This window comes from Equus quagga, chromosome 12 (assembly GCF_021613505.1).
Source record: "Equus quagga isolate Etosha38 chromosome 12, UCLA_HA_Equagga_1.0, whole genome shotgun sequence".
NCBI lineage: Eukaryota > Metazoa > Chordata > Mammalia > Perissodactyla > Equidae > Equus > Equus quagga.
In genome coordinates, this window is record NC_060278.1 from 106,977,888 (window position 1) to 107,048,136 (window position 70,249).

At 46.5% G+C, this 70,249-nt stretch overlaps 1 protein-coding gene across 8 annotated transcripts; it reads left to right on the forward strand.

The window, feature by feature from the left end:
- The first annotated feature begins 33,349 nt into the window (after nt 1-33,349).
- STX16 (syntaxin 16) lies at nt 33,350-59,408 on the forward strand. Of its 8 annotated transcripts, none has more exons than XM_046678851.1 (9): nt 33,350-34,264; nt 41,944-41,955; nt 48,948-49,055; nt 49,484-49,624; nt 50,634-50,799; nt 51,868-51,959; nt 52,502-52,645; nt 53,133-53,199; nt 53,895-53,975. In XM_046678851.1, the coding sequence occupies exons 1-8, from the start codon at nt 34,133-34,135 to the stop codon at nt 53,148-53,150; spliced, it is 813 nt and encodes a 270-aa protein (XP_046534807.1). In that variant the 5' UTR covers nt 33,350-34,132; the 3' UTR covers nt 53,151-53,199; nt 53,895-53,975. The 8 variants fall into 8 exon arrangements, with proteins under 8 accessions (XP_046534807.1, XP_046534809.1, XP_046534806.1 ...); XM_046678853.1 differs by having other exon boundaries at nt 53,136-53,199; XM_046678846.1 differs by lacking the exon at nt 53,133-53,199 and adding an exon at nt 56,430-59,408 and having other exon boundaries at nt 33,351-34,264.
- Nucleotides 59,409-70,249: the final 10,841 nt, after the last annotated feature.

Here is a 70,249-nt window from a genome sequence, read left to right on the forward strand (position 1 = left end):
ACTGTCTCCCGCATCCCAGCCCTGCCCAAGCAGATCTGGCTGTGGCTCCGGGGTTGGTCCCAGGGGCCAGAACCTAGCTCTTGGCCCTGAGGGAACTCCTGGGGCTCACTACCACGTTGTTTCACCCATCGGGACCATGGGCCAAGGGGTGCTTACCTGTTTTCCCTCGAAGCACAGGGATCTGCTTTCTAGTCCCTAGAAGGCCTTTCTGAGAAGTCACCATTGGAAAACTTCTTGGTGTTAGAGTTGGGCTGAGTTTGAGCTGACGTTGGGGTTGGAATGCAGGTAGGTTTAGGGTTAGGAGTAGAGTTTAGATTAGAACTGAGTTGTGTTGAGACAGGGTTAAAGTTGCGTTGGGTTGGGTTTAAAACTGGGCTTAGAGTTGGGAGTAAGTTGAGTTGGGTGAGGCTGGATTGGGTTGAGGCAAGAGCTGGAGTTAAGATTGAGTTGGGTTGGTTGGGTTAGGCTGGGGTTAAAGTTGGATTGGGTTTGGTTTAGGGCTGGGGTTAGATTTGGGGTTGAGGTTGAGTTGGGTTGGTTAATTGAATTGTGGTTGGAGGTAGAGTTAGGTTTCCAGTTGGGCTTGGTATCAAGGTTAATGTTAGTTTAGGGTTCAGGTTGAGTTAGGGTCAGTTTTGGGGATAAAATATCTATCTATTTTTGCCTTTTCCTGATCTTTTTCACTCCTTCCTGGGAATGGAATGGGAGCTTCCATTCTGGACATGACTGAGTCACTGAGCGACACTTGGAGCCAAGACCAGAGAACTTTTGCACACAGCACAGCACTATTCAAGTGAGTTTTAAGAACATAGTTATGGAGTGTATCCTGTAACACTCCTCCTGTGCAGTGCAGCCTGGAGAGTGCCAGGAAGGGTGACCCGAGGAAGGGGAGTTACGTCCCCAGACCCAGTTCTCGGAGCTGAGGGGCTGGTTTGGCCTCTCTAGAGGACCAAGGCAAGCAGAGCTGCACCTCATTGACTCTTATAAAAGGGAGAGGCCTTCACTCTATCCCAAAACCAAGTTGTGTTTGGGCAGCCCCAGCCTGTGTCCTCGCCCTCCCTCTCCCAGGCCACCCCCTCACTCAGATAATCACCAAGCCCTGTCAATTCTCCCACCTGGCTCTCAAACGCATCCATCTACCTCCACCTCCACCACTATCCCTCCGTGTAGCCACATCTCCTCTCGACGACCCCAAAGCCTCCCACAGGAACCTTAGCTGCCAGTCTCAGCTTGCCAAGCACACCTTAGCGAAGTTTCTGGAATGCGACATGGAACACGCCTTTCCCTGCTGAGAACTCCGCAGGGCCTTTCGTGGTCCCGCCTCTACTGACCTCACCAGCACCACCCTCGCAGCTAACCCCCACCCCGCATCCTACCCTCCAACCTCACTGAGCCCCCTCGTCCCCAGAGGCCCTCTGCCTCATGCACAGAACACACTTGCTCGCCTCTTTGCCAGCTTCATCCCTGCACATGCATCTTCAACCTTGCCCGCCTGCCCCCAGGGCCTTGCTGGAAGGATTTCAGTGGCACCGTTGGACCCACTCGTGCCACTCCACCTGGATCTTTAGGCAAAGAGGCCTGGAGTAGAGCTGGACTCTGCTGGGACTTCCTGGAGGCCCTGGCTGGTTGGGGAGCAGTTCAGAGCACTGGTGTGGTGGGCAGAATCCTGCCTCCCCAAAGGTGCCCACGTCCTACTCCCTGGAACCTATGAGAAGGGACTTTGCAAAAGTGATTAAATTATGGACCTTGAGATTATCAGATTAGGTCCAATCTAATCACACAGGTCCTTAAAATCAGAACATTTCCGGGCTGGAGCCAGACAAATGTGACAACAGAAGCTGGGTCAGAGATGCACATGGGTGGCTTTGAAGATAGAGAAAGTGGGCCGTGAACCAAGGAGTGTGGGAGGCTGCTAGAACCTGCAGAAGGTGAGGAAACGAACTGTACCCTGGAGCCTCCAGAAGGAATGGAGTTCCAGTAACACCCTGACTTCAGCCCAGTGAGACCCATGTTGGATTTCCGACCTCCAGGACTCTAAGATAACAGATTTGTGTTGTTTTAAGCCACTAAACTGGTGGTTATTTGTTACAGTAGCAACAGGAATGTCATACAACTAGCTTCAGAGTTACCGGAACTGGATCTGCATCTTGGCTCGAGCACAATCTGTGTGACCTTGGGTGAGGATCTCTCTCTCCCCTCAGGTGCCTCTTTTATGAACTTGGTATCTACCTCAGAAGGTAGCTCCTTCATTCAGCTCCTATTTCTTGAGCACCAGCTAGGTACAGGCCTTTCCATGTCCCACGCCCAACATGAAGGAGGAACTCAGGGCACGGTACCGACTGGCACTACTGGTCGCTGTCACAGCCCATGGCAGGCCCTGGTGGGAAGTCTGCTCCTTTGGTCTTGCCGTGGAGGTGGTGGTGGTGGATGGGTTCTGGGAACTCAGAACCTCGAGAGGGAGACGGGAATGCCCTGGGCCGTGTGGATGCTCCATTTTCCTGGGGATGGATGGACACATGCCCAAGAGCTGCCTCCCTCCAGGACTCCTGAAGGCAGCCTTCTCCCCGTCAGTGGGTCGAGAAGGCTGAGATGGGTCAGGGGGTAAAGACGAGCATGTGGGAGCCCGAGAACAGCAGACATGGCGCCCAGAGGGGTGGGTTCTTTGTGATCTGGAAGGTTTGTCAACTTCTCCCCTCCCCACCTCGACTCCCTTCACCTTCCCTCCCTCCTCTCCCCTCCTACCCCTCCCTCCCCTCCCTCCCCTCCTTTTCATGTTTTTTCCTTCCCTTTTCCCTTTCCCTCCCACTCCTCTCTCCTCTCACATCTTTCTTCTGTGAGTAGGAATTGTGTCTAGTGAATGTGTGTGTGAGAGTGTGTATGTGTGAGAGCATGTGTGCATTGTTCTATTCAGTAAATCTAACATCTAAACCTGGCCCACTCTGGGTGGTCCCAGAGACAATCCCTCGAAATCCCTTAGTATCTATGGGCAACGACAATCCCAACAATGAGCCGGCTGTGACAAGCTCCCTCACAGGGGTGGATCTGGGACTCTGAGACCTCCCTGTGAGAACCTGTCCTCCTTGTTGGGGTCCCCTTCCCACCTCCCTCCCTGGTCCCAGGGAGGCCAGATGGGTAGCTCTTGGGGCAGAGAACCAGCTCTTCCAAGAGCCCTGCAGGAAGCCTTCGTCATGCCTTCTCGTGTCAGGAGGTGGTCCTGGACTGCGGACTGGACCCGCCAGGTTGGGCCCAAGAAAATGAAGACTGGGGCTCTGTGAGGGTCTGACTTCATTGTAGCGTTTCTTTCTGTTGGCTCAGAGTTGTCGTGGTAAACACTTTCCAAAACTCTGGGGGCTCCCGCCGTGGGCTGGGACTAACTAAGCACAGTGCTTACAGCCACCATGGAAATCACACCCCTGGACACCAGCCCCACCCATGGCTCTCACTCCACCTCCTCAGAAGCCCTCCCATCACACGGTCCGAATCTGGGGCCCCCATCAGAGGACTCCATTCCACCCACCGAGGGACTCATCATCTCCCTCAAACCTGCTCACCGCCCCCATTCTCAGGGAACGTCACCACCATCCCCCCTCCTGGTCACCAGAGTTCAAATCCACGCATCAGCCTTCACCCCTTCCTCCCTCGCTCTCTCCACAGCTGACCCAGGCCACGTCACCTCCTCCAGGAACTTTGCTGACCTTGTTGGGGGCCGTGCACATGTGCATGGAATTAGTTCTGCCACAGTCACTACCTGTCACATGTTGCGTCCCCAGCTAGAGGGTAAGTGCCAGTCGGGCAGGATGTTGTCGCATTCACTGCTGAATCCATCCCTGAGCACCAGCTCATGTGTGCACTTGCTTGACGCTTAATGACATTGGGATAGATCAGTAAATAAGCAAACGCATTCATCTGACTTCATCACGGAACTCTAGTCTCTTACTAACGTAGAAGTTTGTAAATTCTTCCTCAAAAATACAGGCCTCTTAAATTGAGGAAGATGGAACACTTCCTAACACATTCTACGAGGCCAACATCACCCTGATACCAAAGCCAGATAAGGACAACACAAAGAAGGAAAATTACAGGCCAATATCGCTGATGAACATAGATGCAAAAATCCTCAACAAAATATTGGCAAACCGAATACAGCAATACATTAAAAAGATCATACACCATGATCAAGTGGGATACCAGGGTCACAGGGATGGTTCAACACCCGCAAGTCAATCAACGTGATCCACTACATTAACAAAATGAGGAACAAAAACCACATGATCATCTCCATATATGCAGAGAAAGCATTCGACAAGATCCAACATCCATTCATGATAAAAACTCTGACTCAAAAACTGTGATAAAAATTCAGGATAAAAATAAAATGGGTATAGAAGGAAAGTACCTCAACATAAAAAAGGCAGTATATGACAAACCCACAGCCAACATCATACTCAATGGGGAAAAACTGAAAGCCATCCCTCTGAGAAAAGGAACAAGACAAGGATGCCCACTATCACCACTCTTATTCATCATAGTACTGGAGATTTTGGCCAGAGCAATTAGGCAAGAAAAAGAAATAAAAGTAATCCAAATAGGCAATGAAGAAGTGAAACTCTCGCTGTTTGCAGATGACATGATTTTATATATAGAAAAGCCTAAATAGCTCATTGGAAAGCTACTAGAAATAATCAACAATTACAACAAAGTTGCAGGGTACAAAATCAACTTACATAAATCAATTACATTTCTATACTCTAATAACGAACAGAAAGAGAACTCAAGAACACAATCCCATTCACAATCACAACAAAAAGGATAAAATATCTTGGAATAAATTTAACCAAGGAAATGAAAGACCTATACAATGAAAACTACAAGACTTTCCTGAAAGAAATGGATGATGACATAATGAAATGGAAAGAGATTCCATGCACATGGATTGGAAGAATAAACACAGTTAAAACGTCCATACTACCTAAAGCAATCTACAGATTCAGTGCAATCCCAATCAGAATCCCAATGACATTCTTCATGGAAATAGAACAAAGAATCCTAAAATTCATACAGGGCAACAAAAGACCCCAAATTGCTAAGGCAATCCTGAGAAAAAAGAACAAAGCTGGAGGCATCACAATCCCTGACTTCAAAATATACTACAAAGCTATAGTAATCAAAACAGCATGGTACTGGTACAAACACAGGCACACAGATCAATAGAACAGAATTGAAAGCCCAGAAATAAAACCACACACCTACAGACAGCCAATCTTTGACAAAGGAGCTGAGAATATACAATGCAGAAAGGAAAGTCTCTTCAATAAACGGTCCTGGGAAAACTGGACAGCTACATGCAAAAAAGTGAAAGTAGACCATTATCTTACACTTTACACAAAAATAAACCCAAAATGGATCAAGACTTGAAGGTAAGACCTGAAACCATAAGACTTCTAGAAGAAAATATAGGCAGTACTCTCTTTGACTTGGTCTTTAAAGGATCTTTTTGGACACCATGTCTTCTCAGACAAGGGAAACAATAGAAAGAATAAACAAATGGGACTTCATCAGACTAAAGAGCTTCTACAAGGCAAGGAAAAACAGGATTGAAACAGAAAGACAATCCACTAACTGGGAAAAAATATTTGCAAATCATATATCCAACAAAGGGTTAATCTCCAAAGTATATAAAGAACTCACACAACTCAACAACAAAAAGTCAAATAACTTGATCAAAAAATGGGCAGGGGATATGAACAGACATCTCTCCAAAGAAGATATATGGATGGCCAATAGGCATATGAAAAGATGCTCATTCTCACTGATCATCAGGGAAATGCAAATCAAAACTACACTAAGATATCACCACACAGCCGTTAGAATGGCTAAAATAACCAAGACAAAAAATAGCAAATGTTGGTGAGGTTGTGGAGAAAAAGGAAACCTCATACAGTGCTGGTGGGAATGCAAACTGGTGCAGCCACTATGGAAAACAGTACAGAGATTTTTCAAAAAATCAAAAATAGAAATACCATATGACCCAGCCATCCCACTACTGGGTATCTATCCAAACAACTTGAAATCAACAATTCAAAGAGACTTATGTACCCCTATGTTCATTGCAGCATTATTCACAATAGCCAAGATGAGGAAGCAACTCAAGTGCCCATCAACTAATGATTGGATAAAGAAGATGTGGTATATATATACAATGGAATACTACTCAGCTATAAAAAATGACAAAATAGTCCCATTCACAACAACATGGATGGACCTTGAGGGTATTATGTTAAGCAAAATAAACCAGATAGAGAAAAACAAACACTGTATGACTCCACTCATACGTGGAAGATAAACAAACACATGGACAAAGAGAACAGATTAGTGGTTACCAGGGGGAAGGGGGAGGGGGGTGGGTACGAAAGGTTAAGGGGTGCACCTATAAGATGACTGACAAATAATAATGTACAACTGAAATTTCACAATGTTGTAAACTATCATAACCTCAATAAAAAATAAATAAATCAAGACTCCTTGAGGTAGGTTGAATTGTGTCCCCCAAAAAGAAACATACACACAGATCCTCAAAACAGGGACTTGTTTGGCATAAGGGTTTTTGCAGATGTAATTAAGGTAAGGACCTGGAGATGAGATCGTCCTGAATTAGGGAGAACCCTAAATCTAAGGACAGGTGTCTTTATAGAGACAGAAGAGGAGGAGACACAGAGAGACAGGGGAGAAGGCCACGTGAAGATCGATGGAGTCAGGGTGGGAGTGAGGGGTCTGCAAGCCAAGGGTCTCCAAGGGCCGCCAGCAGCCACCAGAAGCTGGGAGAGGGGCCTAGGTCAGATCCCCACAGCCTTCAGAGGGAAGGTGGCTGCTAACACCACCTTGACTTTGGACTTCTGGTCTCCTGAACTGTGAAAGAATACATTTCTGTTGTTTAAAACCTCCCAGTTTGTGGTAATTTACGGCAGCCCTAGGAAACTAATGTCCGGCCCTTATGGGATCTAGTACCCTACCCCAGGGAATTCCATCAACCCAGCACAAACCCCAACCCCTCATCCACCTTGAAGATCAGTCTCTAATTCGGGATGTAGCCTGTCCTTGTCTCCCCAGTGCCCCCACTCACGAATCCAGCCCATCTCCCAGCCCCCAACCACCTCTCCCTGCCCCTCTACGGTCCCTCGGAGAACAGGCCTCCTTGTCCTGCTGCTGGAGAAGATGGACATTGTTGCTCCTGATGGCCCAGCATCTATTCCCCGTGCTTCTAGTAATGGTGCCTTGGCTTCCCTTTTGGGGGGCTACCCTTCCCCAACTTTCAAACCATGAGTTCTGTGTGGGGCCCATAACCCAGGGCTGGTTAATCAGAGCATTCCAACCTCTGGCTACCATGGCTCACTTAGAGATGGCACACGGCTGGTGCATCAAGGAGATGCAATTACAGGGCTCTGGGTGGGATGTAAGGAAGCAAAGCTTTCCCACGGGATGGCCAATCTGGGAGGCCGTAAGCCAGGACCTACCACGAGAGACCGTGTGGGGAGAGCCTGCCTAGGAATGAAACCAACATGAAGGAAACCAGGGCTCAGAGTGGAGCAAGATACTGATGGCAGCTTTCATGTCCCCGGATCTCACCATGCCTGAAATCCACTCTACCATTCCAGATAGGCACTTTGATGAGACAATGAAGTCCTACATTCTTCCTTGAGTCACTGAACTGAGTTTCTGCCCTTGTCAACGAAAAGAGCACTGTTGACACAAAAAGACATCCTGAACGTCCACCCAGAGATTCCCAGAGCGTACAGGAAGAGTGTATTCTTCCCACCCAGCCCTGGTCATCTTTGGGTTCCTCTTGCCAGAGGCCACTTGCCTGGCTCTAGGGTCCCTGCTCGCCCCTCTCCCCACACTGTTTGCAGGACTAACCAGGACTGAGCTGCGCTGATCTGGGAGTCGTCTCCCTGTCTTCAGTGCTCCCTCCAAATTAGGGCAGTGGTTTTCTTCTGAAAAAACCAAACCTGCTGGGCCTCGGCCCCACCCCACTAGGTCTCAGCTCTGTAACTCATGTGCTGCCTTGAGTGTAATTACGAGTATGTGTAAGTGTGGGTACAAGCTGTTTACCTGCCATCTCTTCTCCAGACCCCAGCTCCTGTGGAGACAAGGATTGCACCGCACAGACTGGGTGCCCAGTCTTGCTTGTCGGATGCGCCGATCAATGAATGATCCTAGCGCAGGAGCCCAAACCAGCCCAGAGCACCGATGACATGCCAGGTCTCCTTCCAGCTCTGCACAGGGACTTGGATCCTAGGATGTGGCATTAATAGTCTCCATGTCTTGTAGATGAGGACGTGAGGGACAGAGCTGAGGAGTGACTTGCCTGTGGTCACATATGGCTGGTATGTGGTGGGGGGAGTATGATGTCCCTGGTTCCCAAGCCAGAGTTCTCAACAGGAAGGAAAGGAGGGAGGGAGGGAGGGGAGAAGAGGGAAAGAAGAGAAGGCAGGAAGGTGAGAAGGAGGAGGGGAGGGAGGGAAGGAAGGGGCTGGGCATAGTGTGTGCATGTATGTGTGTGTAGCCCATGACAGTGTTGTGTAAGCGCATGGGTGTGTGTGTGTACAGGTGGGTGTGAGTGTGCACACTGGGGGGTGCTATGCATGTGTGCGAGGGTGAGTGCGTGTGTGGCGTCCTCGCGTGCTCCCTGCCCATTATCAATGTGCATTTCAATGCGGCCTCATCGCTGTGCCAAGGGCGTCCGCGCGGCCCCGCAGCGCTGACTCACGCCGCTTGCCGGTGAGTCACCGGGCGGCGGGGCGGCCGCGGGGGCGCTAGCTCTCCGCGCCGAGTCCCCGCTGGCCTCCCGCTCTCGGCCGCCCCCGCCGAGTCGCCCACACCCACTCCTGTGCTCATTGTTATGTTGAAAAATGCCATTTCTTGGAGTGGCTGGGAGAGTGACAGCCTCGGAGACAGCGGACGCTCCCCCCCGGCCAGCCCCGAGAGAGCAGAGGGCAGGCTGCCGCCCTGCTCGGAGCCCGGGGCTGGCTGAGCACACGTGGCCCCGGGCCAGCCCCGACCCGGGGACAGAGGACAGACAGACAGTCAGACCGACAGTCAGAGAGAGACATAACAAGAAACAGATCAGATGGTGGGAGGCGCTGCTCGATGCTCCTTCACAGCCGTTAGAACCACCTTAATCCCGCAGCATTTGTCCGTGTACACGGGCTCACAGCCCGCCCCGTCAGGGCCGACCCTGCACCTTACATTTCATGCCTGGCCTGCCTCACCCTAGTCCTGCCCAGATGGGAGGAGGCAGGGGGCAGAGGGAGTGTGGTGGAGGGCCGGCCCAGGTAGCCCCCAAGGAACGCCCCTCACCCAGGATATCCAGTGTCCCCATTGCAGGAGGTGCCCAGCAGCCCTGGACTCCCTGAGGTGAGCTCGCGGGACTGGAGGAGCTATGCGTAGCACTTGCAAAACCTTTTAAGGACCAGTTTGTTACAACTGAGGACAGAGAACGTAGTGGCACGCTCTCAGCGGCAAAAGCTTCAAAAGCTTTGAGTATTGGATATTTCTGATCTGAAGGCCATGCTGGAAATAAATGCCCCTGGTCCTGCTTGGGCCTTCCTGCCACGCCCGCTTCCCTTTACTGGGGTGGCACTTGACAGAGAACCTCAGCAATACCTTCCTCTGGAGCCAGCCTGTGGCCTCCCAAGCGCCCAGCTCAGAGATGGCCTGAGTTTGGGATTAGATGTGGGGTTTATGGGTGAACTCGCAAGATGGTGGAGCTCAAACTGTGGAAGGTTGTTCCATCTCTCTCAATCATCTCACTCTTCCTTCGACTGTGTTATTCTCACTCCCTCCTTCTGTGTCTTTGCCTTGTTTTCTTCTCTCCTTACCTTCTTTCTCCTCCTCTCCTTCTTGTCTCCCTCTTTCTTCTCCTCCTTACATCTTCTCTGCTCCTCTTTCTTTTCTCTCTCTGCATAGAATCCAGGGAGCTCTAAGGACAGGACAAGAGTGGCCTGTGCAGGTTCCTTGCCTTGATCGCCCTGTCTCATACTGAGAATTGAGTTCCTTCAGAAGGACCATCACATCTGCTGAAGCTGATTTTCTAAGAGAGTCTATGGGATACACATGGACAGCTGCATGGCGGTGCCACCCAAGATCGCGAGACTAATGTGATTCCCAATGCCACTTACCACACATGGGTTGCATGCCAACTACCTGCAGGGGCTCACTTTTTTGAGAGGAAGCTGGACACGGTCCCAGCTGGCCTGGGTGCAAGGCAGACGGTGGCAAGACCACTGGAAGAGCCAAGGAGAGGGGCCCAGATCCAGGTGGAACCAAGATGGCACTGGGTGAGAGTCACATTGGAGTAGGCTGGGACCATGAAGGAGCGAGGTGGCCCCGGGTGTGGCACAGGTGTGGAGGAAGAGAAAGGCAATTTAGGAAGAAACAAAAAAATGAGATGGGTAAGAGGATCTGGACCTGGATTCCAAGCTTGGCTTCACAGCTTTCCGGCTATGTGGCCTTGGTCAAGCCCCTTCCCCTCTAGGATCCTGTTTCCTGACTAATTAAAGGGGGATACGGTGCCTACCCTGCAAGGGAATGAATGAGACATTTATTGAGTGCCTGGCATACGTGACTTGTTGTACCGTTCAGTCCTCATGACACAGGCTAAATGGAAGTGTTCTCCACCATGACCCCTGCGTGGCAGAAGAAGAAACAGGCACACAGAGAGGGGCAGTGCTGCCCGGCGTGTACGGTGGAGCTGGCATCCTGCTGGGCCTGCGGGCTCCAGAGCCATGCTCTTCCCGCCACATTTCCTGCCGCCCTGTGGAGGAGCTTCAGACGCCAGGCTAGGGGTCTGCACTCTCCCTGGCAGGATGAGGGGAATGGGCAGCAGCCCCTGGAAGTTTCTGTGCTGGGCAAGGCACAGTCTCCTCACTGGTGGCCAGCGGGGAAGGACCTCTGGGGCTGCTGAGTGGCCGCTATTGTTCCTGCTTCTGGGAACTTCTCTCTCCCCAGCCTTGTCGCTGGGGAGCATCCTGTCTAGGGTCTCTGGAAGCCTCTCCTCCTCTTATTTCCTTCCAGCTTCGTGTCCTGGCGGCATTGTGTGCCAGGGGGGCTCATGGAATATTGTTTTTCTCCAACAGCTCAAACAACTGATGAAATATTGGTGACATGCTCTCCTATAAGACCTATTCCCCAGAGAGCCTGTCTTCAAATGACTGCCAGGGCCTTCAGTGCTGAGCTGCCTTCCTTGGGGACCATCAACATATGGAACTTATTTTTAATTTAAAAGAACAGCAACTCCCCCCGCCCCTTCCTCTCCCTCCCCCTGCCTCCTGCCGCTGCTCCAGGCTGCCCCGCAAACACGGGGGCTGTTGCTACCTCTGGGGCTTTGTTACTGTTCCAGCCTGGAAAGTCTTCTTCCCTCCTTGACTTGGCCAAGCTTTCCCGTGCTTCAGGGACCACGCCAAGGCCCTGGCTGGACCAGGAAAGCCCCACAGACATGCTTGACCCTTCCCATCTCCCCCTCCTCATCCTTCTGAGTGAGCAAACCATGTTGCTCCCTCCCCAAGCATCTCCCCTCTCCCTACCCTTGGGAGAGTGTTCTGAGAAGGAAAACAGTGGCCTGAATCTTTGGAAGGTTTGGACGAAAGGTGGAGGGGACTTGGTCTCATGGTGACGACCCTCCATGGCAATGCTGGGGCCTCCCCACGCCCTTGCTCCACGCCCAGCACTTTCTAACAGTTGGAATGTGTTATTTGATTTCATGCATCTCGCAAGCCCATTTTATTGGCGAGGCAGCTGAGACGCAGAGAGGCTGAGTGGGCTGCCCAAAGTAGAGTGCTATAGTAAGGACTTGACCCCAATTCTGACCCTGAAGACCACCTCCGAACTCCTCTGTGGAACTGCTCCCATCAGGATTCCAACGTGGCAGCCTTTTAAAACACAGCTGGGGCAGAGGCGCTCTGACGACAACATTAGTGATGAAGATGTGTCTTTGGAGATATTCGTTTTTTCATGAGGGGTTCAAGTCAGTTAGGTTTGAGGGGAAAAAAAGAAGGAGAGGGAGGGAGAAGGGTGGGGTATTGTGGCTAATTCAGTGCCCAGCACACTTGTCTCTGGGCCTCTCCTGGCTCCAAATCCCCCTCCCCAGCTGTGACATCACCAGCCAGCCCCTACCGGCAGCCCGTGATTCATCAGCAGCCATCTGCTTTCTCACTGCTAGGCCAGCCAGAGCCTGGAGTGGGGCCCATCGGGCTGGGAGACAGCTGCCCTCTGACCCAGCGCAGCCCCTGCAAGGGCAGCAGGCCTTTCTGGATGGTTTGCATTTTTGGAAATGCTGGTCGTCTCACCCAAGTCTGCAGATAGCAGCATCTCACCATTCTGATTGGAGCTTCTAAATAGTCAGATAACCTTGCTCCCGGAGAAACAGCCTGAATGCCATTTACAGATAGTGACACGATTTAATGAGATAAAGCCTTGGGCATCCACGAATCAATTTATGGTACTAGCTGTGATGAAATGGCTGTTTTCTTAATAGATACCCAAACTGAACACAATCCATAGCTCTGGGAGCTTCAAAGAAACTTCTCAGCTCTAGCCTCTTGAAATTTCAGGCAAAATCCGAACACTTGTCAGTCTTATCACTGCCATGAAAATGATGTGTTTTTGTAATATTATTGGGGACCCATTGGCCTAGGAAGAGATGCCCCAGCTGCTTTGGGGGCTCAAAGCCATTGTCTTCACCCTTTTTTCAAATAATGCAAACACTGAATTCCAATACCACCTTCTGGAGGGGAGATTTCAGAGGGATGGCTTGTCCTGGAGAAATTTAAACAGCTGGAAGGGGGATAAATGTCAAGCTCCCACTGGCTCCCCATTTCCTTGAACAAACTGGTTTTGTGAAGACTCTGGCGCGGGTAGACTGTAGCAAGTGAGCAACCGGATATCAGACCTGCCCCTTAAAAAAAGAAAGACTCTCCTCCCCACTCCCACCGTCGTGGCCCCCCCAGACAATGACCCCCCAGACCACAGCCCCACAGCCCCACAGACCCACAGCCCCCTTGGAAAGGGCATGGTCACCTGATGGTGTCTGTCTTTTCCGCCTGACCTGGAGAAATGGCTTCCTCCTCTGAGTTCCTAAAACATTTATCATCCCTACAATTCACGGGGCAATTAATCATGTCCTGCCTGGAATATCTCTGCTATTGTTGTATCGAACAGCTGTTTAACCCTTATCAGCAGCGAAGTTTTCCGTGTCTTGTCTTTCTACGTAGATGTGAGCTTCCAGAGGGCTAGGCAGATGTCCATTCATCTCTCTCCCCTGCACATAGCCGGAATGGGCCTGGTCTTACCACAGCAGGGGAAGGGCTGTGTCTTCCCGTTAAGGGTAAAGTGCTTTCAGAGACTGGTTCCTTGTCAGTGCCCAGTAAAAGCCACTTGTAACAGCGTCATGGGGAACATTACTGTTACCTGGTTTACTCACATATTGGTCGAGCCTCTACCATGGGCCAGGCACTGTGCCAGGTACATCACGAACCACCTGGAAGTGGTACCCATGGATTTCCTTGACGCATTCTGGAATCCAGGTGCTATTCCCTACGGAGGGGATGCGTTCATCTCCTGGGTGAGAAGTTCTTTCCTCAAAGGCCCTCAGTCGGTGTCAGGGACGCTTTAAGCCTGGGAGAAGTTGGTTGTTTTGGTCTCAAGAGCTGTGTGTGACTTTCAAAGAACAGAGAATTTGTAGGCAGAGATGCTCATCAACTTCCCCAAAAGAGTCAGGGAAGGGCCAGAAGGGAAGAAGTGCTCCAGTGGGGGGGCCGCTGGTCGGGGGGAGCTCAGAGAGGCCCTGCGCTCACTGTGGTGAGAGACCTTCGCTCGTGTCCTGGCAACAGCTCTTGCTGGCTGAGGGAGAGGGGGAGAAGCGCAGGAGGGTGGGAGAAGCAGGGTTGAGATAGAGTCGAAGGAATAGAGATATGTAAACTCTGTCCTCGTCACCACCAATAAAATAGTTGCTGTTGGATCATCTGAGAGAGCCCCACCTATGACAACACTCTCACCTGATTTTTAAAAGCTCTCTCTCTTCCTGTGTAGAGAATGTGTGGAGGTGCAGGAGGGACCCAGGAGCAGAGTGAGGGGCCTGGGGTGGGGGGGTGGAGAGAAGCTGCTGTAGTCCAAAGCCTTGCTTCTCGACCTCTCCACCCCTGGGTTCCCTGGCCCTTCCCGACTCCCTCCACACCCACAACACCATGTGCAGACTGCCTGTTTGCGTGTTGGTCTCCCTCATGAATGGGGGGGCTCCGTGAGGGCAAACTCCGGCTTGATCCTCTCTGCTTGCTGAACACTGGCAGGCAGGCTGGCACACACGTCATTCCGTCTCTGTTCTGGTTCAGCTCTCTGCAGGAATCCCATTTGTGGGCTTTGTGAAAGCATTCCAGGCCTGGACTAAGAGGAGGCCTATCTCCCAGGCTGTATATTATTCCATCCAAATCCTAGCATTGTAAACCATGCTTCATTCCAGCCTGGGGTTTATGACTCCCATAGGGTCCATTCTGTAGCCCACTTCCCAGCAAAAGCTGGGTTCAGGGACCGCTGAGACCAGCTCCAGGTCCCAGAAGGAGAGAGACCTACATCTGCTCAGAGGGCCTCTGGCCCCACTGATCGTAGATCCTCCGTCAGCCTGTGGTGAACATGACAAGGACCTAAAGACTCTTTCCTGGTCCTGGTGTGTCTTTTCAGGGACAAAACAAGTTAAACACACACACACGCACAACAAAAAACAAAGTAAAAATCGATGATGATAATGGAACCCAAGGTGACCTTACCTCCATCTGGCCCCTAAAGAAAAGAAGGCAATGCCGGCCCTTCCGGAAACCCTCCTGGAGACCAGGGCGCATGCGGACCCCACGGGGGAGGAGCTCCATTCAGAGGAGGACGGAGCCATGACACCCACCAGGATGAGGGGCCCAGGAGCTTGGGCTACTGATCTTCTTTCTCCTCTGGGGTGTCTGGATATGAGGGCAGTCCTGGATCCCTGGGGAAGTCTGCCCACACCACTGCCCTAATGGCCCTGTAGGGGATTGAATAGTATCCTCCCCAAATGTCACATCTACCTCGAACCACGGGGACCTTACTTGGAAATGGAGTCTTTGCAGATATACTTAGTTAAAGATCTTGAGAAGACATTATTCCAGATTTAGGGTGGGCCCTAAATCCAATGACTGACATCCTTATAAGAGGAGGAGAGGACACAGAGACACAGAGGGAAGAGGGCCATATGAAGATGGAGGCAGAGATTGGAGGATGCAGCCGCAAGCCAAGGAGCACTAGAGGCCACTAGGAGCGGGAAGAGCCCAGGAGGGACCCTCTTCTGGAGCCTCCAGCGGGAGTGTGGCCCCGCCTACACCTTGGTTTCAGGCATCTGGCCTCCAGAACTGGGAGAGAGTAAATTCCCGTTGTTTTAAGCTGCCAAGTTTGTGGCACTTTGTTACGGCAGCCACGGGAGACTAATACGACCCAAAGGAGTTTGAATTTGAGCCTCGTTGGGATGCAGTTGTGGACATTGAAGACACTGGAGTCTGGCTGAGGGCCCGGGCCGGGAGGCTGCAGAGGGGAGGGTGGACTGGGCTGCGGAGGGGGCTGTTCCCGTCGTGTGGGGCTCTGACAGCCAGTAACTCTGGGAGGAAATGGATGGCCTAAAACACCCAAGATGGCAGGTGAGGGCCCCCAGAGCCTCATCCTCTGTGGGCTGGGCTCCTAGTGTGTGTCTGACATTGCTTGCTGCTTGGGACCAGAGGCCCTGGGATGGCAGTGGCCAGAAGTCCCCCCGAGGAGCAGCAGCAAACCTTCTCGGGTGGTCCACCTGACCAAGGGGGAGCCGCTCAGCTCTGAGCCCATGCATGGGGTGGACACCTTGACTCTGGCCAGCTCTTACCTGCCTCCCCCTCTGAGACCCTCTGCTGGAGGGACTCTGCATGAAGAGCATCAGGCCCTCAGAGGATCATGCCGTTTGGGTTTGAGTTCTGTTTCTCTGTTTACTAGCTGTACAGCCTTGAACAAGTGATTTTACTTCTCTGAGCTCCCCTTTCCCCCTCTATAAAATGATGGCTGAGCCTCTCTGAGCCTCAGTTTCCCCATCTGTAAAAATAGAGATAAGAACAGCGCCCACCTCCCCGGGTTGTTGTGGGGACGGAAGGGAAGTCACCTGCGGAAGTCAGCACGGGCCCGGCCAGACGAGGATGGATGTGGGGCTGTTCTTTACATTGTCCCAGGCTCCCCGCCTCGATCCCCCCATCGTTTTCCACAAGCTGATGGATCAGCCACACCAGGGCCTCCCTCCAAGGCTCACCTGGGGAAGGCTGATGCCCCTCTCCATTCAGGTGGGAAGGACATGCAGAAGCCACCTTCACGGAGGACGGTGAGCCCACTGCAGGGGACGTGGGCTGCTGCACGGGTTTCTGCAGCAGAAGAATTATGGCAGCTTCAGAGCAGCGACCAGAGTTCCAGGGTTCCTGGAAATCCACAGTGTCATCAGCTGCTCTGTGGAGAGGCTTTGCAAAGCCTCCTTGTCCCCACTGCCTTCCACGAAACCATTTGGGCTGCATTCCTTCTTCATTCTTTGCACAAATATTTATTGGGTACTTACAGAGTGCCTGACAGTTGGTGTCAGGTCACCGTGGCAAGCAGACCAGGCCGGCTCACATCTCGTGGATGAGACAAGGGGCTGAGAGAGAGACTCGTGGGAAGACCTGGTAGGAGAGTGCAGCCGGAGGACTTCTCTGAGGAGGAGCCATTCAAGCTGGGACCTGGAGGCAAGGAGGAAGCCATCCTTGAGATGAGCCAGGGCAAGAGCATTTCAGGCACGGGGAACAGCAAATGCAAAGGCCCTGAGGAGGGGAAGCTTTGGCTAGTTCTAGGAATGTGTCCAATGCCACTGTGGCTGGACAGCAGTGGGCCCTGGTGAGGAGCAGGGCTGCAGGATTGCCATTTGATCAAAGACAAATGCCTCAGGAGAGGTGAGATAGCTAACCCACTGGCATGTCACCTCCTCCAGGAAGTCTTTCAGGGTGGCCTGGGAGGAGGTGAGCAGCAACACTGCAGAAAGATAGGCCTCTTGCCATGGCCTCGTGTGGCCATCACCACCCATGGCTTTGCCTCTTCAGCTTCTTTGCGTTGTGAGGGGTGAGTTTCTGATCCTCCCAAGATACCCAGAATAGGGTGACATGATGTCTGTTACTCCACTGATGACCAGGACTGATGTGACACATCTGGCTGGTCAAGTGGGTGATCCCTTATCTCCCAGAGCTACGTACTGAAAGACCTTCCCAAGGAGGAGCAGCCCAGGACTCTCTGTCAACAGAATTCTGAAGCTCCGTGCGCGGTGATTGGTTGGCGATATCTGCTAGGGGCCCAGGAGGGAAGCCCGGGGGCTGGCAGGCCATGTATTTGCCATCCTTCATAACTGAGAACCTCATTCCCCCTCCCTAAAGTCCCATACATTTTCTAGGTCTTAATCCAGTGGCATATACATGATAGATGTTAAAACGATTTGCTGTTTGATCGATAGTTTATTCAGCAGTCATTTTATAGCCTAGTGACTACGGGTGGGATTGAGAGAGGGAATAAGAGAGCGCTGGGTACTTGGTAGGCATAGAAAAATGACTCTCATGCCCAGACTGGCGAGACGGTTGACTCCTGTCTTCCACACGTTTCTCATCTCCTATCTGGCAGCTAGACGCTGGGGTGCCAGGCCCCTGCTCAGGAAGGTAGCTTTCCTGTGTCTAATTTCATGAGCTTTATGCAGAAAGACCCTGCTCGCCTTCCCCCCAGGCCGGGTCTTCAGAGCTGAGGCACTGGCCCTGGTGTGCCCACGGAGGGGCTGGAGGGCTCAGGTTCTGTTTGACAAATACCCTTATGAAAGCAGCCGTCAGCAGGCAGGAGAAAGGCCCTATTTAATGGAGCCTTGTCAGAGAGTCTAGAGTTTAAATTCTCTTCTTGAGAAAGGAAAAATACCATATAGAACCACACCCGCAGATGCATCAATGTGGGCGCGATTTATTAGCTCACATGTCAACCAGTGTTTTCTCTCAGGAACTGTGAAATCTTTCCTCCTCTCTGACCAAGGCATCAGCAGTGTGGTCACCGCATATGTTTTTCCACTTTTTCCAGAGCCAAGACCAGAAAGAAGATTAAAAATGGAAGTGTAAGAAAAGTTCAGGCCATCCCCACTGCAGTTTGGGGAGCTTTCTCAAAGTTCTGCCAGGCACCCTCCCCGCCCCCCACCTTCCTCAGAGCTGCACACTCCCCACGGGCCCAGATGTGCTGGAAGTATTCAGACTCCCATCTCCCCCCGCATCTTTCCTAAGGCTCCTACAGCACACACACCAGCAGGACCAGGGGGCTTCAGAAGGCTTCTCTGTGTCCCAGTTGGCTTTCTGAGCATTTGGCGGAGGTGACAGCCCCTCCAAACGCCAAGAGCGGGGCTTCCTGCTGACGACACAGGGTCCAGGTGAGGGGCCGCCTCACGTCAGCTTCGTGCCACAGTCTCTCCTGGGTCCCCACAGTGTCAATGTGCTCCAGCCCTGGAGTCACCAAGAGCCTCTCGGAGGGGCTCCAGATCCAGGCAGTCAGCAGCCATGGGGACACCATCCAGTGCCTTGGGAGGTGAAAAGCAGGGGTTCTTATCTGGGGTCATTTTGCCCCCACGGTACATCTGGCAGTATCTGGAGAGATTTTGGTTGTCAAAGTTCTAGGGGGCGGGGTTTGCCAGTGGCATGTCATGAGTGCGGACCAGGGAGACTGCTGAACACCCACCAGTGAACAGGACAGCCCCCAACAGAGGACTATTCAGCCCCGAGGTGCCGAGATTGGGCCCCTGTCCAGAGAGGTTTCTCTCCTGCCTCCCTGCTCTCGAGCACATGCTGGTACCATGGTCCCCTCCCGCCGTCCCTCAGGATTCTCTTGTGGGTCCAGGATTGATGTGCCCATCAGAGGAGTGGACAAAGGAGGAATCAAGCGGGGAAGTGACTTGTTCAAAGGCCAGGATCGTCACCTGACGGCCGCTCCCACCACCTCCCCTCCTTCCTCACTCTCTCTTTCCTCCTCCGTTCTTTGATGGGTGGCCTTTTGCGTTTTTAAAAATAAAAACAAGTGAGCGAGAGTGCCAAAAACGTTCCTGCAACCTTTTCCACCAGAGGAAAGAGAGGAAAGCCAACTGGAGACTTGTGGTGGTTGAGAGACAAAAAAAAAAAAAAAAAAAAAACAGAAAGAAAGAAACTGTTCTTCATCGTGACTCTCCCTGGAGCAGAGAGAACACACTGGCCAGCCTGTGGCACATGCAGACGTTCTGTAGAAATTAGAGGGAGAAGGGCCTCACAATCCTTCCATCCCAGGTGGTGGTGAGGGCAGGCGACCACAGGGATGTGGGAAGGAGGCCACCCAGCTGGTGGGAGCCCGCCAGACCCAACATTAAAAGGAAAGGCCGACGCAGAACCTTCTGCATGGCTGCAGCTTGGAAGGCCTGAATGAATGATTCCAGCCCGGGGGATCTGCTCCTCTCAGGACCACAGACCCCAGGCGCGCTAAGCAGCTAAGAACCAGAGAGGGAACTGCTGAGGGGGCCCCGTGTAACGATTCCAGGAGTGGGCAATAGCCTGATTACATTCAGCCGAATCCAGAGGCCCCCCGGCAGCCTCGTGGGCCCTGCACCCGCAGGCTTGCACACTGCTCCTCATCTCCTTTCCTCTCCTGCTGTTCTGTGAACATACCAGCTACGCTCCTCTCCCGAGTCTTGCCCTGCTGTTCCCTCTCCCTGCGACACTCTTCCTGGACAGTTTCCCTCCTCCAATGTCACCTCCTCCTAGAGGCCTTCCCTGACCACCCTTCATGTGAGTCTACTGTCTGCCATGAGGCAGGGACCTTGTAAGTCTTGCTGACCACGGCATCGCCAGCAGCCAGCTCCTTGCCTGGCACACAGTAGCTGCTCTGTCGATATCTGTTGAGGATTGGGTTGCACTCCTGTTCCTGGGGGCTCTGCTAGGTTGGTCCCTGGAGGACTTGGTTACAAGATGCTCTAGGTGAGTGGGCTTAACTAAGATATCCTCATGGGTGACACTAGTAGATTTCCTCCAAATTAACAACATGATTGAGGAGCTAGGCGTGGGTTCTAGAGCCAGCCAGACCTGAGTTCCATCTTGGCTCTGACTCTCTGTGACCTCAGGTCAGTCACACACTTCTTCAGGAGAGCCTAGCTCTGGCCCCTAAGGCTCGTGGATGGTTATGTGAGATGATTCATTTCAGGTGCGGAACATACTTGTAGCTACTGCACCCCTCCTCTCAAGGAGAAGCATGGTTAGGCAGAGTTTCTTGACAAACCGGATGCTTTTTCTTCATAAGCTGAGAGCCTGGGGATGTTTCTCTCCCAGTAGTCCCTGGGGGGCCACCAAATTGTGCCATCTTCCATGCGCCTCTCATTTTAAAAGACCAAGGAGCTGTGAAAAAGCCGCTTCCTGCACATGGAAAACTTAATCATGGGATTTGCATGAAAAGCAGCTGCATTTAGCCTTCAGACATGCATGGCCCCTTCCCACTACCTTTTCCAAACGTTCAAGATTGTCTGCTGGAGCTGCCTGCACTGAAAACAAAAGAATTATAGGTTCAGTCACTGTCAACATATGCCCAGCGTTGTTGTCAGGGGCCCAGATAGCCCCACACAGGCCAGGCCAGTCTCTGGGAAAGGATGCTGCCCCGTCACCTCTCCTAGCTGTTGTATAGACCCCCAGCAACCCACACCCAACTTAAGAGAAATGCCTATCAATAAGTCTCCATTCTGGGCTGGCGACGGGCCAGCTTTCAAGGCGCGAGGGAATTGTCACACCCCGGGGCTCTCTTCTATCACTCTGGATCCATCTGTTGCCTCACAACTTCCTCCAGGACAGGGCCACTGGCCAAGGCTGACACATTTGAGAAAAGCAGCCCCTCATTTCACACTGAACTGCACCCTGAGCCCACAGACCTGCCACCAATGTGCCAGCTCACGCAGCCTCTGCTCAATGTGCAGCCCGTGTGTTTGGCAGGGGTGCAGTGCAGCCTCTGGGGGCCCCACACTCCGAGCAGCCTGGGCTCCGGGAACAGGCTCGCAGGCCAGTCCCTGCTGTGCCTGGGGCCTGGGGCCCTTCCCTGCAACTCGCCTTGGGGCCCCTGCTTTATTCCCACCCTGAGGACTGCCTTTTGCTCTCAGGAGGTCCATTCATTCATTTACTATTCATTTATTCTGTCATTCACTCAACAAATATTTACAAAGCCCTCACTCTGCGTGAGCATAATACAGAAATGAACAGGTATACGCAGTCCCACAGCTCTTTGCGGTTTGGAAAAGGAGACAAGAAAAGCCTTGTTTTCGGTCTATGGGGCTCGCTGCTCTTTTTTTGTGCCCAGTGTCTACTTTTCCTTCTTCTGGTAGCAACACCCTGATTTCCCTCAGGACAGCATTCCCCCACCAGCCTCAGTCCCTGTGGTTCAGGGGCCTGGCCTGGCTCTGGCTTTCTCATGAGCAGGTGAACCAGGATGGGCCAGATGGAGCCTCACTTCCCTGGGGACAGCAATTGATTGGGTCAGGGATGAGGAGCATGTGACCCAAGTCAGGCCAATGAGACTCAGTTCTGGAACCTTTACTGAATGACCAATGAGTCCAGACATGCTGGTCAAGGCCAAAGAATCCATTCATTCTTTCATCAATCCAGGAAGGCTTCCTGAAGGTGGAGCTTCAGGTCTTTAAATGATGGGAGGGAAATGAGCACAGCCAGCACTCCTACGTGGCAATCAACCACCTGCTGACTCATCCCCTCAACATTCCTTGAAGACATGCTATGCACCAGGTGGTTCCAAGGAGAGCTGGATGTGTTCTAAGCTTGCGTGTGGCTTAGTAAAAGGGTCTGAGTCCTCTACCAGCAAGTAAGTGGTTCCCTGCGCTTCCCGCTCCACCTCCTGCTTGTTAACTCTTGCTCTAAGCGAGTTCATCTCCGAGGTGAGAAATGACACTAATTGTCCCAGAGAACAACACAGGAGATACTGGTCTTCACAGGGGACTTTGGGAAGGTACTAATTCTCCCCTGAGGGACTCTAGAGCGCGCTAAAGGGCTACTCGAACTGGATTCAAGGCCAAAGCCAGGCACCAGGCAGCTGTGTGACCTTGGACAAATGGCTTCCCTTCTCTGGCCTACATGGTCTCTAGGCATCTATCCAATAAATTCATTATTTCTAAATCAATTAAATAGAAACGCTGAGGCCAGGAGGCTTGGAATAGGAGCCAGAGTATGTGGGGCTGACCAATGACCCATTGGGAGGATGGCTGCCATCTATCACGTTTTGAGAGGTCCTCCCTCTGCTGGACTCCAAAAGCCCTGACAGGGCCAGTCCACCACTCCACTCCCAGGCCACGTTCCCAGCACCGTTTCTCCCCCTTTGTTTTCCTTCTGTTCCAGGCAGAACTGGGTAGGAAATTCTGTCGAATAAAGACAGAAGGGCTTGCTGTTGCTGATGGCATCCCGGGGAAATGAAGCGGAAAACCGCACGAGTTATTCAGCTTCACATAATGCTTTTATCAGGGGCCCTGGAAAGAACGCTGGAGCGGGAGGAAGTCTGATTTCCTTGGAAAGATGGAATTCTGGTGAGACCAGCGGGGAGCCAGGCCCTCCTAGCACAGCAGCAGGATGGAAAGGTCTGCAAGTCTACCAGGGGCAAGGACCGACGGGAAATTTCTCTCCCCACCCCGACACACACACACATCAAGACCATGTTTCATCCCCACTTTTCAAAGGAAAAGCTGTGTGTGGGCTTTTACTTGGCCAACTTTGAAAGACGCCTGGACTCCACACGCTCTTAGAATAAAATCCAAACTCTGACTTCAGCTTCCAAGGCCAACGTGGCCTTTGGCTCAGACCTTGCCCTGCACACCCGCCCCTCCTCTGTGACCCGCTGGCCTGCCTGGCTCCTTCCTGTTCCTCGAAGACTCCGGCTCGCCCCTCCTCGGACCTTTGACCTGGACAGTACTTCAGGCTGAGTGCTCTTCGTTTGGCTGTCCCTGCTGCTTGACGTCGCTTGTTCTGAGGGGACTCTCTGAAATATCCCTGGTTTAAAGCAGGTCCCTCTTTTTAGTTTTCTTCTGGTGCTTCCCACTCTCTGAGATCACGTTGTTTATTGTTTATTTTCTGATTCTTCCTCCTAGAAGGTGAACTGTGGGAAGGCAGGCGTCACATTGGTGTCTTCGTTGCTCTATCCCCGATTGGGAACAGTGCCTGCTGAATCCTGCAAGAATCTCCTGGTGGCCCATCCTAACTGGAAACATACAAGAAAGGGAATTCTAGGAAATGTGCTTCAGCCTGGCCAAGTGTTATGGTCTGAATGTTTGTGCCCCCCTAAATTCCTATGTTGAAATCCTAAGCCCCAGTGTGATGGTGTTAGGAGGTGGGGCCTTTGGGAGGTGATTAGGTCATGAGGGTGGAGCCCTCATGAATGGGCTTAGCGCCCTTATAAAAGGGACCCCAGAGAGCTCGCTCCCCTCTTCCTCCATTTGAGAAGCTGCCAGCTATAAACCAGGAAGAGAGCCCTTACCACGAATAAATTTCTGTTGTTTATAAGCCACCCAGTCTGTGAGATTTCGTTATAGCAGCCTGACCGCACTGAACAGGACAACCGAGACACCAGGTTAACACGTTCGAAAGCCATCACACAAGGTCCACGTCACTATTGACTGATGGAGCGAGTGAGTGGTTTTGGACGAAAGTGTGGACTTAGCCTGGCACATCATTCTCTTGATCCAGTCTCTGCCTGCCCACCAACCAGTATCCTGAGTCCAGCTTCCTCCCAAACCTCCTCAAGGGTCTCTAAACAGCTCAGGCTCATTTGGGCTGTCCCCTCTGCCCAGAATACTGCTCCTCACCCATCCTCCGGGTGACTCAGCACCTCTTAAGATTCAAGCTTCAAGCAGTGGACCCTTTTGGAGTCATTTCGAACCAAACCTGAGTCACAGGCTTCCTCTGATCTCCTTCTAGTTCCTCTCCCTGGAAACAACCATTAGTCCATGTTTCTTGTGTCTCTCTCCGGAGATAATCCAGTCATTTACCAACAAAATCTATATATTTTTTTCCTCACATGAAAGATGGCATACAATATATATTTCTCCTGGATCTTGCATTTTTTCTCTTGATACTATATTTTGGAGAATTTTCAAATCCATATATACTGAATTGCTTTATTCTTTCTGACCACTGAATGGGATTCCGTATCCCCAGACCATAATTGATTTAACTGGTCACTCTTGGTTGGAAATTCAGATTGTTTCCTCTTTTTCACTCTGATAAACAGCATTGCAGGGAACGTCTTCACACATGCTCAGATCATGCTCCTGCCCCTTCGAAACCTGGCCAATTTCTAGTGCTCTACGAGATTGCCTCTAAGAAGCCCACCCAAATCTTTACCAGGGTAGGTTGGCTGCCCCTCTTTGGCTTCCAGGCATCTGGTGTGTACCTCCATCCTATCACTTACTATAATTATTGATGTGTCTGACTTTCCTTGTGTCTTGCTCATCTCTGAGTCTCCAGCACAATTCACAGTACTCGGCACACAGTAGGCATGCAATAAATGTTTCTGAATTGAATGAATGTCAGATTTAAACTCCTGACTTTCGGGGGGACCCCAAATCTTGCTCTGCCCTAATTTATGCACCATCCTCACCTCCCACAATTCCTCAGTGCCCATGGGCTCAGTCTGGCTATCCTCTTGTCTCTTGCCCACCTGATTCTGAGTCTTGATTCTTCAGCTTTGCTCATGCTGCTTTTCCCTCTCTGGAATGCTCTCCCCTTTCAGAAGCCCTTTCCCATCCTTCAAAGCACGGGTCTTACTCTAGCTCCTTCAAGAAGGAAGCTTTCGCTGAAATATCACTCTCCCCCTTTTCTGAACTGCTACTGACTTTACAGTCACTTCGGCATAGTTTTTCAAGCTCCATTGCTCCCTAATTGTTTCCTGTCTGTTGGTTTTGTGTCCCCAGCTAGACTGTGAGTTCTTTGAGAGCAGAATGTCTTACACAACTCTAGCATCTTCCACAACACTGGGCTCATGGCAGCTGTTCAATACCTCTGTATTGGTAAAGCAATTGGTTCCTTCATTGATTAAGTCAGACCTTAATACTGATTCCTGGAAATGGTCCTCATGGCACCAAGGCAGTGCTAAACATCACAGTCCTGACAACCTTCGTAGTAGGAGACAGGACTCATGTAGAGGAGTCTGTGGGAGCTTGGCTCTTCTCTAGACCTCCACCTCACCCCATTAAGACTGGGCTTTCTGCAAGAGTGACTCCTAGTTACACCAAGTTTTATCACTCTGCAGTCCCTATGGACCTCAAACCCTCTCTCCTTTGGAAGTTGCACATAATACCCATCCCGCTTTCTTGGCTCCTTGGGAGAAATGGAGCACCCAGGGAGAATTGAATGAACTTCACCCAGACCCCATGTCCAGTCATATTTCCAGAGAGAATTTGACACAAGTCCAACTCAATCAGTCTTTATTTCTATCAAAAAGACATGAAGCAGGCTGTCAATCTCATCAGGGTGGAATAGTTAAGTCCCATCTAATAGAGCCAAAGGAAACATTTAACTAGGTTGGCTACTGAGCTTTGGAAGGAAAAAGAGAAAGAGGGTACCAGACATGTGTGTTTATCACCAACAATCCAACCTTCAGGCTCAAATTGATTTAGACTGCCAGCTAAGGATGAGCTGGCCTTTCAAAGGGACGAGGAGAAGTACCAATGGGAGATGCAAAATTTAGCTGGATTTCTTCCTCTGTCATCGGTTTATACAACCTTCTCATTATCCCAAACACTACCCAAGAAATTTGGGCTCATGAATGACTACTGATTACAGGTACCAGGCCCTAAAGACATCTACCTGGACTCTGCTTGGCCCAACCCAGCTTCACAAGCCTCACATCCTAAACCTGGGCTTTGGTTGTAAAACAAGGATCCATCTTCCTACTGTGATATGCTGTACTATGCCTCCCCAGCTCTCTCTGACCCTGGTGGACCCACCTGACTCCCCATCCCTCATCAGGGATGCTCAAAATGTCATTCATTCAGTCATGCACAATGAGCAAGCCCTTCCTCTGGCAGGCACTGGTAACTTAGAGATGAGTGGGCCTGCCCTCCCCACCTTCCCCATCTAGTGGAGGAGACAGACGTGAGAACAGATCCATACAAGACAGGATGGCACATCCTGCAGGCCAAGAAGAAATGCCACGCTTTGTGTTCCAAGAAGCAAAAGTGATTTATGTTGGCTGGGGGGATGGGGAAGGGCTCACTGGTAACACCTGAACTTGATCTTGAAAGGTGATTGAGAGTCTTCTAGAAGAAGGGGATGGGAGTGGACGTAAGTATTCAAGGCAAAAGATATCAAACATCAAAAGGGACAGAAATGGTAAGAACGGAATGTGCAGAGAAGGTTCCACAAGACATAGGATTTGAGGTGGATGTGGCTTGAAAGGTCAAGGACACTTTTAGAGGCAAAGTTAAGGAGTTAATTTTTTCCTATAGGCAGTAGTAGGATGAGAAAGCAGGTATTTAATCAGGATAAGAACATGAACAGATTGATCTTTTAGAAAGGCAATGGTTCAGAGGACATCCTGCACCAGGGACCAGCATTGGAGACATGGGGCCAGCTAGACAGGCCACTGTTGAGATTTCCCAGGCAAGAGAGACAAGACCAGTGGAGTGGCAGTAGGTATGAGAGGAAGGACTGCTGATATTTAGGAAGCAGAATTTTCACGCTCTGGTTGTGGATGGTATCTTGGCCCACGCAAAAAGGAGCTAGGATGGGAGATGCCAAAGGCTCTATTTAGGGGGACTGAATGACTGGTGGTGCCACTGATAAAGGTCAGGAACAGAGACGGAGGAGAATACCTAGATGGGAAGCCAGTGTTGATTGTGGGACGTGTAGGACATCCAGGCGGCTCCGTGCAGTTGGAAGTTGGAAATCCACATGGAGTACCCGGAACGAGAGGTAGGGGCAGAGGGTGGAGTTTGTGGAGACAGCCTATAGGTAGATGGTGCCTGTAATTACAAGTAGGTGAAGGGTAAGGCAAAAAAAGCAAGGATGAAACATTGGGGCAAATCAACATTTCCGGGCTGGGCCACAGAGTGATCACAAAGGAGAACAGTCATGACTAAAGTTCCAGAAGCCAGAGGAGTGAGCTTCAAGGAGAGGCAGATGGCAATGTGTAAAGGGCCCAGAGGAAGGATTGAAAACTGGCCTAAGGCAGAAATCTGTTGCATGTGAGCACCCAACATCCCTTTTCTTGGGTCCAACATACCGATTTCAAAAGGGCAAACTTGCAGTGCATTTGGTTTGGGTGGCTCTGATGCAGCCACCCTCAGCTTCCTGAGTTCAGAAGTTGACCCAGGCGTGACCAATTAGATGATGACTACTTTCTGGTCACAGTTTAGGGTTTAGTGTTCAGGGATAAAGAGAGTCAGGCCAATGAGAGTCAATTCTAGGACTTTTTGAAACCATTGGAAAAGAGAAATGTACTTTCTATTAGGGTTGCTATGTTGTGAGATACCAGGGCAGAGTTTCCGGATATCAATTTGCCACCTCCTGGGGAGAGCTAGCCTGAGCATGAAACCAACACAGAGGAAGAAAGAGCTGAGAGATAGAGACTCTTGTTGATATCATTTACCCTCTGGATCCCGCTATGCCTAGATTTTTTGTTAGTTATTTGGGCCAATAGATTCGCTTTTAAGCTTAAGCCAATTTGATTTGGGTTCTGCACTTGCAACCAAAGGGGTCCTGACCCATACAAGTCCACGTGGCTAATAAGAGGCTGCTGGTTACAAGACTAGCATTTGGAGAAGACTAGAGTCCAGCTCTGTACTTGCACATCACACAGAATACCACAAGGAGGTCAGTGGTTACAGTGCTGGGAAAAAACCAGAAACGGATGAACTGGCCATGTCTCGGTACCTGTTAGCGTGAAAACACAATGATTTCCTTTATATTTTTCAAGGGTTGAGTCATTCAGGTCAGCCCTGGCTTGGCACATCAACTTATTGTTCCTGCCAAGGAAGATGGTTAAGATGGGAAGGTTGATTTATTTGAGTACACACGTGTCAACATCATCCTGAAAGAGAAAATAGAGTGCAGAAGATATGCTTTGCTGGCATGAGCTATTAACAAAGAGGTCTCTTTCTTGGCCTCAAAGACTAAAAGCCAGGAGGTTAGATGTTGTTTGAGTCTTGAAGTTGACCAAGCATGGGCACATGGTATGATGAGCCTAGGGCCCTGGGAGGGGATGGTCCTTTCCCAGTGGCATGGAAAAAATGAGGAGATTACTTTATATGGGGTGGTCTGAGACCCACGTCAAGAGAAGGAGCCAGTCACATGAAGAGGCTACGTAGGAGGGAACGGCAAGTGCTAAGGTGGTTTGAGGAATAGTAACAAGGCCAGTGTGGCTGAAGCATGGTGAGTGAGGAGGGAGGGAGGATCACCATACTCCACCTATGCCACCCATTTAGGGTCTTGACTCTCTGGTATACTCTGGTACTTAATATATTTCATCTCATCTTTCTGTCTATCAATCCATCCATCCATCTATTCCACAAACATTTATTATACCAGACAATAGGTGGCACTAAGGAAGTTCACCGAATAGAAGGAGGAAGACCCACGGTCTAGGCAAAGAAAACCACATGAGCCAAGGCCTGGAAAGGAAAACCTCACCACTTGGGCGGGGCCTCTTGGAAACGGCCTTGAATGCCAAGCCTCCAACCCCGTAGACAGTCCACCACGTTGAGAGAGCAGAACATCAGGAGATGTTGCTATGTGAAAAAAATTCTGGGATAAATCAGGTATAGTATTATACTATATTCTAATACAGCCAAGTGGTAGCAGGGACGAAAGGCTTAAGAAAAAGTGAGGGGAGAAACACTTAGAATTGAGACTATTCCATCAATTAGCTTAATTTTTTTCTGCCAACCAAGAAAAGACCATCATTAGTTACTATTAGTGATGGCCCGGCTTAGAGAGCACCTGTTTTCTGCTGAGCATCGCTGGTGTGGGCCAGAGGGAGCTGTTTCAGGGCCTCGATCAGGCAGTGACATGATGATATTTGTGCTTTGGAAAGGTCACCGTGGCTTCTGGGTAAAGGATGGACGGAGGGAAAGAGAGAGTGGCTATTAGGAGGCTGTTGGAGAAATGCACATGATGAGAACCATCATTTGGGCAGAGGAGGTGGAGACTGCAAATTCCTTGAAGGCAAGAGTTTTGCTGTTTCATCCCTTTTAGCAGTGCCTGGCAAGAGCTAGGCACAGCCGCTGCTAGAGTTTTAGAAATGCCCACTGCATTGAATTGTCTGGTATAAAAACCTAAGAGTCTAGACAAGCAAAACTACTGCCTTTCTCTGGAGTCTCTCTGCTTATCAGAGGCATCGTGGCTGAAGACAGAGCTAGGGAGTTTTCTGAGGTTGGAAATATTCAAGATTTTGAGGAGCGATTTGGGGAGAGAGAACACAAAGCTTCTGTTTCTTAAATCCGGCCAGAGTCTGCCTGTTATGTCAGGTCTGTGCAAATGAGACATTCATTAGGGTTGGGGGCTTTTGTGGCTCATCTTGATAAAAGAATGACCATCTGTCTTTCAGTAGGTGCTAGAAAGGCCAAAGTGAAAAGGTATCCATTTGAGACTGTTTAAACCCCTCTTCCACATGAGAGTGTGTTGCAGACACATCTGGATTCCCAAGCCACAGAATGAGAATCTTGAAAATGTGCTTGGAGAGTACCCGGTTCTCAGGACCACGCCCTCCTCATTGGAGTCTGCTGTGATGCCTTCCAGGGAGAGTCCAGACCCCTGAGCTGTGTCAGCAATAAGGCTGCTGGAACAAACCATGTTGCCCATTTTTGGAGCACTTATTATGAGGGCTTCACGAGCCCTACCTCATCTAAACTTCTTCACCAAAGGGCGAGTCTCGCACTGCTGACCCATTTTCTCTAACCACTGACCTGTCAGCTCCTGAAAACCTTCTTCTGCCCCTGCCATCATCTGGCTTCAGCAGAGAAATTCCATGTTTATAGTTCTCTTCTGCACTGATTAAGATGACAAGAAGACAATGAAACACTTATCTCCAAAAGTGACTTCTTGGATCCATTGGCTAAATGTTAGAAAGTGGGTATGAAGCCCAAGAAACAGGACACCCAGGCTCTTTGAGCTTGGGGAGTATTACAGAATCCTATCCCAGGCCAAGAATGAGTCACAATGAAAGCTTTTAAAATATAAAACCATCAACCTAGATTTCACTTCCAAGGAAACACATACTTGGCCATGAGGGAATACTTTAAAAAAAAAATCAGGCTTAAGCCACTTGACAGGAAAATAAAACAGCCAAGAAACATTCAAGTAAAATGATTTACATCCCCCCCACCCCAATCTCTTCCAATATGGGTCAGGATACATATGGACAAGATTGCCACCAGTGTGCATGACCTCTCCAGGGCTCCCTTCTTTTCACTTAACACTATTTCCCACACATAATCTCTTGCCTGTTCGCAGCCGGGTTATAGCTGCACGGTACTGCCTTTGGGTTGCTATGCCAATCTCATGGATTCTTCATGATTTTTTTTTTGCTCTTGGGCTCTTGGGTTGCTTGGAGTAGCTGTTTGGGGAATATGAGGATTTTTCTTCCATTATTTATGTGTGCAAGCACTGTTCATTTCTCTCAAAGAAATGGAAGCTTGATTGATTTCCTAAATGTAAGAACGAGATTGTCCTGCAATAAATATTTAAGGCTGACCAGGAAGGGCGACCACCATCTGCTGAAACACAAACCCAGGAATTACTTTGTTAAGCTTTCCAAGCGAAGGGAATAAATGAATAACCATCGTATATAATATCTGCTCACCACTGGATAGTTTACAAAGGTTTTCACTTATCTCATTTGATCTTCACAATAGCCCCGGAGAGGTAGACAGGGCACAGGTTACAGGATTATTAAAACCCCGCACTTTTTCTTTTTGAACAGGTAAGGGCTCTAAAGGCTTAAAGTCACTTGAGGGAGGTCAGAGAGTTTGGGGACTAAATCTCGGGTCTCTAATTCATTTATGCACATATTTCAAAAACATTTATCCAGAGACTATTCCAAGCTAGATGAAATGGCAGTGGGTACAAAGATGAATAAAACACGGTCCCTGCGTAGGAGGAAGATCACGTTCTAGCCTGGAGGAGAGAGCCAGGAGAAGTAAACAAGTCCCTGCTTTGCAAGGTGATGAGTGCTCTGGAGAAAAGAACACAGTGCGACCACGTTTCTAATCTGATGTTCTCACCGAAAACCGGCTCAGCTGTTATTTACAAAATCTGTCCTCCGAAGGGGGAGTTGTGGGGCTGAGCCGTGTGTCTGCGGTCAGAGCTCGCTGGGGGGATCTGAAGTGGTGTGGGGACACGGTTCACCCTCATTCGGTAAACATGCAAATATTTCCCGGGGTGCCGAGCTAAGCCTGGGGGTCCACACCCGGGCTCCCCGAAATTCCCTCCACGAGATAACACAGGGTCCCTGCCTTTAGAGCGACGTCTTCATCCCGCCGCAGCCTCTAGCTCGGGAAAGACCGGCTGCTCGTTGTCTGCGGTTACACGCGGCGGCGAGACAGGCTGCGAGGTTTTGTCTCGCCCGAGCATGGTCCACGGCCGGGAAAAGTCGGCGAGCTAGCGCCCCTTCTCTGCGCATCGCCCTCTCCCACCGCCCCGGCTCTGGAAGCCACAGCCCCTTCCTCGAAATGAACGCGCGAGCTCGGTTCTCTGGCTCTCTCCTTTCTTTTTCTTTTATTTTATGCATTGTGTTATTTCCTCTAAAGATATTTTTAACGTTAATTTTTAGTTACACAACTGACGCATGGAAACATTCTCCTTTAGAAAAAGAAATATACATATAGATGTATAGAGATCTATCTATCTATCTATCTCCTGGGTCGCCAGCAATTGGGCCGAGGCCCCCGCTGGTGCGGCTGTCTGAGCAGCGCCGCTGTCTCCGCGCCACCCGGGCGCCGTTGGTGAGCGCCGACACCGGCTTTGTGTTTCTCCTTTTGCTTTACCCCTCTTTGCAAGCCCAGCGCTTTGCACGCGGGAAACGCTCGAAAAAGACACACGTGTGTGTAAAGTTTGTTTAATGCCAGAACAAACGCAGGGATGAGGGCCCGCTCCCGGGTTTCGGGACGATTTTCCTTTGTTAGGACCGCACACCCGAGCCCTGCCCGGCAGCCCCGCAGTGATCTCGGCTCCCCGGGGGAAGGGAAGCGGGTCCTGCCCAGGCCCCGGGACCCGGGCTCCGGGGAGGCACGGCAGCCCGGCTCCGCGACCCCAACCTGCACCGGCGAGCGCGCCCAGCCCAGGCCGCTCCCGGCTCGGGCCTTGGTCTCGGGGTGCCCGTGGGGTGGCCTGTGTTCGGGAGCCCAGCGGGACACGGGCCTCCCTCCAGGGGCGGCCGCCTGGCCCCTGCTCGCGCGCTCGGGCTCGGGCGGCTGGAGCCCAACGCAGCCCCTAGCAGCCCCTGCCCGAACGAATACTCGGATCCGGGCCCTGGGCGACGTGGCGGGGTCGCCGGCCGCCCCCGGCCAGGTCTGAGCGCGGGAAAGCGGGGCGCGGGGCCGGGGCCAGGCCCAGCCCCTGGCGCGCTGGCCCGCTCGGCAGGAAAAAGTTGTCGAGGGGGAGGGCCGTCAAAGTTTCGGGAACTTTTCCACTTGAGATTCCACAACCCTGCAGTGCCCCCTACAGAAAGCGGCCGCCGGGGAGGGCGGGCGCCCCTGCGACCCCGACTGCCGGCGGCGGCGCGGCCCAGCAGGCCTGGAGCGCCTGCTTTTGCTTTTTTTTTTTCCCCCTGGTTGTTTTTCGGATACATCTTTTTTTCAGAATTGAAAAAAAGCGAGCGCGAGCCGCCGCCTGCAGTGGAGCGTGCTCGGCCTCCAGAGGCAGTCGTCTCCAACTTTTGCTCTCCTGCCCCAACTCCGCGCGCGCCTCAAACTTCGGCTCTGCTGGAGCCCAAACTTGCCTGCCGCGCAACTCCACTCTAATGTGCGCGCCAAGGCTTCTGGCCGCGGTGGGCAGCCTGGGGGCCACCCTGCCGAGGCCCAGGCCTGCCCGCTCGCCCGCTCGCCGCGCCTGGGCCCAGCTGGGGAAGGGGAACCCGAGCACCCGGGAGAGGGCGGAGCGCTCCCGCGCCCCGGGGCACGGGGGTAGGGAGCTCCCGCGCCCGGAACGTTGCAAGCAAGGCTTGCTAACGTCGCAGGGGGGCACTCGCGAGAGACGGACAGGAAGAGGGCCAGGGGGGACGCCAGAACCCGGGACCACAGCACGGAAACGGCCCGGGGCTGAGCTGCAGTCAGATCCGGGGATGGAGGGAGCCGGAGAAGAGGAGTGAGGAGGCCGGGGAGGCAGGCCCTGCTGCCCTCCTGGAGGCTGACAGCCTGCTGTGGCAGTGGAGGCGCAGGCCTCCCAGCAAGGGAAGGGGTCAGGAGGTCGGGCCCGGCCTTAGCAGGCTCAGACAAGGCCCAAGAAGGGAGCACCAGGCCCTCTGGAGTTCAGGGCCCAGGCCTGGTTCGCTTGTCCAGAGGGGACCTAGGCCAGGCCTCTAGTGGAGACACAGTCAGAGCCAGAGCAAGGCCTCAGGGCGCGGCCTAGCCGCCTGTGAGCCAAGTTAGGGGTAGGGAGCAAGAACCCTTAGGGGTCTCAGAGACTAAGGCGGGTAGGGGGCTTCAGGGCCTCCCAGTCCACAGCCGGATTGGCGAGTTAGACGCTTGTAGATCCAAGGTTGGATTGGGGTGGGGTCTCTGGGACGTTGGCTAACTGTGCAAGGATTGGGGGGATTTAAGTGCTTAGAGATCGAAGGCAGGCCTTGGGTAGGGGGAGTCAGACAATTGGAAAGCCTAGGTGGTTATTTGGGGAGGGGTCTTTGCGCCTTGGCGAAGCGCAAAGCTGCAACTGCTTGGCTTGAGGCCTGAGGCCTTGTCAAGAGAGGCTTGTGTGCAGGGTGGGCCGACTAGGCCAGGCTAAGGGAAAGAAAGTGAATCAATCTGGAATATAAGTGGGCGGGGGGCCCCTGAGAGGGGGGTCACAAGAGGTGAGACATGGCCACCAGGCGTTTAACCGACGCTTTCTTGTTGTTGCGGAATAATTCCATCCAAAACCGGCAGCTGTTAGCCGAGCAAGTGAGTAGTCACACCACCTCCAGCCCTCTGCATTCACGTAGCATTGCTGCGGTGAGTCTCCCGGCGGCCTCTCCGACACACGCACCGTGTGCACTGCGGCTCTGCCTGTCTGTCTGTCTCTGTCTGTCTCTCTGTTTGAAAAAAGGAGATAAGAATAATAAGACTAAGAGTAATACGGAAATGCAAGGTCCGGGGCATCTATGACCCTGGATGGGGAAAAAAACCAGTTTTAGGCCCCTGCTCCACCTCTGCCTGTGCTCTCTCTCTCTCTTCACTTCCGCAACCCTCCCCCTTCCCCCCCCCCCCCCCCCCCCCCTCCCCGTCGTCACGGCACGACCGGCCGCCTTCAATTTACATATGTTTTAACACTAAGATTTGGAAGCGCTGAGCCTTGCCGAAGCCTTTTTGTCTCTTTTTGTTCTAAACCTCCCTCCCTTCCCCCCGCCCCCCCACCTCTTACCGGCCTCACTTTGGTCCCGATGGCCGAGTTGCTGGATCGAAGACCCAAATCCTTGCAAATGAAAGACTCCCCCAAATGAGGAAGGAGTTGTTGTTGTTTTTCCGCCCGTTTTCTTTTAATGGCCTCGCAGCCCTCTGTGTGGCCGTGTTGTCTCTGAATAATTGCTTCCCTGTTTTTCCTGGGGGCTCTGTTTGTGAGACTGTAAGGTGCTAGGTTCTTCGTTTTCCATATCTCAGACAGGAAATTAAGCTTTTCCCTCCATTCGAACTTTAAAAAGAAAACCTGTGTGTGTATGTGAAAAATAACCCCCTAAATAGCCTAGGTTTTTTGATTTAATTAACCTGGACCTTTCTTTAGCCCAGCAGTACAATCTTTTATAGGGAAAGCCTGGAGAGATTACTGATGTTTTGTTGTTTTTATGAGGGCTGCCTTCCCTTTCTGAACCTCAGTTTCTTGCTCTGTTAGATAAGGGAGTGGGTCTGGATTATCCATACAAGACAATGATGATTAGCTCCGTAATATCTTAAATTGAAAATTGAAGTTATGAAACTAGTTTGTGGTCTGGGGCTGTAGACAGGCTGGGTTTGAAGAGAAGCAGCGTTAGAGGATGAGGGAATCAAGTCACCCCAAGACCACATTCTTAGGGATTGTACTTGAAATATACAGCTTTGGGAATCTCACACTTATTTCGCCTCTTAAGGGCTGTATTGCCTTTTACTTTTTGTCTTATGACCTTATGTAAATGCCTCAGAAAAATTATGCCATGTGTGTTAATTATTGACAGGGCATCTGCAAAGACAGTTTTTCCTTTTTGTAAATCACAAGTGGAAAATGTCTTTGGCTGTATTGCTCCTATAGAAAACCTATTTTAATCCGTGTGAGCAGTTTTAGGGAAAAAATCACATAAACTCAGTCAAAAAGCATAGAAAACAAAACAGGAACGGAGTATGTTTAGTTTTTTGTTTACTTAAGAACTTGAAGGTTTTTTGCATTTGTAAACTGAAAAAGATGGTATTATATTGAAATGAGTGTAAAATGGAAACGGGCTAATTCCCGTTTAAACAGTACTAATTTTGAAAAGAATATTCTGAAATAAACCAAGAATTAGAGAATAGAAATTGAATAAATAAAATTCCTCAGTGGAACTTTAGTTTTGTTAAATAAGATGTAAAAATTGCATGTTCCTTAATGGCTTGATTTTATGCTACCTCGAGGGGGAAAAAAAACAGAACTAAAATTCCCGTTAATGTTTCTGAGGTATCATTTTTAGTTGATTGGAAAACGTATTGTTTGCTTTTAAATTTTTAATCGTATAAGGTTCAGAACACCCTGAACTGTTGGGTAACATGAGATTTTTTTATTATTATTGTTAATAATTAAGTCAGGCAGTTTAAAAACCTGGTGTCTGAGACAGGCAGCTTTTTAACAGTGCATCTCTAAGTCAAACCGATTTTTAAAATAGTTTTCTAAGTTAGGCAATTAAAAAAATATATAAGCTAAGTCAAATAATTAAAAATGAGTAGCTAGAGTGTACAGTTTGGAAAAATAGATATGTCAGGAAATGTACAGGTATATTTAGGTAAGCCAGACAATTTCTTGAAAACAGATTTCTAAATCAAACTAAAAATACATGTCTAAGTCAGAACATTAAAACATATTTTCTGTATGTCACACCATTTAAAATGTTGCAACTTACATTAGTCTATTTAAAATCTTTTTTAGATCATTATAAGCAATCAGATCATTTAAAATATCCTTGCAATCAATTCAGACCGTCTAAAAAATAGATTTTGCAATTAAACAAAAATAGTTTACCTAAGTCAGAATTTAAAAAAGAAAACACACATTCATATATTTTAATTGTGTGCATTAAAAAACACATGGCATATCAAATTTCTGAAGTGTTTAGGGGTGAAGTATTTTATCTTCAATTTGCTTACAATTGCTTCTCCAGAAACTATTTCCACACACACACACACACACACTCAAATATTGGAAGATGTAAACATGACTAAGTAAATGATACAATTTTTTCAGCTTTTCTGAAAGTAAGAAAAGTGTTACAAACATTTTGGGGAAAAACCCATGTCTAACACGATTTTTAAAAACTTCATTGAATAACTCATACAATGTTTTTCACTGCATATCTAGCTCTAGAAATTTTAAAACCTTATTTCTAACTTGTAAATTTCAAACCCGTGTAGCAAATCAAACACAACTGTAGCTGTCAATATGGACTGGGTTTTAGGTGAGATTAACAAGTTAGTACTTAATTAAACTAATTATAATTAATTAAATTTGTTAATAATTAGAAAGGGTTACTGAAACATTTAGTAATGTCAAAATATCACTTATTTCATATACTTAACGCCCCCAAAAGGAGACAAAATAAGGCAAAGTGTTACTAATTGTTAAATGTCCTGATGACTATGTGGGGGGATGTTTAACATTTTACATACTTTTTGGTATGTTTGAAAAATTATAAATAAAAACTTAAAAGATATATACCTGTCATGTTCAAAACATGAGTAAAACAATTAAAAGGAGACAATTGGTAAATATTTATCTAAAAGTCAGGTAGTTAAAAAGGAAGTAAATTAAAGTTTACCTTCACTTAAAAAATCCTAACCTGAATTTCTAGGCCCTGGTTAGAAGCAAAAGCTGTAGAAGTTGATTTTGGTGTGTGTATTTGTTGTCTCACACACAACAAAAATAGATCACATCTAAAGGAATAGATTTTATCTTTTTTTTTTAGGTTAAACCAGAATTTTCATGTCCTTGTTTAAGGAAAAAGCTGTGGAATTTGACTGTAAAGTGGTGTGTGTGTGTATGTATCTCACACACCTCAAAACAAAGCATACCTAAAGCCAAATCATTCAAAAAATGTAAACCTGCATTTTTTGCATCCTAAGTTTGAGGAAGAAACTAGAAGTTGATTGATGGTGATAGGTTATTGTATGTACCTATACATTCCTGCTAAAACAGGTTTGTGCAGCATTCAGGCAAATATGTCACAGCGAAGCAGGAATTTAAGGAGGACGTGCCATGACAAAACAAACAAAAAGTCCCAAGGGCCAGAGGGGACCTAAAGGTCACTTGGCCCAACATCCTCATCTGTGATAACCCCTCTATGCCTGCCTGCCTTGACCACGGTTTTCGATGGCGATAGGAAATTCCAGCAGCCTGTCATTCCACCTCTCATACGACCAAAAAAGTCTTTGCCTGTATTAACCCTAACTATGTCTGTGTCTTGCGTCCTGTGACCCTACCTCTGGTTCTGGCCCTCAGGGTCTCTGACACAGGAAGCTCCTCCTTGCTTCTGCATGGTAACCCGGCAGCCGCCTTCTTCCCGGCGCTTTCTGTAGCTCAGCAGTCCAGCTCAGACAGCGTGGTTAAGTTTCTTGCCTATGAACAAAGTCAGGTTTTTCTGTATTCTTGTTAAAGTTCAGCACCCAGAACTGAACAAAATTCTACTTGTGTTTTTGGTTATGTGGATATTAGTGAAACTAATTGTCAAGAACAGACTGGAGTTTGATTTTTAGACTGTCATCAAGATGCAGTTATTGGCATTATTCATTCTGTTTGGACCTCAGTTTTGCTGCCCCATCGCAGTTATGCCGTAGGGCAGTGTGAAATAAAGGAAAGAGCATTGGACCCTAAGTCTGGAACTTTAGGGCTAAGTCTCACTATGTGGCTGACTCAGAATGTGTCTTTAGGCAAGCTTTTAATCTCTTCCAACACCTTTTGCCTCATCTGTAAATTGAGGGGTTTGAGTTAGGTGATTTCTAGTGGCCCTGTGGATTCAAAAGTGCTTTCTCAAGTTCTGATTTAATACATTGTTTCTTCTGACCAAGGCACACAGCCTTAGCTTTAATTTGAAAAGGAGAAACAGATAGTTAACAACATTGCTGTGCCTGTTAGCCCACTGTTCTGGGCAAAAATCCTTAGAAATAGCCCCAATATGCAAAAGTAACTTTGACGTTACATCAGCCAAGTACAGGTTTTAAGGCAGCACTCATTCAAACAGTTACAGGCAGCTTGACATTAAGAAGCTGAAATGAATTTACAAAGCTAAAGCATTCTTAAAAAATGTGTCTCTTAAATGAATGAAAGTAGATGTTGAGTTGCTGTTCTCATCTGATGAGGTGCTGTATGACTTGTGTGATTACCTTTGGTCTCAGGGAATGGATCTAATAAAGGGTGGGAGCCACTTCGTTAGTGTTTACTGCCTAATCTAGTCTCTGCTTTAAAACAACACAATTTAAAAATGGAAGCTAGAGTTAATTGGTCTTAGATTAGTTTGAAACTAGCACATTATTTTTAATAAACTATGTTGTGCTTTAGGAAAAGAAAACTAAGGTTTAGCTGGGATTATAAGAAGGCTGGGGTGCTTCTTGAGTCTTGACTATAACATCAGCTAAGATTTATTGAGAGCTTCCTCTGTGCCTGGCACTGCTCTAAGCCCATTCCATATGCCACCTTATTTCATCCTCACAGAGCTCTATCAACTAGGTGCTGTTCTTTTCATGATACAGATAGAGAAACTAAGGTTTAGAGGAGTTAAGAAACTTGCCCAGTGTCGCCCACCTCGTGAGCCAGGGAGTTGGATGGGAACTCAGGCAAACCTGGCTCCAGAGCCCTGTGCTAAGCTACTGGGCCACATGAGTGCTGGCTGCTTTTCCAGGACTTGTGCTGCAGGTCCTGGAAAATGGAAAGACCCATTGTTTAAAAAATTTTTTTCGTGCACTAGGATAGCATCTTTCTTTATCTCACTGTACAACTATACGCAGTCAATTTTAACTTGCGTATTGAAAGTTTTCAGTTTAGTCCAGGCTGAGTCTGTTGGAAAATTAGTTCTCTGTCTTTAGAATCCAAGTATGAAATCATTGTATATTTCTCTTTAGATCTATTTGCTTTTCTATTTCTAAAGATTCCATTGGAGCAGTGAGGCTTACTCGAGAATAAGGGTACTTTGTTGGATAAAGGTGAAGCAAACTTTTATTTTGGCAGTAACGGAAATAAAGTAAATATCACTATAGCATAGACCTGTATTTCCAACTCATTTTGCTCAACTTTTCCAGACTTCCTGAGTAAACACAGATGGGTTTCCACTTATTTTTCAGTTTTATGTAGAAAGTTCTTTAGACTATAAATTCCACATGCTACTTGGAGTTTTCACTATTTGCTTGATTGTGTGCCATTGGGGCAGGTCAGAAACCTCGATTTAGACATTATGAAGATTTAGAAGGTGGTGATGTGTAGTAACGTGTTTTCATTTGGCTATGTTTTGGTTTTTCCTGATGGTAATTCTAAATGTTTTGATTCACATCTTGACAAAATTTTCTGGTAATTTGGTGGCAGGGGGAGTTTTGAAAACATGTTTTTAAGTAGCAAAGTGGAAGGGGGCGCTCTTCGAAAAGATGAACTTGTGAATTTAATTCCTGATGTGGTGTGGTGGTGGCTGTGTATCACTAGCAATTCCCCAAGTTGTTAATAAAATTAGAGAAGCTGGAAGGGAGGCTGGAAGGAGGCCTGAACACCTGGGTCTGTCTCCATCCCAGCCATTAACAAGTTCTGTGACTTTGGGGAAGTGGATCCATACATTCTGAAGCTTGGTGTTCTTATCTGTAAAAAAAAAAAAAAAAAAAAGTGACATCTAACCCATGATTCTGATTTCGCCTCTTAACAACTAATAATTGTAGAAACCAAAACATCGGGATGTGTGCTTGGTTAATAATCCAGGAGGACAGGCTCACGTGTAGTAGTGAGCTTCACCCTGGTGTGCAGTAATACTTTGTTCAAAGATTAGATGCCAAGGAGCCGCTGTAGAACCGGCTGACGTGCAGATTCAGATGCTGAAGTTAGGGGGTTGCCTTGTGTCTTGTTTTAATAATAAAAACACTCTGGTGCTTTCTTGCTGAAAATGTTAAACTTTTAAAAAATAGAAATGTTTTTCTTTTTTAAAGTAAAAGGTAATTAAATCAGATTTCCATTTGACACTATCTTCTCTATATCTTCTTATACTACTATAGCAGGGTGTATGTATATAAATATAGTTCTCTTTTGCTCTCATTGTAAACTGTAGAAGGAATGAAGAGGATTCAGTTTTCTGTAATGTCTCCGTGGAGGAATGTTATTTAATTACATTTTTATTGCTGTCATTGTTTAATAATATTTTGGCCCTGATAGACTAGTTTCATTTGCACTATTAATTTTTAAATAAGGAAGTTATGTTTTTTATTTTCTAAATTTACTGCTGAGCATAAAAAATCAACACTGTCGATTATTGAAATTCACCACTAATTATTTCAGTGATCAATACTGTAAAAAAAAGACCTAGTTGTTTAGATTACCTATCATTAGTAAATGTCTGTCCGGAAGCTAGAGTTCCACATCGATCTAAAAAAGACCCTTCAGTTTTAAATGGAAACTTAATCCTTAGGGCTGCAGGTGCTTCCTCCTTCCTACTCCCCCTTTAAAACTCTCTCCTTACCTTTTGTTTTGTTTTGTTTATTTGCTTTTATAATCGCTTCATAAATAACTGTGTGCTTTCTAGACTAGTAATAATATATGCCAAGCAAATGGGAAGCGTTTTTTTTCCCTTTAACACCTGTGTCTCTCTCCGGGGAAGAGGGGTTTCTCGGCTTGCTTGTTAGCACGGATGGAGCCAGGTCTGCGGGATTGAATTTGTGCAGACCTTACATATGTGGTCACTCACGTGCTGTCTGAACACAGCCATAGACAGTTTTTGTGGACTGTTCACTTTCTAATTCTGCTGCATTTGCAGGGCTGATTTACATGTTAAAATTTTACATTTATTCGACATGGTAAAATTACATTTTAGCTTTGGCTCTCTTATTTAATCTTTCTAAGGGAAATTTAGAATATTGTGTGTGATATTTGATATTTATGAAACAGGTAGCATTATATTTTCGTGAAACTAATCAAGTGTGTTTTATTTGTTTCTATTGTATTTTAATTTTTGCAACTATTTGTTTCCTATCTCTTTTACCAAAGCAACAATCACAGTAAATAAAAATTTAAAAAAATGTATTGATGTAGCTTTTTTTAAAAAAAAGGTAGAATCAGAAGGGGGAGATTTTTTAAATGCCTTGTTTAGTGGATCTTTATTTTTAGTTAGCTTTAGAGTTGCTTAAAATTTCAGTGTTTTCTCGACTGACCGTACTTTGTCTGTCTGTCTGTCCCCATCCTTCTTTCTTTTTGCTATCCCTAACTGGATGGGACTGATGGGAACAACATATCTCTTCAGGAGCTGGATGAGGTATTGTGTTTTGAATATTTTTGTATGTTCGTTTATAGAATTATCCCTGTTTTTCTGAAGTCAATGGTCGTATATAAAATGCCAACAGAGTTTACACATGTTGTAGCATTTGTTTTGATTACTTGTAATTATCGTGCTTAACAATTTAGTATTTAGGATTTATTTAATATATTGTCATACAATATATTAAATTGATGATTTAAAGGAGGGTTTAGGAACATTATTTACTATTCTTGGGAGAGTGTCTCAACTTTGGAAGCAGTAAAGGTTGAACATTTTCTTGAACTTAAAATAAGCCAGATTGTTTTTAGGATTATGTGTGTAACTCTCTTGATTTCTGAGAAGTGTGTGGTGAGGTTGCTCAGGTGGAATGTAGAAGGACGTGATGTCTGGTGACAGCCCTAAGGAAGTATGACTTCGAGCCACTGGACCTGTTGAGGGGTCTTCACAGTCCCTATGTTTGGAATGAAGTGAGTGACCCTCATTTGTGCTGACCAAGCTACTCATCACATGGTCCCTTTCTGCCTCCTTCCCAGCAGCACACCCTTAGCCTTTTCATTACTTGGTAGCAATTTGCCCAGAAGATGGAGAGAGTACATATTCATAGCACTGTTTCTAGTAGTGCTAATAAAGGGGTTGAGGAAAAAGGAGAGTGAACTGTGATTGTTAATTTTGTGTGTTTCTATTGTCTGTTTCAGTGATGAAGGGGTAAAAATATTTTTCCTGAGGGTAGACCTTTTAAAAAGAATAAGTGGGGGAGTTTTTTTGTTTCTGTTTGTTTTAATTATGAGTATGAACAGTGAGATGGGATTAGGGTCACTATCTTCAAAATTCAGGGGGTTCCTAACTAGTAGATTGAGATCTCCCTGTAAGTTCTTGAAACCTTAACCAGTTAATAATAACCAGATGGGGAACAACCTAAACATCCTTCACTGAGAATTGGCTAAATCAGTTATAGAGCATCTTTGATTCTCTGTAGCTGTTAAAAAGTGCAGTTCCTCTATGAAGGCTGCGATACGATGAGCTCCCGGACAGATCGCTCAGTGAAGGAGCCTGATGCAAAACAATGTGGACAGTGTGATTCCCGTGCCTTTTTTTTTTTTTTTTTAAAGAAAACTAACATTAATGCTTATATACTTAAAAAAATTTCTAAAAAGAGGCACAAGGAACTGTTAACAGTGGATACCTTCCAGGAAAAGTCTGGGATGGAAGACAAACTTCCTTTTTATTGCAAACCCTTTTCTTAGGTTGGATATATATTTTTAAACCAGGTGCATGTATTACTTTTGTCATTAAAAAACAATTAGTATTTAAAAACAAACCCTTAGCTGGTAGCTCATTGAGTCAGGTGCCATGGCCAGGTCTGACTCAGGAACCTCCTTGCCAGCACCCGGCCTGGGCACTGGGCCCTGGAGAGATGAGAAGTCACTTCAGTTCCCACACAATGAAGTTAAGGATCTCTGAGGCACAGCAGACGTGAGGTTTGCTGAGCAGATTCTAAAAGTGATAAGGCGTGGGGGCTTAGAGAGTAGGCCTTTTAGAATAGATGTTACCCCTTACTGAACAGTTTGGAACTTGTGGCCTCAAAAAGGAAGTGTATGGTGAGGGAAAAATAACAAACAATAGAACAACGTAGATTGAAGAAGCATTTGAATAGTTTTCACACAGGGAGCACGTCAGCAGTCACGTTTACTTAGGGGTCTGCGATCTGAACTGATTTCTGGTCTCTCCGACTTCCTCTTCTGGCAGCAAGTTCCAGAAACTGGCTACTCAGTGTGGGAACTGGCAGGCCCTTTTGCTTTTCTTATTCTTAGCTTCTGGATGTTTAAAGAGGGTCTCCACTTTCTGTTACCAGAGCTCCTGAGTGGAGAGCCACTGTCTTCACCACACACACCTCATATGCTGTTTGAATGCCCTGAGCTCAAAGTCCCAGTCTTTCCTTTCTGGCTTCGCACAGCCGCTTCATCCCCCCGACCAGTTCACTTGCTCCTTCTTGTCCTTTGTCCAGAACCGTTATATCTTTTATGAAGTGTAGCTTCCAGAATTGTACATGACATGTGTTTTATTTACTTCATTCATTCATTCCGTCCATTTGTTGTTGACTCATTCAGCTAATTACAATTGTACATTTATTACTCCTAAGTGCCAAGGGCTGAGCTGGGAGCTGGGGATGTATGGGGAATGGTATTCAGAACCTTGCTTTGCCAAGGTTGCACTTCGCCTTCAAATCTATGTCTTCTGGGAATAGTACAAGTGACCCCTAGCTCCTGGCCTGGGTTAGTTGGAAGCCCACCCCTTTGTAGGTGAGGCCTGAGCAAAGTCCTGACTGCATCACTTGGGCCTCCCAGAGTATAGCCATCTCGTGGCTTCCTGTGGTCTGTCCACATCAGTCTGTCATTCTCCTACTCAAACCAACTCTAAAATCTGCACCCTGGGGCTACCATTCTTCATTCTTCTCCAGAAACACTAAGGTGTCCCTGAGGAGGAAGCCCACCCACCATTCCTTCTCTACGCAGAGAAGTGTCTGCCGCTTTCCTTTGTTCCCTGTGCTAGTCTACTTCCCTCCTATGACAGAGTCATCTCCTAAGTTGTTGGGTTTTTAAAATTCATAATAGGAAGTATTAAAAAATTACAAAATGTAAATGTCAAGCTCCCAAACCTTATAGCCTGGGGAGGGCAGGGTGATAGAGTGGGACATGGAGGGCCACAGGCTAAGGGCGGCTTTGAGAAAGTCTCTGAACTCAGCTGGGCCTTAGTGTCCATATTTGCGACGCAGGGAGCAATCCCCTCTGAAGGTTTGTTGTTGGGTCTAAAAAGATCAAACCAGTGGGAGTACAGCCCTGGCAGAATGCAGGTCATTATTGCCCCCTACTTGTTTATTATATATCAGTTGATAAAAAAGGAAAATCAGTGAAACTAGCAACATTCATCTGGGTGGTGTGACTCTCAGATTTTTTTATTTCTGTATTTTTTGCACACTTGGAAAAATGTCTATTTTGAACATTTATTATTTCATCAGAAAAAGTAAACACTATTTTAAAACTATCACAGATTTTAAAAAACTGCAGTGCTGACATCCCCTGATTCTCTTTTATCTACATGCTTATTTACTCCTTCAGAGAACTCTGAGATTTCTTAAGCTGCTTGTCTGTTAGCAAAGCCATCGAGCCTTCTGAGCCCGGTGAGTTATGCTTGTGGTCGACTTCATCATACCTGCTTCTAGATTGTGTCACATGGAAGCGAGAGATGCCAGGCTATAATTTTGAATGGCCCTTCTAGATGTTTTAAATGTTCATTGCCTCAGACAGTGCAGAGTTGTCAGTATTGTTTCTTATTACCAATGGATTATGGCTGAACTTAGTTTATTTTTTTTTAGATGGGGGGAACATGTGTCTGACTTTTCTAATCTCTACAGAGGCTTTGCCATTTCCTTAATCTTACAGTGCTCTAAATCAGCCTTCTCGTAAAGGCAAGGTTTTATCTGAGTAGGAAGGCTGTATATTTGGAACAGCAAGATTTATAAGAGTTTGTGTGTGTGTGTGTGTGTGTGTGTGTGTTCCTTCCATAGATCAAGAACTTGTCCATACTGTCTGGTACTCTTGAAAAGGACAAATGTCAACGTCTAAAGTGAATCAAGGACAAAAGATAACTTTAGTGAGACTAGCAAGAAGCCATTTGAGTGTGCTGTTTTGAGCATCCATTGGAATTTTCCTGCATTGATGACATAGAATTAGGTGGCCCTCGGTTAGGTTAGTGCACCTCCATAGTTCTTGGAGGACAGAGCTACAAATCAGAGAGATGAGAGTTCTTAAATTCTTAATTCTCATAAGTACAATTTTTATAAAATTTTTTTTATTTAAAAAAACATGAAAAGATTTTTCTACTTCAGAAGCACAAGTTTATAAACGAAAAGCTTTAATGACCAAAATCATATATGCAGATAGGGGACTAAGTTGAAATTCAGCCAGGATAAGTAAAGAGAATTAAATATCTGGCAGTTTGTTAAGGTCTGTATTGACTGAGATGGCAACTTGAAAACTGATATATCCTGGATCTTAAAAAAAGAAGAAAACGTTTTCAGAGAGGAAATGAGGTTTCTGAAGGTGATTGTTTTGCACTTAAAATGCATTTTTTCTGTTCATATTTATTCCCATTTCAAATAATTGACATTTATCTTCAGTTATGTTTTCTCTTCCCAAAACAGAGCCTTTTAAAAAAATAGTGCATATTGTGATACATATTACAAATCCATAGAAAATAAATGGCACGTTTCTTCTGAGTAGGGCTGCATTTCTTTACCGTGATGAGCTATTCCTATAGACTATATCATAAAGGGGACAAATTATTCCCTATTTAAAGTTTGCAGTCCCAAGAATCTCTTACTGACAAAATCCTGATACAGGGTGTGGGAAGGCTGGGGTAGCTAGATGGGCTGGCATCTGTCTCCTTCATGTGGGGATCTCCTAATGAGCAAGCTTCCTTAGATACTTAAAGAGAATGTTTTTGCCCCAGTTTTGATTTACTTGCATTTTGCGGGCAAGACGTCTGTTGTGTGAAATCAAGTACTGGTTAAAAGAATTGAACCCACTTCAACTGACTTTCATATGTGATTTATAATTTCTTATTTGTTTCAGATAATTTAATACTAATTACTGTGCAGATAAATTTAGATAAATACCACTCTCTCCGTCTTTTTTAGTTTAATGTATATTTGTAAGAAGTAGAAACAGTGCAAAAATAAGATCATGAGTTTAAAACTATAAATAAAACAAATTATTATTATTACTCTATTGAAATATGATATAATAAGAAAATATAGTGCATTAGATAATAAGCTGGCATAGTGGAAATTCTGTGACTCATGAAGAGGTACCTTAGCAATTTTGGGTTTTGTTTTGTATAAATAGCTGGAGGCTTAAGTTCAAATTCTGCTCCAGTCTGGCAGCTCTCCTCAGCACCTGCTGTATAGCTGGCCGACGCTGGGAGCTCGCTGTGTGGTTTGTCCCTTCTGCCTTGGTCAGTGTACCCTCCACAAAGTTTCATGCTCCTTGGTGACTGAGGAGCAGGAGTTCTGAGGAATAAACAGCTCTGCCCCTCATTGTGTGTGCCTGCTCTCTCTAGGATGAGGTCTGCAGCTCCCCACAGATGGGCCCCGAGAGAGGCTGCTTTTTGTTTATGCTTATATGCTCGCTCGGAGCCCGTCCTGTAGTCCCTAGTGCCTTTGGTAGGGAATGGATGGGAGGCCTGTGTTTTGTGGTGGTGTTTTGATCGGAGGGCTTGTTTTCTTAGCAAATGGCAGTTATATTTCATGGGCCTGCCAAAGTGATTGGCAGCTTGTGGAGTAGATGGGGCTTCTGGAGTCAGCTGACCCGGGTTTTAATCTGTCACATAATAGCTTTGTGACCTTGGGCAAGCTACTTAACTTTTCTGACTTTCAATTTCCTCATTTATAGATTGAAATAATAGTTCCTAGCTCACCTAGTTTTTGTGAGGATTCAAATAAGAAGAATGTAAAATTCCTGTTAGTGAACTCTTAAAAACAAACAACGTGGCGATGGTTGAGAATCACCACTTCACAGACTCAGAGCCCCAGATAGTGCAGGTTGGATGACACACCGTTTGCTTAAGACCTGAAATGACACTGTGGCCCTGCAGGGTCCGCTCGGCGGCTGACACCGCTAGACTTAACCACGACGCACAGGCGCTGGGGAGCAGTTACGGGGATTCCGGTCCCTTCAGCGTGGCCATTGCGCAAGCGGTGCCCCCTGAATACGCGGTGTGCCTTAAGCAGATGGGGGTAGGACCACTGGGGGGTCGGGGGTGGGGGCAGATGCAAGACACCGACTTGCTTTTAGGAGTTTTGCTATAAATTCTCTGTTCAGGATTTAGGGCTTGTTACTTAAAGAATTCTTTTATTCTAGGTTTTTCCTTATGTGATATTTCTTTTCTCCTTTGTCTGTGGACTTTTAAATTTTGTCTTGTTCCTTTATTGTTAGAAAAGCAAAAAATATTTGCTGAATGAAAAGATAAATTTAGGTAAATGCACGGGGGGAAGAAAAGCAATATAAATTCTTCACCCCATTCTAATGTAAGACTTAGAAACCTTACAAGGTATTACCTATAAAAGAGTTTTATATGCTGTTTTCCATTGCTTTTTGATCATCATTTGGATCTTTTGAAACTAGCATTTATGATTTCTGAGCTCGGAGGGCACCTCAAGATCCTTTCCACCCATTCACTGCCTCCAGGCAAGAGAACAGCTTAACCAAGCCAAACCCATGATTTCCCTCCCATTCTTAAAAGCTTTCTAAGGCAGTGTATTATATAGGTAAAATAAACAAGAACTATTGATATCATTTCAAAATAAGTGAAAATGTTGCCTGTGGACATTTGACTGAAGAAAGGAAACGACAGTGTAAAATTGCTTTGAGATTTTAAGGATTGCTTTTGCCAAATGGTGGATGATTTGTTAACCGTTTTAGGCAGTGCTTTTACACATTTTAACACATGGTTAGTTATCTTCTGACTCAGGCAACTGGATCAGCCCTATTTCCAAAATAAGCTAAATGTGTGTAAGTAAACTTTGCTGCAACTGAAATTTTGTGTTAGTTCCATTTACAGGCTAGTATTTTTTTTTAATTTGTATCTGCTCACATTAATTGCTGAGGTTTATGCCATTCTATCGTAGTACTAGTACTAAGAAATCTTTCTTTTAAGGATTCCCTGTTGACTTTTTCATTACATTTCTATAGCCAAATCAAGTCAAATTCATGTTCACAAGTATGTCCAAGGAAATTAAGAACTGGTGCATGAAAAGATAGGAGAACAGTTCCAAATCCTAGCAGTATCAAAGCAAGTTTACAACACAGGCAAATGCATTCACGCCTACATTTCTATCTCTTCCTAGGGAGCGACATTTAAAAGGGAGCAAGAGTATGCTTTTCTAAATTGCATTTGAATAATTTTTTAAATGTCCCTTTATTTCCCTTTAGCTTGCTGATGACCGTATGGCTCTGGTATCAGGCATCAGCTTAGATCCAGAAGCAGCAATTGGCGTGACGAAACGATCACCTCCTAAGTGGGTGGATGGAGTGGATGAAGTAAGTTGAATGTTAGTTTCACACTATCTTATTTCTTTAATTATGACATTAAAATATTTTAAGATCTCTGTCATTAAATCTGATTTGGCTACAGGTAAATGCTTGTGCCTGGAAATACTTTAGGTTTCTGCAGTTTACATACCACAAGAAAGGGTCTGTGTGTGTGTGTGTGTGTGTGTGTGTGTGTGTGTGTTAATGATTTGGGCTTTAGTAATAACTTCCTGAATTATAGAAGTGGAAGAACTGTATATAAGAAGGAGGAATGGTGTTTGAATTTCTGGTAATTTGAATTAGAAGTTGCTCCTGCGTCAGTGAGCCTACAAGTTGTCTGAAGACTGAGCTCTGTATTCTGAGTGCAGCTTATTGTCTCAGAGGCAGACAGGTGGCTGGCAGGCGTCAGTGGAGTATTGGTGATTTTATTTGTTTAGATACAGTACGATGTTGGCCGAATTAAGCAGAAGATGAAGGAATTAGCTAGCCTTCATGACCAACATTTGAACAGACCCACCCTGGACGACAGCAGTGAGCAGGAGCACGCCATTGAAATAACCACCCAAGAGATCACTCAGGTGAGGATGGAAGTGGATCCCCAGGTGGGAACGGGCATTTCCCAGCCTTCTCACGACTCTCTCAGAAGCTGGAACATGGTACAACTCCAAATCAGACTACAAGTCAGTTTCCTAGAGTTCTGCTTCCCAACCCAAAGTTCACAAAGGGGCTTCAGGAGGCCCTGAGCTTCTCCACTTCTCAGCGTGTGTACACAATGTCCTGGAGGAGTGGAGCTATTTTTCAGTTGTTGATAGACTCTACTGTGGATTGATTTACAAATTAAATTTCAGAGCATTACTGAGTTCAACCATTCAATTTTAAAATGTGTAACTTCTATTGTGTACTAGTGCTTAAAATGTTTTCATGTTAAAAATGGTGCCCCTAATTGAAAAGACTGAGCGCTATTACCCTGGACTGAGTATATTAGTTTCCTAGAGAAACTTAGGTATCCTAGAAAAATTTCTTGTAAAGTGTTGAATTTGAGTAATTTTTAGATAATACGGTGTTTAAACTTTCATGATTACATTTTTTTATTTGTTTAAATCTCCTGGGTGCTAATGATCCAAGGAGGAGTGTGGTGCTGTGGGAAAAGCACTGGGGTGTTGGAATCTTTGAATCCTGGCTCTTAGCAGTGTAACAGCGGCATGATTCTCATTTAATCCTTCTGACTCCAGTGTTCTTGTGTATAAAATGGGAATAATCCTAATAGTAACACCTGGCTCATCGAGTGGTTGTAGGGATTAAATGAGAAGAATGCAGTAATAGAGTGATGCGTGGTAACACAGCCTAAGGACATGTGTGTAGTGCCTAGCACATAGCACGCACGTAGACAACGTTTGTTCATATTACGTTCAGTCTTTCTACATGTGTACATTAAGCCTCAGGTTACTTTTATCTGTTCACATCTCTCCATGCTGGCCTGTATGAGCAGAGCGTGTTATTTATGTCTCCCTCAGACCTGAGTGTAGAGGCCTTAGCGCTTCAGGGCTCTCTCCCGGCTTGCTGTGAGCCGTGGGCTTGTTCCCCCAGCTCTTCCACAGATGCCAGCGTGCGGTGCAGGCTCTGCCCAGCCGGGCCCGCAGGGCCTGCTCGGAGCAGGAGGAGCGGCTCCTTCGCAACGTGGTGGCCTCCCTGGCGCAGGCTCTGCAGGAGCTGTCCACCAGTTTCCGGCGCGCACAGTCAGGCTACCTCAAACGTGAGTGTTGCCCGGGCGACAGAAGGGATTGTGAGGGATAAGAGTTCCAGTGCCAGAACCACAGAACCACTCTTTGTTTTCCTCTTTCTTTTTTGCTACTAGTTCTCCTTTTTGTTCTCTACCTTTCTCTGTTAGCTTTTGAGTCCGTTCATACCTTCTACAACAAAAGGAAGCCCCCTCCTGCGAAACTGTGCCTGGACTGAGGCTGAGGACCAGGTGTCAAAATAGTCCACATCTAAGAACATAAAACTTACCCTGCGCCAAGCTTGAAGAGGTTGAAAATCAATCTAGCACATTTGAGAACTTGCAGATTTCTAGATGTTGAGGTGTGGGGAGCTGCTAATAAATAGGTAAAAAACAGCCATAATCACAAAGCTCCGGATTTGGTGTTTGCGTAACAACTGAAGTATTTGAGGGTGCCTGAGAACCTGTCCTTGGAACAGTTTAACACTTTCCCTGCTGGCACAGTGATTTCCTCAACCTACCCTTTCTTCCTAAATAGTGCCAATCGGGTTCCAGCTACATCCTCATTCTAATTATCCTGTAGACTGGTTTTTTCTTTATTGCCAGTATAATCAATAATATCCCCTCATACTCCGAAAAAAACTACTACTCCCTTCCTCTGACAACTAGCATATTTGTATTTTAATTTTATTACTTCTAAAATTTGATTAGGGCCATTTGGAATTCTTACTGGAGATGCTTCTAGAGAGAAATATTGATTTTTTTTTTTAACGTTTTGTAACAGCAGTTAGATTAAATATTTCTGCTTCACTTAGAGATTCTCAGATGGTTGTAAGTGTCATTTTATCATTCACTTGGCATCAAGTGAATTGTATACATTTACAGTGTGCTGTTTGTCTTGAATAACTCCAAATGCTTGCATATTGTGTGTTTATAATCCTTTACTCTCCCCCCACGTCTCTTGGAGATAGGCTTCCTTTAAAGCTGCTAAGAATATCTCCATTTTGATTGTTGAGTTTTGCTCTAGATTTCCCCTTTTTAATGGTGGAACAGTAACCAGGATGGTTTACATATTCGAGTAAAGTGAATTCCTATCTATGATAGGCATGAAGAATCGAGAGGAAAGATCCCAGCATTTTTTTGATACATCAGTACCACTAATGGATGATGGAGACGATAATACTCTTTATGATCGGGTACGTGAAGGGGCTGACAGTTGACTGGTGTATCTTTGCCCTCCTCTGTTTCCTTCTCTTCATAGACCTCTAGCTTCCATGCAATCCAGGTGGATCCGTGCTGGTTGACTTGTACATCATCAAGTAGTTTTTGCAACATGTGGAAGAACAGTCATGGGGCCATACTTTCTTCCTTTCCAAAGGCTACCGGGAGACCCTGTGATTTGCCTTCCAGAACCTTAAGGGAGGCAATCTGCACACCCCATTCTTGGGAGGAACCCAGAGAAGCACAGGGTTGTTCCCCCTGGTTTTGCTAATCAGTCTTCCGTGGCTGCAGACGTGGGGTGCTCTCTGTGCCCCCTGCTTTGGCCAAGAGGGCTCCAAATTTGGGAATTTGGATCTTTCCTGCTAGGGAAAAATAAGTGCTTATATGTTGTTTAGAGGCTTTACAGAAATATTTTCAGAATTCATTTTCTTTAAATTTTATCTAAAATGGTACACCATAGCTTTCTTGAGGGGGGAAAAACCTAACATTCAAATTCTGTATTTTTTTGTTTTGCTAGGGTTTTACAGATGACCAGTTAGTGCTGGTGGAGCAGAATACACTGATGGTGGAAGAGAGGGAGCGGGAGATTCGCCAGATCGTACAGTCTATTTCTGACCTCAATGAAATTTTCAGAGACTTAGGAGCAATGATTGTAGAACAGGTGCGTGAGTTTGCCCTCCTCAGTGATGTTCCTGCCGAGACGTCGAGCCCTTCCCCAGACTTCTTTGACTCTGCACTCCTGTCAGGAAAACATGTGAACCTACTCCCCCAGTGTATGTATGTGTATGTGTGCTTGTATGCACACACGTAGATAGATAGATATGTATGTGTGTATGTACAAATGATAGACATCTACCGCAGTCAGTCCCTGTAAAGCTACTAATAAATGTTTTGTTTCAGATAAAAAATAAATGTCACTAGAGGTTCTCATATTCTTTGCCCGTAGTCCAGGGGTACTCACGAGAGCTCCCTGCTCTGGAGGTCTGGTTGGTTCTGCCTGTGCTTAGTGATTCTGGCAATAGATAAGGTTCCCCTTCGAATTGGGGCAGGTTATTGTGTAATGACGACTGGAACCGCTAGCTTTCAAGCAGAATTCAATTGTTTGTTCACTGTTACAATCTGATTAGGTTATTTTATTATCTTGCCAGCAGGGGTTTGGGTCCTGATCCCCCTGGAACCAGCTGCAGGATGGAGTGTTGAGGCTGTGGAAGACCAGTTACGTTAATTACTCCCACGGTTCCTGAGGAACTGCTCTTGCTATCTCTTCTAACACAGTGTGTTTCCGTTAAGAGCCCTGTTCTTCCACATAGCCCAGTGTTCCCTTCTTTCTGTTTGAAACAAGAGATTAAACAATTAAAAACAAAATTCTCCTCGAGGCACATGTGTAGTTTTACAGGGTGGATCACAACTTACCGTCATCGCTCTCACCCAGGGAGACCTGTGTTGACATTTATAGATAGGATAGTCAATTTCCAGGACTAACCGTAACCAGGTCTAGTTTAACTGGCGTTCTCGGCTTACTTGTATCCCAGTATTTAAGCAGCAAGTGGGCACAGAAGCTACCCCTTCACCACTCAGAGCCTGTTTTCACTGAACTGTATATTTTTTAAAGCCCCAGTAAGGCTGAATATGGCATATCCTATAGTGTCTAAATCCAAAGAGGAAATCTCAGTTTGTCAGTATTTCTTTCTCGTGAGCTAGACTTTATTGCAACTAACACAGCACTCTGCCATTGAGTGCCTGATACTGCTTGATGATGGATTCCAGAGCTTTCAGTGTGTACCTTTACAACACAGTTAAGTGAAACAGATAATCCTGTGGATAATGGTGCCTGCAATTTGCATATCTCATTTTTGAAGTTCAGTTTTCCCAGTTGTGGTTGTTGATCATCTCTGTCATTTCTTGCTCAGGGTACAGTCCTTGATAGAATTGACTATAATGTTGAACAGTCCTGTATCAAAACTGAAGATGGCTTGAAACAGCTTCACAAGGTAATATCATATCTTTCAGTAGTTGAGAATTTGAGGAACTGTTATCAAATATCAAGAATTCATAAGAGGATTCTCTTCCATCATAACTGTCTTCAGCACTCTTGTCTATCTTGACTCTCAATATAGTAGTGTAAAAATGCACAATATCGTTTTATTCAAAACTGACCACATGGCTTGTTGCCATTTTAGGCACCTCACACTTAGATTTGAAATTGCTGAGAACTCCTTCTGTGATGGTAAATTCTAAATGAATAGGGGTTTTCTTACTTTTAGAAAATATTTCATCTTTTGAGTCTTCTTGTTTTAGGAAATCAATTGAATGGGCATTTGCTAAAATATGTGTTGAACATTCTCTCTGTTGCTCCTGACTCAGGCCTCTCTTGTTGTGGCACATTTCTGATGAGTTGCTGGTAGAGAATTTTCTGGAGAAGATAAAAATCTAATTTTCCCTTTTAATTACCACTTGTCTGTGTATCTGTGTACTAGCTTGAGAAAAGACTGGTTATTGAAGTGAGAATATTAGCTCTCTTATTCTTTGCTAATAAGGTTGCTGTTTCAGGAATATTTTTCATATTTGTTAAAAATAAATGGAAAGCATCTTAGAAATCTTGTAATCAGTCATGAGAAACATATACGTTATGCTGCTGAATGGCTCTTGTATACAATTGGGTGCATATTTTCTTTAAAGGGAATATAATACTTCACAAATAAAATAAATTCCATCCATTTCCTGTATCTTTGAGACCCAATGGTATTTCTAGCCATATAATGAGCATTTTTCTGACTCACTAATGTACTACTCTCTCATTTTTCTGAAACTAGTCACTTCCTTTAGCAGAGATGGCCCCATCTAATAGTAGTCTCAGGTTTACAGAAGTGAGAACTTGCACAGGTCTGACGAGAAACCCTTCACTTTCTCTTACATGTGCTTGTTGCAACGTGCGGGGTCAGAATGAGACTCTAGCATATGAGAAAGAAAAGGTTTGCCTTGTGCATGCAGAGGGCTGTGTAAGCACTAAGATTCATTTGGTTGCCAAGCCTTGTATATTAAAAAGAGTGAAAACTAACTTTAGTTTCTCACTCTGTAATACCCAGGTTTTGATATGCTGTTGAATTATGCATTGGTTTTGAAGTTTCTTAAATAAAAACTAGTAAAACATGTTTTGTAATATAACACAGATAAAGGGAAAAGCTTTTTCCATGGGAGTGTACAAATCTAGTGGGAACTAAAAATTTTGTTTTAGGTTCTACTTTATAAATCATTTTGAGAGGTTTTAAAGTGTATCATTTAGTATTGGCTTCCCTGGTGTCTGAATTACTTATTAGGAAAGTAAGCATGCTCCGTCTCATCTCCCAAGTCCTGCTGCTGTCGGCAGCACGGCTGGCTGTTTCCTTGGCAGGCAGCTCATCTGAGGATGTCTGAGCCTTGGGAGTTGCTTCACACAGGCCGGACTCTCCAGATGGGTTAACCAGTCTGTCCTGATGTTTCCTTTCGGTTGATGAGTGGCTCCTGGTGGGTGGGTAGTTTCACTTAGGAAACAAAACTACCAGTCAGAAGGTTGGTGGTGAACGTGGAAGTAGAACAAAAGAGATTGGCTGTCCTTAGCAGGTATATCCATTAAGCTGTCTCCCGTCCTTCACCGTGAAATCGCACCCCAGAAAAGGGCAGGCTGTGCCCTCCTTTGATGTGGCTAGAGCCACCGCACAACGCCCTTCCCACTCTCCTTTCTCTGGCCGTGTTTCTGCATGACAGGCATGGTATAACTCAGGATGCTGCTCCTGGGCTGCCAGGCTGATGTTGACCCGTGAAGCTGGGGAAGCTGTCAAGCTTTTGGAAGCTCCTCCCTGTTGTGTCATCAGAAGCACAGGGAGAGCTTACCTCAGGTGGATTCTTTCTGCACTTGACACCCATGGGGTGCACTTTCCCATTTTTATTTCAGAGGATGAATTTTGTGTTGTTTCCAAATTCAGGGGAGGCAGAAAACAAGCTTATTTGGGGCCATCAGTTCCATACATACTGACTGTAGTAACTTTAGCCAGTTGTTTGATTTCAGTGAAGGAGGTGTGTGTTCGCCCAAGGAACTATGTCCAGAAATGGGAGGCTTTCCTTGAAGGAGGGGGTCATTACGGTCAGTGGAAGTAGAAGTCAGGAAAGCAGATCCATCTGGACCTGAAAGCAGCATCTTTGACTTCTCCCTCCAGCCTTCATCTTATGGTAGACCCCAAACACGTGCCTGAGCGAAGACGGGATAAATAGGCAGTTCCAGGATCATGGAATGCTTCCCCTCATGTTGATTGAATTCACCTGAATTGATGGAAGGGATTAAATGTGTAGCCTGTAGCAGAGATGTGAGTTATGCAGATGGAGCTGGAAGCCTAGAACTAGAAACGAGTGAGACTTGATTTTGGACTTTTGGGAAATTGACTGCTTTTTTTTCCCTCCTCTTTCTGTAGGCAGAGCAGTATCAAAAGAAGAATCGGAAGATGCTTGTGATTTTAATATTATTTGTCATCATCATTGTCCTCATTGTTGTCCTTGTCAGCGTGAAGTCTCACTAAGCAGCGTTGGGTCTGTGTGTGCGGCACGTGTGGATTCCCAGGTGTGAGGGGCTTGGCCGCGCTCCGCGGGCTGCCTGCAGAGGTGCAGCCCCACGGATCTGCGTCAGGGCGGCGAGCGTTTCCATGGACTCCTCGTCAAACAGTCATGCTCGAGCAAGGGCAGTGGGCTTCTGTTTTTCTTTCATTGTCAAGAATTTAAGAACCTTTGGTACTGCTGCAGAATAGAGATTGAGTTCTGTCATCAGTTATATATTTTTTTAGAAAGAGAAAATGAGTTGAACGTTTACAGGCACTCCGCAAGCTGTTCAATATTATGTGTGTATATGCTATTTTTTTAGCAGTCATGTCTGAGCAGCATGTTAAAATAATTTTTGGAAAAAATTTTTTTAAAACCATCTGGTTTTTAAGAAATTTGGTACCAAAAATTTATGAGTAGAGGCAAAAATGCCTCTTCATCTTTCTCTATATATTTTCCAGTTGAAAACAAACTGAGAAGTCCTTTAAGAATTTATAATCCATTCCCCATTAACTTAATTTAGCTTTTCCATCACTGTTAATGATCAGAGTAACAAAGTGTGAAAAATAAGAAACCATCATTGATGTTAATTAACACATTTAGATGGGCCAGTTAAAACAGCTTCATAAGTTTAAATTAATGGTAAATGGAGTATTCCTCATCTAAAGTGTGTGCACTCCATTTTCTACTGTCAACCAAAAGGGTTACAGAGCAAAGCCACCTAAATTTAAAAGTTGGTGATTTGAACTAACCTCACATTAAAGGGAAACTTAGCAGCGTCATGAGAGTCACCAGAATCAGCCGGTGTGTCCCTGTGCTCGTCCCCAGCCATCCTTGCTCAATCCATTCCTTATATACTAACTACATAATGACCTGTTCAAACCAGACACCATTTAATGAACTGTGAATTTACACAGAGGCCATTCTAAATGGGTCACCCCATTTAGAACTAGTGGCTCTCAAATTATTAACCAAACATCACTCTATTTCAAGGTAAAATATTCCACCAGTGGTTTGATTTATTGGCTCTTACATTGCCACTTAACATGCCCAGAAAGTAGGCATATTCCTGCGGATTGTGAAAATCTTGACTAGGAAATCCCTCACTTGTGTGAGCGTGAATCAGATTGCCAAAGTAGGACTTTGTCGTTTACTTACCTGGTATCAATATGGTGCTCGAATATATTCCTGAAACTAGAATAATGTGGAAAGTGATGATAACTTTGAAAAACTGGAGTTGTTCATGTTTTAGTTGGTCTTGGGACACCAGTATAGTTTTAATGATCTTTGTATAATTTTAGGTGGCTTTTCCATTGTTTTTACCTCTCTTAAAAAGTTTAAGAAGAGCATGACCTCATTAAATCTGCTACATTTTATTTGGACCAGTCACATAAAATGTCTCTCTAGAATTGACTTTGAAGTTGTTTCCAGAAATTTAAACTCAAGTCCAGAGATTCATGTCGTCCAAATAGAGCATGGGCTTAATACCCAAACCCCTGCCCCACCCTTCCCTTCCCAGGTTGTTTACAACACCAGGCGGCCACTGGTTTTCTTATTACTGATGTGGCTATTGAATGATCTCAAGGTGTCCCTGGCATTTGAGGAAATAGCCTGGTGTTCCCTGACAAACAATTATTTATTAGGAAAGAAGGTCAGGGAGTAAGAATCCAGCACCTCTTTGATCGCCCCTGAAATGTGGGGCTTTTACAGATCTTGAGAGTAGCTGTAGGTGTCCGTTAGTCCCAGCAGATTTTAACTCAATGGTGAAGTTGAGATGTCCTGTTAGACCAGCTCCTCCTAAGAGCGGGGCTGTTCACATCCCGGGGCTTCCCTCCCAGGTGGTCTACGATGGTGATGCTGGAGTATTGTTAAAGCTTTTAAATGCTGAGTCTTAGCAACCCTTGAAGGAAAGTGACCCTTTAAGAAGGATCACCATTTATTTATATTTATTTTCAGTGAATAGGGTGATTTAGGGTTGGTTTTTATCCCCCCAACCCATTTGGGTAAGATAATGGATCTGATTAGAAATGGTTTTAAGGATCTCATGTGGAGATGGGGCAACAGTCCCATTCTGACTGAAACCAGCGCAGTGCCAGCTAAAGCCCCAGCTGTCCACTGTCATAACCGTGTCCCAAGGCAGGAAGTGGCCCCAGAGCCTGTGTGCTAACTTGCTGGGCTCCTCAAAACACTGTCTTTTTCTGTTGAGCCTTTATGTGGGGAAAGATCAGCAGCATTGGGAGAAGTAAGAAAAAGTTAGTAATTGTGTCCTTGCACCTTGGGGTAGTTTCTTCCCTCTGAAGGAGACAGGCTTGTTTTCCTGCCCACAGCCGTTGTCTGCGGGAAGGCTGTGCCAGCCCCTCCGTCTCTGTTGGGCTCTGGTGGTGAAGATCACCCAGTCCAGTCTCTCTGCTTGCCTGGGATGTGCCCTGAGGAGAGGACGAGCAGGCAAGGCTCCTTCTGGGCACCTGCCCCCTTGAATGCATCCTGGGATGGGTGACTCCGTTGAGCAGGGCCAGAGAGGAGAAGTGCAAATGTTTACTGTCAGGTCTCCAAGGCTCCTGGTCTTTCCCGAGATTGTAGCTGAAATCTACTGTCTCTTGTTTTATTAATTTGGGGGTGTGGGGGTTCAGGCTTCGCCATGGGCATGAAGCAGTGTATGTCTCTAATTTAACGGATTTATGGCTTTCTCTGCTAATTGAGAGAGCATTATTTATTTGTTTTGACACAAGTGCTTTCAGTGTTTTATCCTAGCTAATGGCTTCGTAAAGGTAATAAAACCCTTCCAACCTAATTGGTCAGATAAGATTTTTTTCTTGTGTGCTTAAATAAAGCAATTAGTGAAGCGCTTCTATCCAAAATGACTTTTTTTGTCCTTTTTTAAAACTAATTTACTGTTACTGGAAACTTTTTATACAATAAAGCAATCGTGCAGATTAAAGAACAACCTGCAATCCTAGTATTAATTTGAACGATGGGGTTCATGTTTTCTTCAAATGCATCTGTGTTAGGGGAGGGCCCATCTGTGATGAGTCTGGCCAATGGCTGTTTGTTTTGTGCCTGAGGCCTTTGCTTCAGTGTCTGTAAGTCCATCTGTCTATCTAATGGACACTTTCAAAGGGACCAATCTGTTTGCTATCCAATACACAAAAAGAGAAATTGCCTAAAAGGCAGATAATTATTTTTTTATGACAATGTATACTTTATATAGATACCGAGAAACATTTGGAGATCTTGAGATAAAATTGTAGTATGTGTGCCTTGTTACACACAGGCTCCAGGAGATTTGAATTTCTAGGTGACTTTGAATGTTTCCTATCCTCTTACAGCAAAAACTTCAGGGATAGTGTTTGCCAATTGAACTCAAAGGCAGGACTATATTTCTCCCCAAATGTGTTTGTGCCCTGGCTCTTCCTCAAAGGCTGGGGAGGAGCATTAACTTTCACCCGTGTATGCCCAGTGGGAGATGTCATCAAGGCACGTTGGGGCTATGTCTCTTTTTAGTTAAACACCAGAGTCTGTACATACATAGGAGCTGTCTTTCCAAGTAGTCACCTTGGCAAGCTAGGCATTTAGTCCTGTGATGCTGGTGTTGCTTATGGCAATTAATTACCTCCAGAGCCTATTGATGAACCACACAAAAGAAGCAACTCTTCTTTTTTTTTTTTGAGGAAGGTTAGCCTTGAGCTAACTGCTGCCAATCCTCCTCTTTTTTCCTAGGAAGACTGGCCCTGAGCTAACATCCGTGCCCATCTTTCTCTATTTTATATGTGGGACGCCTACCACAGCATGGTGTGTCAAGCGGTGCCATGTCCGCACCCAGGATCAGAACCAGTGATCCCCGGGCCGCCAAAGTGGAACGTGTGCACTTAACCGCTGCGGCACTGGGCCGGCCCCAGAAGCAACTCTTCTTACGGTGCTCTCACCTTATTTTTTGACTAGAAATTACATACCCCCAACTTACTCATCAGCCATTGGCTCTGTCCAAGAATCAAATCCATCCTCAAAGGATAGACGTTTACCATAGGCTTCGAGAACATTCTGACCAGTGGTAAATACATTGAAGAAGTTCTCCATCCTGATGCGGACTGCCATAACAGTGGCAACATGTGTGAATGTGTAGGCTCTGCAGGGTGTGTGAACTTCGTGAGTGGTGACCTCATGGGTCATGGTTCCAAGTAAGTTTTTGGTGGCTCACTCTTGAAATCATGCTACAAGTGTGCAGATACAATCGGAAACATCGCCTGTTGAGCAGAGAGCTGTGAAGGCTCAGGTCCTGGCCCTCAGGTGTGACTTGCCTAGAGGCATCGGAAGTATGGACCATTGGGTGGCTCCTTTTGAATGCCCACATGGACTGTAGGAGAACAGGCTGGATGTAGATTTACCCTGCTAAATTTCATGAACCTCCTTTAAGAACTCTGATCATAATCCCAAACTTGAGCAACCTAGAATTCTTTCCGTTCTGTCTGTTGTAGTTGTGTAGCCACAGCAAAACAACTTACCTAGCTTAGCATGATTTGTATCTAATAAGATAGCGTGGTGTTCTCCACGTGGGCTTAATTGTGATCGTTAGGATCCCTTATTCTAGGCAAGACATCTAGGGAACCATATGGAGAGACCCAGCTAATATCTTCACAGAAGCGACGAGCGTTAGTTGGCTGTAGGGAGGAGAGGACAGCACTTCAGTGTTGCTGCTTCTTTGATTAGTGGTTGTAAGTTTCCATTTCTTCTCAGATTTAGGTAGGCAGACTTGGTTCATTGGATGTTAGCTACCTTTTGAAACTTAGCGCTGTGCATACTTACAAATATGGGTCTTGAATTGTATATCTCTGTGTGTTAGCCCTTAAAAACTCCTGATTTTCTCTCTCCAAATTCCCTTGACCACCCAGGTGCCACCACTAACCATGTTGCCTGATGTTTCTGTTTATTTTTGTTTTGAAATCAAGGGAAAACAACCCCCTTCAAAATCATGGGTATTAGAGTGAACTAATGAGGGCGCTCACTGGTGGGCGTGCAGAGACTTTCCGCTCGTCTGAAAGGGCCTCGGATTGGGGGCATGGAGTTAGACAATGGGCATCAGCTGTGTGATGTGTGCGTCTTGTCCCTGATTCCACGCCATCCTCCTCATCATTCTCCCAGTCTATGGCTGGGTCTCCTTACAACACAAAGGGACATTCCACAGAGTCAAATGGCAGAGACTTGTGGACAATTATCTGGTCAATTGAGGCAAAAGAAGATAATCCTTCATCCAATTGTCCGAATTAGTTCCCCAGGACTGTCCTGAAGGCTCAGGATAGTTGTGCGGGCTTCCACTTCAGCTCTGCGATCTGGCTAAAATGCACTATTTAGATGAGACTCTATTCAGCACAATGTACGTTTAAATTGGGCTTAGTTAAAACAGACCACTGGGTTTAGCCTTTTTCTGTTTGCCAACTATTCTTCTAGAATTGCTTTTAGCTAATCATCCAAATTCCGCCATTAGTAATCACTCTTTCTTTCATTTTATAGATGTCCTAATGGAGGCAAAAGGGCTCTGGGTTGCATCATTTGGTCTCTTTCTTGGAAGAAATGCTGAGGAAATGTTTTTTAACTTGGTGTTTTGACTCAGGACACCATAATAGACCTCCCTTTCCATCAACTGTTGGGGAAAGAGAGCACCTTCTCCCCCAAGCCAAACCTCCCCCTTTTCCAGATGGGGAAAGTGAGACCCACAAGAAGGCTTGCTGGGGTCTCACGACTGATATAACCCAGGGCTGGAACTAAAATCTTCACCTTTCTAATTTCCAGACCACTGCTATTTCTGCTTGTGCCACTTTAATTGTTCATTTCTTTCCATAAAATTAAGTGACCTTCCTCCAGAAAGATTTAATGGTCAAGATGTGATTTGGTAAAAGCTTCCTCAAGGATTTTTCTTCTTATTACAAGGATTAGACCAGACTGAGGCTAAGAGAGATTTGCAAACAGTGGTATGTCATTATCCCTAGTTCAGTTTTTCGTGTAATTGGTGTGAAGAGATTGCTGCTGATGACTAAGCCTGCCACTGAGCAGAGAATAATGATGCTTTTGCTCCATGACTTGGCGTGCATACATGTATATTTATGGTTGTTTATAAAAGGTATATATATATACATAAAACGTTTACCAAGATGGAGAATGTCATTTTAAAATTATAAATAATAAAAAACAGTCTTGAGCAAAACTGATTTTACGACTGCCTAAGAACGCAGCACTTCATTTCCACACTATGCAATGGTGAGAAATTGATGTTTTTTTAAATCCAATTAAGCCTCAAGGTTGGTTATCCATTTAAAAGGTCAGCTGAGTTAAACAATGCCAGTACCTTCAGTTCATGCTAATAATTAAATTTACTAGGAACTTCAGCGCTTGCCTCGCGCCTCGTGGAGGCACACGTCGTGTGCTTTTGCATAACATTGCATTGCAGAAGTTCCCAGCACAGTGCACTCACACAAGCAGATCATGAACCCTGGCTTGGTAAGTCCCCGAGCTGGCCACCATCCCGCTCACTCCTTCCCCTCCGATTCCCACAGTCCGCCCTGGAGAGGACTGGTCCTGAGAGACACATGTTTCCTGCTCATCTCCCATCCTCTCTTTTCTGTGGCCCCAAGAGTATTGGGAAATGGAAAGTAGCCTCTCATTTAAATTTTTAAAAAAGAGGGAAGTCTTGCTGTGTACTCTACTTGGTTTCATGTGCTGCCGAGTTTATAATGTAAAAAATAAATCATGTTTTAAAAATGGTACTTTATAGTGCATATTTACTACGCGTTCCCAATGTGTTAAGAAAAAGATTTCAAAATGTCTTTTTATGGTTCTCGTAGGTAATGCTTAAGTATTACTGAATTTATGAAGATGTTAGGAGAACCGCAGACCTGATTGGAATGCTTTTTACTCTGTTTGGGTTATAATGTCACTCAAGTTTGTAAATCATTGAGAAGGGATAAGTGATCTTATTTCAAATCTAGCATTTTAACCTGCATTGTAACATAAGTAAGGTTGCTCCAGATTGAGTGAGAAAAAAATACTGAATTTCCTTCTCCTGGCTCTTAAAAAAACTAACAATTTCTGGTTAGTTGTTCCTTCCCCCACCCTTTCCTCACATTGCTCAGCTGCCAAGGTCCTCGGCAGCAGATTTATGATTCTTTTTTACTTTTTAAAAGATCCACATTTAGATAGTACAGATAGACGTGTTACTTTACACAAGGGTGTTTCTGGAAAAAATGTGACTCAGGTTTTGAAGATTGAATCATTTTCAATGCACTGGAGAAACATACTACTTAAAAGGATCCTAATAGCTGAAGGTTTTGTTGAAGAAAAGATTTCTTGAGCAAAATAAAACTTACCCTCATTTTGTTTTTCCATACATCTCCATTTTCATATGCTAAATTTGCTTCAAGGAATGTGGAACCACATTCGGTCTGTTAATTATTTCTCTTTTCCTTTCAGCAGCCACCTCATCCCCAGGCTCCAGGTCTTCAATATGCCCTTGAAAATTTTTGCAGCTACAAAAATAAGTTTGCTGGTGTTCTGAAGTAAACAGGAATTTAGTTCCCGAGACATGAGGGTTATTACTATCTGACACTGTGCCCTTCCTGGGAGAATAATTTAGGCGGTGAGAACAGCAAGGAACCTGCAAGAGCTCCTCGTTCAGCCCCCTCATTTTATTGAGAAGCCCTAAAAACTGATGTCAGAAGGAACGATTTTTGTTGTTAATAAATGATTCCACTAGTACATTTTTATTAACACATTCTCTCATCCCACTGATATCGGAAGGTAAAAACACAGTGCTTTAGATAGCACAAAATGTGCTTTTTAGGCAAAGTGCAAAAGATTACATGCAATACGCTATCTTTTGTGAAAGATCTATGAATATATATAATCTTGTATTTTTTTCCCCAAAATAAACAGGAAAGATAAACACAAAACTAATAAAAATGATTCCCTATGGGAAGATGAGTAGAAAGAAGATGGAGGAGCCATGAGACAACTCTGAGCATTCCTTCCTACAGTTTTGACTTTTGAACCATATGAATGTTTTATGTATTCAAAGAAGGAAAACAGCAAACCCTTCTGTTGAAGTCAAACAGAAACAGGAATCTAGATGTACGATAGATGGACCACACAAAAATCAAGTAAATTTTGAATATATCAGTGGGATATTCAAAAGAACAAAAGAAGTAAAGAAATCTTGAAGTTTTTGTAGTAGGCTAGTCAGGAGTGGAGGGTATTTGGTGAGTGTTACAGGAAAGGACGACTGAGTATCCACACAAGGGTGATTGGGAACTGGGGTTCTCACCGTGGGAGAAGGAGACCCAGTTATGGCATAGGGGCAGGTGAGGACGAGCCCTGTAACATGGGATTTGAGTTGGAAGAATCAGTACGAACTCATGATATTAAAAAACAAATCCTACTTCTGTCCTCTAAAAGGGTCAGAAACAATGATACCCAAGGAGCAGTGAGGACACCTAGCACACAGATCTGGGTTTCTAAATAGAAAGCTCTCGCTTCCTAAACAACCCTTCCTCTGACTGATAGGAGACAGGGTTCCTTGGAGAAATAGCTGACTCTAGATTTGGGACAAGGAAGGAACAAAGTGAGCCTGGAGATCGTCTTATTGTTCTAGAAAGGGGAAAAGTACTTACAAACTGAGAGAATATGTGAAAAGACACAGGCGCTAGCCTACGTGGAGACACTGGGAACAGTGACGCTGAAAGACACAAATGGACGCACGTAGTGGGGGCAAGGCTGCCTTCGTGAGCGGGCAGCCATTGCAGTCACACGGGGCCCTGTGTTTGGTTTAATGCTCTACTGTTGCTATCCTTGAAATTCTTTTTTTTAAAAAGAGGAGGCTCTGCGTCTTCGTCTTTGCACCAGACCCCACAAATGACGTAGCCCAGCCCTGGGGAGGTGGGAAGCCAGAGGTCTTTTTTACTCAAGAATACCAAGTAGTGTGTGTAGAAGGGATGGTGCAGCTCCAAAACCACGGTGTCGCACCCAGTACTTGATGCAGGCCGAGATCATCATTGGGTAGGAAAGCCACTGGGGAAATGTGGCCAGGAGACGGAGCATGCTTATACTCTCGGAGCATCACTCCACGCATTACAAAGAGGAAACTGATTTTAATTCTATTAATTATAAAGGGGGAAATGTATCTTTACCATGAAGAGATCTGGCTGACCCCACTTAAACCAAGTAACCAACCTTGACCAGTAATGAGAGACATGTGGGTTATGTACCTCCTGCTGAAGAACAGTGGGAGACACAATGTGTATTGTTGCCAAAAACATTTAACCTGAATCAAATCATAAGGAAACAATCAGATGAATCCAGGCTGTGCGACCTTCTACAAGACATGTCAGTGTCAGGAAAGACAAAGGCAGGGATTGTTCTGGATTAAAGGAGACCAAGGAGACTTGACAACCAAGCGGAATGCCTGATCCTTATTTGGATTTTGGATTTAAAAATAAAAGGCCATGAAGGCCATTTTTGGGACAATTACAGAACTTTCAATGTGGACTGTATATTAGCTAATAGTATTGTTTCAAGGTTAAATTTCCATGGTGTGATAAGGATATTATAGTGATTATGTGGGCTGATATCCTTGTTCCTACGAGATACACACTGAAGTATTCAGGGTTAAGTGTATGCAACTAATTTTAAATGGTGCAGAAAAAAATATACATATGTACACAGCCATACACACACAGATACATATATATGAATCTAGGTAAAGGGTATATAAATGTTCATTGTACTGGTTTTTCAACTTTTCCATAACTTAATGCATTTTTTTAAAAAAGTTTCTAGAGAAATGTTATTTTCATGGCAATTAGTTAATTTTTAATCCTTTGGGGAACGTTCCATGCATTTGGCGGCACGTCTGATGCAATATTTACAAAATGTAACTGAGGCATCCCTTGACGTCCCCGCAGTTACAGTACGGTCAGGGAAGGCACAGACACACACAACCCAGGCAGTATTCCGGAAGGTCGTGCAAGTGTCACTGTCTTTGTTGGGTGGGGGCTCACTTCTCCAGCTACTCCATGAGGGACGTCATCGGAGCTGGGCCTTCCTTCCCTTCCTCTGGGCACATGAAGCAGCAGATCATTCTCAACCAGGAATGAGCCCTACCTTTGCGTCATGTTAGTCCTTACCAAGGCACTTCCACTAGCTTTCACTTACCCCCAAGGTCAAGTGCAAACTTCGTGGCTCAGCATACATCTCATGAACACTTTATGTGCAGCCACACGAGCTTTTGACAATTCTGTAATGGGGCACGCCCTTCAGTACTTTGGGCCTTTGCATGAACAATTCCTTTGTCAGGGATCAGACTGCCTGGCACACCTCGACCTGCCCTCAAAACTCTGCTCGAATATCTCATCCAGACTCAATCTTCTCCCAGGGGTTAGATTCTGGATTTTACTGCTGTATTTGCTACATACATACACACCCACACATGCACGCGTGCGCACGCTCGCACACTCACACACTCCATTGTATCCCCAAAGCCTGACCTGGCCTGGATCTCTTCAGAACTGATATTCAATAAATATATGTTGAATGAATGAATGAATACACCAGAAAGATGAAGCAAGTGCTCCAACGGAATGAATGTTTCTTTCTCATATCAAATATAACGGAATCTGGGAACCTCATGGCAATCAGTTTAGTCTAAGCAGGCATTTGGAGATTTTATACAGGTGAACTCTGGCATGAAATGGACATATAAATGGACATTTCATACACCTAGAGCCATCTTACATGATATAACTTCAGAAATGTGTTCTAGAATGTGATCTGTACCAAAAACTTCCTAATAAGTCCTGGGAACTTTATTCTGATTTCTTCCAGAAGTTTTTAGTCTTTTCCTCAATTCCTAAATTAAGTCTGAACACCCAGTTGAGTTTGGAATGGGACTCAAGTCATCAAAAACATAAGTTACTTCTTGGGTTGCATGAAAGATCTGGTAAGTTGTTTTAAATTTTCATTTTTTAAAGAAAATTAAATTGAGGTGAATTTTTCATTGACAGTGAAATATATACTAAGCTGTGGATGAATACCTTCATAAAAATTTATCTGAACGAAGTGCGGCCCGTCTTATTTATGTCGAAGTCTGTAAAGTCTGCAGTGAAAAGGGGAAAGTACTTTCCTGGAATATATTTGTCTCTGTCACAAGCTGCATCTTGAGGAAATTGGCAGGCATTTGAAGTGGAATAATTCCTTAGTGTTCTGTTTAGTTTGGATTTCTTTGATTCAGGGGTGGCTTAAAACCAGAATCAAGAATACCTGCTTTTAACAAGCAACTAATGTTTTCTCTTGCTTTGTGTGTGATAAATGTTCAATAAATGATAGTTGAATTGAATCATCTTGTTCATCCTTTCTTGGGGCCATTGGGGTTATTCAGTCTCTTCTTAAATATGGAAGAATTCTGAAAGGAAAGAATCTCCAAAATAATCTCTCTACTAGCAATTTCTCTCCCCCTCCAACTCCGTGTACACAAAACCCCAAGATCCCACATTCTAAAAATGCTTCTTGGATCCTTCCTCAGGTTGCAAAAGTCTGGAGTGAATCAAAGACTCCCTGGTCCACCCGCCTCGCCTACTCCTTCCCTATGATCCACGCCCCCTCTTTTCTTACACATTGTTTTCAGATCCCCACGGGCACTCCGGGTCTGTGCCTTCTTCCTGGGCTTCTCCCCACCTGAATGCCTTCCCCTGTCCTGTTTGCCTGCAGAAGTCCTATTTCATCCATCAGGGTGTAGCTTATGGCCCTCGCCCTCTCGGAAGATCCCCCGCTGCCTCAGTCCCCTCCCAGAGGGCCCTGTGCCTGTCTGCAATGTATTTGCAAACAGAAAAGAGTAATAGATCTTCATATATGCTCTTCATACCCTTTACAAATGTGTGAAAACATTCAGCTGCTGTAAAATCTTTTGAGGAAAATAAGATCCAATTAGCGTCGACTTCTATGTCGGGAAGGCTGGGGATTTCGAAGGGATTCCTTTCACTCATTCAACTATTTTTTGAGCACCTGCTCTGTGCCAGGCACTGGAGAAAAAAAGCAGACAACAAGACCTGCCTTCAGAATGCTGAAGCTCTAGTCCAGTGGGATGTTTTTGACCTGCCCTGTGCCAGGGACCATGGCTCAAAGCTGAGGAGGAGAAATGAAGGGAGTGGACAGGGAAGATGAAAGTATGGCTTGTGCATGGGTTGCAAGTCAGGGAGTAGGGGAGACATGCCCGGAGGTCAGTGGCTGAAAGCCTTGGATGCCTCACTAGGGAGTTGGCTTTCCTATTTTTAAGGCTGATAATGAAGAGGAAACCCAAAATAAGAGGAGTGGCGCATGGAACTAGCTGGTGGGAACAGAGAGGGGTGCCAACCAAAGGCCTTTGAGCAATCAGGATGCGGGCAGGATGGAGTAACAGATTTTTATATTTAAATGACTCCTAGCTAGAGCTTCCTCAACTGGGTCATCACTCCCTGAACCTTGTCTCTGAGCCGCGGCAGGAGCCAGGACACCCCCGCCCGCCCCCAGCAACAGCATACCCACCATCCACCAGATGCCCCCTCTACCCTCACCCAGGGCCCCTCCACCACTCACCACATGCCCCCAACTCCCTCCAGGCACCCCTGCCCCCACTAGCCTTCTCTCCTCAAAGAGAGGCGGCTCAAGTGTTGTCTTGTAAACCACGGCTGCCCCTCCTCTTCTCCACCACCTTCTCCTGTCTCCCCAGGTGGGTGGTAGGCTGTGGCAGCAGCCTGCTCAGACTATTGCCAGATGACCCCTCCTGCAAAGGGGTGGGCTGGGAAAGGTCCTCCACTGGCTGGACGAGGCCTGGATTTATAACTGGCCATTCCAGAAGCAGCAATCTGGACAGAAACCCACATCCCTGACACCCCTCTCACATCCAGGACAGTGCCTGGCAAATAGTGGGGGTCTGATAAATGTCAAGGAACTCATTAAGTGAGGAGGAAGAGACTGTTGATGCTGCCATGCCAGGTGGAGGGACCTTGCACAACTCAGGAGCTGGCGCAAATCCAAGACTCACGAGCCAATCCAAACCTGACTGAGGGGCAGGTGTGCTGTGCTAAGGGCAGCCTTGCCAGGGTGGGGTCTCCCAGGACCACCGCGGGGCTGTTCAGTGACCTCTGGGGGGCCTGCGCTAGGGCGGGGCTGGGCCTGCTTAGGGCTTAGAAAGACTGCGGTGTAGTCGGAAGTGCTGGGGTGGACTTGTGGCTGGGCCTGAGTCTGCTCAGGACCCGCTGGAGGTCGGGCTGCCAGGGGTCTGCTGGCAGCCTGCTGGGGCTGGGGCCAAGGCCTCTTCCTGGAACGGCTGTCAGGAGCGCTGTGTTTCCTCACTTTGAGGGCAGGCCCCGCTTGGGGACCTGCCCGGGTTTGGGGCCTGCCGGGGTTTGGGACCTGCCCGGGTGTGGGGCCTGCCGGGGTTTGGGGCCTGTCCGGGGTTTGGGGCCTGCCTGGGATTTGGGGCCTGGCCAGGGTCGGCCTGCAAGGTGGAGGCCTGCCCGGGGGTTGGGGCCTGTAGCTTGGGGCCGGGCGAGCGGGGCCTGCTCGGGCCGGGGCCTGCCGGGGTCGGCGCCCGCCGGGGTCAGGCCTGTGGGCCTGCTCGGGGTCGGGGCGCCCTCCCTCCGCCCCACCGGCCCGGCGCCCCCTCGCGCCCCGGGCGGGCCCT

Excerpts from the sequence above, each read along its gene's own strand:
- STX16 (XM_046678846.1), top strand. The coding sequence starts at position 34,133 with ATGGCCACCAGGCGTTTAACCGACGCTTTCTTGTTGTTGCGGAATAAT. Across the intron at positions 50,800-51,867 it reads ACAGTCAGGCTACCTCAAAC|GCATGAAGAATCGAGAGGAA; the intron begins GTGAGTGTTGCC and ends TATCTATGATAG. Across the intron at positions 52,646-53,894 it reads GAGCAATGATTGTAGAACAG|GGTACAGTCCTTGATAGAAT; the intron begins GTGCGTGAGTTT and ends TTTCTTGCTCAG.